This window comes from Molossus molossus, unplaced genomic scaffold, assembly GCF_014108415.1.
Source record: "Molossus molossus isolate mMolMol1 unplaced genomic scaffold, mMolMol1.p scaffold_m16_p_9, whole genome shotgun sequence".
NCBI classification, from domain to species: Eukaryota; Metazoa; Chordata; class Mammalia; order Chiroptera; family Molossidae; genus Molossus; species Molossus molossus.
In genome coordinates, this window is record NW_023425403.1 from 74670507 (window position 1) to 74742595 (window position 72089).

General features: G+C 36.2%; 2 pseudogenes; both read left to right on the top strand.

The window, feature by feature from the left end:
- Window positions 1-14464: 14464 nt before the first annotated feature.
- On the top strand, window positions 14465-15211 carry LOC118622849 (annotated as a pseudogene).
- An 11348-nt stretch (window positions 15212-26559) lies between these two features.
- LOC118622411 lies at window positions 26560-27029 on the top strand (annotated as a pseudogene).
- Window positions 27030-72089: the final 45060 nt, after the last annotated feature.

A 72089-nucleotide genomic window follows, 5' to 3' on the forward strand; every position in this document is an offset into this window, starting at 1 on the left:
AATTAAAATATCCATGACTTCAATAAACTGAAATGGTCTGAGAGAAGAAATGTAGACATTTGTGTCTTTGCTCATCACATATTCCCATACGTAGAATCCATTTTCTTTATCAACCAGAAAAATGGAGAGTGATCCCCAATTTCAACATAAGTATATTGAAAATAATAACTATTTTTATGTAACGATTATTTACTTTTGTGAACAGGAAATGCATGCACAAAATACACAATTCAAGAGTACACAATAATAATCTCCCACTTTTCCAGCCCTTAGCCAGCCCATTCACCTCCCCAGAAGCAACTGTGACAAAGAATGTCTACGTACAGCAAACCATATAAATGCTACTTTTCAAAAGAAATCATCAATAGCCTTCAGTAATTTTCAGTTATCTTTCTTAGTCACAGTGAACACAATATTTTTCAGGAGACCTTCAAACTCTGGCTAAGGGAAGGAAGTCACCCTAAAGTCTGGCTCCAGCCCCTTGCAGAAGTCATCTAGTTTCTCATCTACACCAGCAGGACTGCTTATTCTAGCTACTTCACTCAACTCTGGTATACTCTCACTAGAAAACAATGTCCAACGTCAAGAAACCCTTCAGCTGCTATCCTTCCAGTTTCTGTTGTTGCTATCACTGCTTACTTTTTATTTACCAATAGTTTCAATTGAAAATAAAAGTTATGATCAAAGCACCAAAACTGCTTTATCTGAACAATCTGAGCGTAGTTTGCAGGCATAACATCTTCATGATGATTGTTGCAGAAACATTCAGATATGATAATTACCAGTTAATAATTAAGCTGTATTTCAAGAAACTAGGACAGCCTCCTATATATGCACTGCACAACCCTCAAGATTAGTACTAAGATAGTGCTACCCTTTACTCACTAGATATTATTCAAGATGAATCAAATGTTCCAATAATTAAAAAGGCCAATTATAGAAATCATACATTGCTTTTAGTTATGATGATCATTAGTGCCATGCAGCGCAGAACAGTTCCTCAGATTTTTAAAGATTACAGGACAGTTATTTGGTAGACTACCCCTCAACTTGAGTGTGATATTTCCTCATGATTGCATCCTGGATTTATTTTGTACAATTTTGCCAAGAATATCACATAAATGATATGGTATTCTTATTGTAACCTATTAGGTTGCACCCAGTTTTCATTTTTTCCACCATGGGTGGCACTGATTTTGATCACTTGATTAAAGTGGACTAAGATAAATTTCAGCTCTATCAAGTTATACTTACTCAGTGTAAAACGGTGCTAGTAGGAGTGACCTGGAGGTTTGCTCAGCCTGTGAATTCTGAAAGCAGGGAATACCAAGCCTTATTTTTCTAAAATATATTATCTTTTAGATATGCCTAATCCTAAAGAAAAGAAAAAACAAGTAGTTGACTCACTCAGTGAAAATTATTAAATGCTTACCATATATCAAACACTGTCCTGGGAACTAGAGTCTTTTTGCATGTGTTATGAAGAAACCACCAATGAGCCCGCATCCATGACATAACAGACAAATGTCTCACTGCCTCTTGCCTCAAGAGTAGAGTGTAGTTTCATAAAAGAGAAAGATGACTTTCATCTTCTTGAAGGATGGGGATTGAGGAGGTAAGGAAAGTCATGTCAGGCATGGTCAGCAAGACAAGAGAAGACACAAAGACTTGTTTCTCCCACTGTCTAAGAGAGCAGAATGCTGGCACTGGGATGTTCTGCTGAACACGATCCATTCCTAGGAAACTTCATACCCACTCTTGCCCCATTATTTTTAGGGCAAGTGTGAAAGGTGGTATAGTCACAACATGCACCACAGCTACTTCTGGGCCTGAATGTTTGAATTGATGGTACCCGCTGTTGAAAACTGATCTCTGGGAAATCTGGGTATCCAGGAGCCCCTGGAGACGGGTGGCCCTGGCACACTTCAGCTCCTCTGGGTGATGGAGGCTTGGCAGATTTAGCAAACAAAAACACAGGAAGCTCAGTTAAATCTGAATTTCATATTAACAATAAATATTTTACAAGAATAGGCATTGCTCAATATTTGGGAGATAACAATACTTAAATACTACTTGGTTGCTTTTCTGAAATTCAAATTTAACTCCGCATCCTGTTTTATCTGATAACCAGACTCTAAAAGGGAGAAAGACAATGGTGCAATAGGTATAGCCCCACTCATGCTCACAGAAAGGTCTCAATCCTGTTACCCCATTCTCCAGGCAAAGTAGAACAAGCATCTTGGGTCACTTATGGAAGTGTTTGTTATTGCACTATAAGGTACTAATCATAAATCTAATAAGTGTTTATTTGTCCTTTTCAAAAACATAAGATACAGCCCTGCCAGTGTGGTTCAATGGTTGAGCATCAACCCATGTACCAAGAGGTCACCAGTTCGATTCCCAGTCAGGGCTCATGCCCAGGTTGTGGGCCAAATCCCCAGTGGGGCATGCAGGAGGCAACCAATCAACGACCTCTCTCATTGATGTTTCTATCTCTCTCTCCCTCTCGTTTCTTCTCTCTCTAAAATCAATAAAGAAAAAATGGTTTTAAATATATATAAGATACATGATTGTATATCTTATTAGCTATATCTGCTATAAGTCTCTTTTTACAGATTTAATTTTGTAAGAACTATAACCATATTTTCATGCAGCTCACTGAAAGATTTGGGGGGGCTTAGTTTTGTTTTCATTGAAATAATTCTACCAATATTAAAGAATAAGTGTCAATGAACAAATCTCCTTCCTTTTCCCAGGGTCACGGGAGTGTGTACTCCAGTCAAGTGGTGCAGGGACACAGAATGGTGGAGGTGGCTGATGCATTTTTACCTGACAAATGCACCTTCTCTCCCTTTCCCCCAAGGCCTTTCTACCTCACCTTTCTGCCAAGGAAATTCTCAAATTTTCACCTGCATTTTAGCTAGGTATGGGCATGTCCTCTAAAACACAAACAGATGAGGAATCCTAAGCAAGTATTTCTTTCTCCTTAATAGAGATTTTTCAAGGAGAAAGAACCCTTCTTTTCTTTGGATGCGGTGGAGTAAATATGAGGCCAAGATCTATGGCATCAAGATCAGCTGTTCACTGATCCTTGAGGAAAAGACAAAACCCAAGCCAACAGCTGAGGTTGACTAAGAAAAATACGAAAAACACCAGGGCCTCCATGACATCATGTTGCTGCTAAATTAATCAGAGCCCCTGGGGTTTTGTTACGTGAGGTAAAGAACGTCCTATTGCTTAAGCTGTAGTTTGTTGAGTTGTTTGTTACTTGCTGCTGAAAGAGTGCCATCTGGTTCTCATCATCATCTGTCCATGATGGTATTTACCTATTCATTCATCATTCTGCCATGTCCTTGCTGTCAGTGCATATGGGTTGCCACAGAATCATCCCTCATTCAATACTCCAAGTCCCACTGAAGAAAATCATTCTTATGCAACTATCTAGGAAACTCTATGAGGTTGTTTCAGATCATCTGCTAGGGCCCTGGCTGGTATGGCTTGGTTGGTTGGAGCATCATCCCACACACCCAAGCATTGGGTTCAATTCCAAGACAGAACACATACCCAGGTTGTGGGTTCAATCCCCGGTCAGGTATGTACAGGACGCAGCTGATCGATGTTTCTCTCTCTCTCTCTTCCTCCCTCTAAAAAACTAAATAACTAACTAACTAAATAAATAAAATTTTTAAAAAAGAACATATCCTCAGGTTAAGATAAAATAAAGAGATAACCTGCTAGGTTCTTCATACAACTATCGATTTGGTAGTGGAGGATTCCCCAGCCCTTCCTTCCCTCTCTGCCTAGTTCTACCTGAAAAATAAAATATGTTTTGGCTGCTATCAGATTGTACAAAACTTTCTGGTGTGTTTCTTCTCTCTCCTGGACCTGGATTATGAAACAGGAAAATAAACTTCAAAAAAAATTCCTCCTAAAATCCATTACTGCTTATATTCCTTCTCCTCCAAGCTTCAATTTAGACATTATTTCCCTCAGTCTGAAGGGACATTGCATTCTCTGTTTCTCCATTTCTCTCCAAATCCTATTGTTTATGCTCTGGGTTCTTCCTACTCTCCTCAGAAATAAGACATATGAAATTCAAAACTTAGAAGAAACTGCTTTAGGGTATCATATCCTTCCCTGGAGCAGTAAGCATAGTACAATTTCTGTTCTGTTGAAATTGGTGAGGGGGCAAGAAAGATCAGAAAATAAAAATAGTTGTTTTAATATTTCAAAGTTGTGAACCTGACTCTCTCTCTCTCTCTCTCTCTCTCTCTCTCACACACACACACACACACACACACACACAGACACACACACACATTTTTATTTATGGAGTCATTCTCAATATATTCCTTTGTTGTCTTCAGTCAGTCCTAAATTCATGTTGGGGGCACTTCTAGTATATTTCTCCAAAGTTGTTGGAAATAGAAACATATTCCTAACTATTACAGCTCATTTTCTGGTGTGTAGGCTAAACATAACTGGTTCTATATTCAACCATTCAATATCGCTTTAAGGCTTCTTTAGTTTAGCTATCTTTCAGGCTAAATAGATGCTGTACTGAAAAGACTAATTATAGAGGCATTTTATAAGGTTCTTACAGAGGGTCATCTGAGACTTGACACCAATATCTGATAATAGATGGTGAGAATTAGGGAAATGTACCAAAGTTTTATTGGTTAGAGGCAAAGTTCATTGGGGACAAAGTCATCCGTTGGGAGAAATGGGAGTCTGGGAATCACTTAAATAGGCCCTTGGTAGTATAAATGAGAAATAAGATTCTTTTAATGAAAATAAGGTTTTGAAACAATATCAAATTGCTCTGCATATTAATGTCTAAAAATGTTTTCCTTTGGGCAAACTGCCTACTTCCAGGAAGACTATTATGACGTTTAAGTCTGTTATATAGAACTACACAAAGAATAAAAGGTCATTTTTGTGCTTGTTTTGTTTTCCTTGCTTTTTCTTTTTTCCTCACCTTATACTGAAAGGAGAATTGGGAGGCTAGGCTCCAGGTAAAAAAGAAAAAAAGTCAATAGAAAATCTTGTGTAGCTGAGTGAGTCTAAGAGATATGTTTAGTTTTATGTTTTTGTAATTCTTCTTTTAAATGTTAAATATCACTTTCTAGTTTTTTAATTTATCCTTATTTTTGAAAAATACTACATATGTCCCTTCATTTTTCCCCATTGACCTCCTCCTCCCCACTCCCACACCCCAACCCCTGCCTTCACCACAGTATTGTCTACGTCCATTGGTTATTGAAGAGTCCATCAGTAGATGAGTGGATAAAAAAGCTGCGGTACATTTACACAATGGAATAATATGCAGCTATTAAAAAAGAGGGATCTCTTACCCTTTGAGACAGCATGGAGGGACCTGGAGAGTACTATGCTAAGCAAAATAAGCCAGTCAAAGAAAGACAAGTATCACATGATCTCACTTAAAAATGCACGTCACACACAAAAAGGCGATTCTTAGCGCTATCCCAGAGGAGGGCTTCCATGTTGTTAATTGTAGTAGCAGATACCAGAGATGCTTAGTCACCATTCATTTCCTCTTTCTACTTTTTCAACAAAACTGAATTTGATCAGGGACTCCACTGACCTTCATCTATTCATGGGTTTCAAACAATTGCACAGTAACCTCCTCTAAAATATTTTGCAACTGATATTACAAAAATATCCACCAATCAGATACAAAGCCTGCTTTCACATGTAGTAGGGTTCAGGAGGTCCCTTACTCAAGGGTGTCCCTGGAGCTGTTGAGATTAGGGTTGTAGGGGCATTAGCTGGGCCTGACTCAGCAACTGTTTAACAAGTAATTCACAAGCACTTCAGTACTGTATTTAAGAAGTGGAAAGTCCACATATTGGTGCAAATCAAATAAATATCAGCCTTGTTCAAGTCTCCTTGTCGGGAAACAGGAGTTAGAGTTGTAGCTAATGAGGTGGGAAGAGAAAATGGCTGAGTAACTTCTAGGAAAGCATAGCTAATGATAAACAGAAACACGTAACACCCATTGAACAAGAGTTCCCCATTTCCACCTCCCCCCATCCTTTAGTGACCACCATCCTATTCTCTGCTTCCGTGAATTTGACTGTTTTAAATACCCCATACAGGTGGAAACATAAAGTGTTTCTTCTTCTGTGGCTGGCTTATTTCACTGGTATAAAGTTATAGTTTTATAAGATGAATAAATTCTAGAGATCTGCTGTACAACATAGTGCCTACAGTTAACAATTCTGTTCTTGTTAAAGCTGCTTTGAGTATTTGTTTTTCCCTTTTATTTACTGCCTAGAATTTCCTAGTAGATGTTTGATCTTTTGTTTCCTTAGGAACACATATAGAATAAGAATTTGCTTTTCAGTGTAGTATTGAAATTTCCAGAAAGCATCCTCTAACAAAATGCTTGAAAAAATCTTTGAATCATTCTCTCACCAGTGGTGGTTTCTCTCTTCAGAGTGTTACTTTCGATTGAGCTCTGTTACTAATTTATAGTTGCAAACACCACATGGATGGTGTGTGATCTGTTTATACTTAAGTTTCACCTATCATTAGACCATACTTCAAATTGTATCCGTTTTAGGCATTTGCTTCCATAATTATAGTAGACGGTTGTTTCATTTTGGTCTAAGTCAAAAACTTGCTGTTATGACTGATTCCTCTCTTTTTCTCATATGGCAAATCCAACACATAAGCAATAGTGTCAGTTTTCATCTTCCAAATACATCCAGATTTCACAACCTAACCTAACAACCACCACCCTATTAAATAAGACAAGCACGAGTTATTGGATTCGCTCCCCAGTCTCTGTTTTCACATCTTTTACAATCTGTGTTCAGCACAACAACTAGAATAATAGTTTTAAAACTTAAAGAAGATCACCTCAGTCTTCATTGCAAAAATTCATTAGCATCTCATCTCACAGAGACAAGAGCAAAGAAACTTACAGGGCCCCCAAGGACTTTTGCCTGTGGCTTCTCTCCTACTTCTCTCTTGTTCGCCCTGCACCACAGCCTCCTCGCTGTTGTCCAGACCACTAAGAAATTCTATACCCGAGGGTCTCCACACTCGCTCCTTCCTCCACATGGCCACCAGGCACTTTCTCACTGCTCAGATCTTCCCTGACTCCCCAGTACAAGAGCAATTTGTCCTAATCAGTAGAACAGCCTGTTTTCCTCACCCTGATTTATTTTCTCCATAGCACTCATCATCTGACTAAACTTAGTTTCCCTATTAATTATGTTCCTGCTTCCATTCAAGCCCAGTCTCTGGACTTCTGTTCCCCAGTCTGAGATGTAAGAAGCTGGGAGTTGCCACTCCAACCTAACAACAAATAAAAATCTGAACAAAGTAAAACATTGACATTTCTTCTTAGACATGTGAGATTACTGGGCAAACCAATGTCACCCAAAATTATTAAGAACACCAGGAGAATTACAGAGATAGGGAAAATCAACTTCCAGACCACCCCCAAAAAAAGCGAGTGCTAATCTTTTTTACTAGAGGAAGGTCTTGCCTTCAGTTTAAAAACTAAAACTAAAAAAAAAAAAAAAAAAAAAAAAAATGAAAAAGCCACATCCAAGAAGCACAATAAGATGATCTATGTCTATAATTGATGAACTTCATAGGAACCAGTTATAAAAGGGTCCCACACCTGAGCGGTTTTACTCCCAGGAGCTTGACCTGTTTCTTATAGTGAATATCAGAAAAAAGAAACAAACAAAAAACCCTCTGGCATCCAGCATGGGGAAGGAAAAAGGAACCATTTCTAAACACACCTGAGCACTCTGTTCTTAACAGCCCTCAGGAGAAACTACTTAACCAGAACCCAGCCTGCTGGGGTTTCATCAGAGCCTCACCGACCCGGGGAGGTGCAGTCCCTACACGGGAGAAGGGAAAAGCTCATCCCCAGCCTACTCCTGTCATCTCGTCCCACCTACGGGGAGCAAACCGAAAAGCACTTGTGAGGTTAATAATCCAGAGACGCAGGCTCACTGAGGCCTCATCATAGAAAAGCCGAATGTCCCTGGCCTTCCCCACACTCCTTACTTCCCGGTCCTGCGGGAGCACAGGGACAGGATGGGCTGGGGTGTGCGGACCCAGGGTCAGCTCACAGGGTGGCAGGATCACACTGGAGGTTCTGCAGCTGCAACCACCTTTTCCCAGAAGCCTAGTCCCAGGATCTCAGGAATTCTACGGGGGTGCCAGGAGAGTTTGGGAATGAGAAACACCTACATACCTTGCATGCTGGAGTCTCTTCATCAGGTACTGGGCCTAAGGAGTCTGGCTAACTCCACTTATCATACAAAACCCAGTTCTCCTGGATGCCCTGTCCTGCTTCTCTGAGTCACAGTGCAGGGCCCCTCGGACCAGAGGCCCAGCCTGCTGCGTGGAAAGAGGGCTGTGTCCCCACAGCTGGGCAGGGGAGGGCTGCTTAGGCCAGAACAGTGAAGTGCAGCATGCAGGCTGATGCCGCAAATGGATAGCCTTCCAGCACGGCCTAGGGCCTGGGGCTATGACATGAGTTTCTGGAGCAGAACTCAGAGGCCCAATCAATCCTAAAGCCACAGTAACCTTAATTTGCAGTTCCACCTCACATCTTCTGCTCCTGTTGTTCCCCCCAGCAGCTATGAGTGTCTGGAGTTTGACCCAGGAGACCTCTGCTGCCTTTTTCTGGGGTCTTTCCCCTGAAAAACAGCCTCAGGGCATTGCTCTTTCTGACAGAGCCCAACTACCAGCACCCTGGCCCCTCTACCCTGCTACCTCTAGCAGGGATTGTTCTGTCTTTTTTTTTAAATCCTCACCTGAGGACATTTTTCCATTTTTTGTTCAGATAGAGTGGGAGGAAGAGAGAGAGAGAGAAACATCGATGTGAAAGGGACACATTGAGTGGCTGCCTCCCACACGACCCAACCAGGGCCGGGGACAAACTGCAACCGAGGTACGTGCCCTTAGCAGGAACCGAACCCGGGTCTCTCTGGACCGCAGGCCGATGCTCTAACCGCTGAGCCAAACCGGCCAGGGCATGGATTGTTCTCTCTTGAACACCTTGGGAGGTGATCTCAGGCTGGGCCAGAGGCCTGGTCTGGCCGGAAGAAGTGTAGTGTTTCCCGGGAAGATAGTGAGTCTTCAGAAGGGGGGTGTGCGCTGTGTGACCTTGAGTGAGTGGGGCAAGGGTTCCTTTTACCAAATACATCGTGTCTGGCTATCAGAAAGATATATATGTGGAGACACTAAAAGGCAAAAAACGTAATTTGGAGAGAGAGCATATATCACAACCAGATTCAACTATGGCAGGGATGTTGGAATGATCAAACTAGGAATTTATAATAGCTATGATTATATTCATATGTTGAGGGCAGCAAAGCATGAAGTAGAGAGCATGCAGGGACATAGAAATGGAAACCTCAAGAAAGGATGATAAGAAAAGGTTAGAGATCAAAAACACTGTCATAGAAATGAAGAACACTTGTTATGGGGTTATTAGTAGACTGGCCATGGCTGAGGAAAGAATTGCTGAACGTGAGGATATCCCATAAACAACTTCCAAAACTGAAAATCAAAGAGAAAAAAAAGTGTTAAAAAAATAAAACCAGCACTCTAGTGTTCTATACCCTAAAAATATATCCTTCAAAAGATACTTTCTCAACTAACAAAACTGATGGGATTTGTTGCCTATTGATCGGCCTTGCAAGAAAAGTTAAAAAAAGTTTTTTAGAGAGAAGGGAAATGATATAGTTTAGAAACTCAGATTTACATAAAGGAAGAGCAACAGATAGGAAATAAAGATAAAATAAAAACTTCTCTTATTCTTAATTTATCTAACATACAATGATTTTGATTAGATAGATGCATAAGTAAATTAAATTACAGCATGTAATACAATGGATGGGAAGAACGAATTAGGATTATTTTTTATTATAGGATACTCACAGGACCTGTGCAGTGATATAGTGTTATTAGAAGTTAATTAGTGCCTTAGCCGGTGTGGGTGTGGCTTAGTGGTTGAGTGTTGACCCATACACCAACAGGTTGTCCATTCAACTCCCGGTCAGGGCACATGCCCGGTTTGCAGGTCGATCCCCAGTAGGGGGCATGCAGGAGGCAGCTGTTCGATGTTCTCTCACATCAATGTCTCTCTCTCTCTCTCTCTCTCTCTCTCTCTCTCTCTCTCTCCCTGAAACAAAAAATAATCAATAAAGAAAAATATTTTTTATAAAACGGAGGACTTGTGTATTAGTCAGGGTTCTCCAGAGAAGCAGAACCAATAGTAAATATATTTTCTATCAACCAGAAATAATTCATATGCCTATACATTGTGAGGGAGAGAGAGAGCGCGCGAGAAGGATGGAGAGAAAGATTTATTGTAGGAATTGATTTATGCAGTTATAGAGGCTGAGAAGTACCATGAACTGCTATCTACAATCTGTAGAACCAGAAAAGCTTGGAGTTAATTTAGACCAAGTTGGAAGTACTAAAGGCCAAAGGCCTGAGAAATGTGGGGGTGGGGTAGGGGTTAGAGGGTCATCTCAGCTCAAGAAGAGAGAGAGAGAATTCAACCTTCCTTCATGGTTTTTGTTCTCTTTGCATCTCAGCTGATTGAATTATGCAGATTTATATGTGAGAGGGTGGATCTTCTTTATTCAGTATACTGATTCAAATGCAATATTTATAACAGCTTCATTTATAATGCTAAAATTTGAAGCAACCAAAATATCTTTTAGTAGGTGAATGGATAAATAAGCTGTAGTACAACCAGACAATGGAATATCATTCAGCATGAAAAAGAAATATCAAGAATCAGCTCAAGTGCCTATCAGTAGATGAGTAGATAAAAAAAAGCTGTGTTACATTTACGCAGTAGAACACTATGCAGCTGTAAAAAAAAAGAAGGATCTCTTACCCTTTGAGACAACATGGAGGGACCTGGAAAGTATTATGCAAAGTGAAATAAACCAGTCAGAGAAAGACAAGTATCACACGATCTCACTTATAAGTGGGATCTAATGAACAACATAAACTAATGAACAAAATAGATCCAGAGACATGGAAGCATGAACAGATTGATGAATCTCAGAGGAACGGGGATGGGTGTGAAGAAATTAACCAAAGAACTCATATGCATATATGCATAACCCATAATAGTGCAGTGAAACCCTGGGGGGGGGTGGTAGTGCGATAGAGGGGGACTCAGTGGGGGGGAGATAGGGGAACATCTGTAACACTTTTAATAAAGATGAATGTTTAAAATAAATAAAAAAAACATTGAAGACAAATGCATATTACCAGGTTAAAAAAAAAAGCCAATGTCAATATACTACATGACTTCAAATATATGACACTCTGGAAAAGACAAAACTATGGATACCATTTTAAAACTCAGTCGTTGCCAGGGATTAGAGGGAGGGAGGAATAAATAGGCAGAGCACAGAGGACTTTTAGGGCAGTGAATGGTGGTTACATACCATTATAAACCAATAGAATGTGCTCAACAGAATATGCAACACTCTTAGTTTGCTCAGACCAATAGAATGTACAACACCAAGGGTGAACTCTAATGTAAACATGGACTTTGAGTGATAAAATGTGTCAGTGTAGGTTATTCAGTTATAATGAATGTCCCACTCTGGTGGGAATGTTGTTAATGGGGGAGCCTATTCACGTGTACGGACAGGGCATGTATGTGAATCTCTGTACCTTCAATTTGTTTGCTGGGAACCTAAATCCTCTCTAAAATATAAATTATATTTTTTAAAAAGATAAAAGAGAACAAAAATGCAATTTCTATGAAGACATTTATTCTTTAGAGTTCTATTTCTGGAACTTAGAGCTGGACATGACACAGAGTAGGCACTAAATAGCAATTTGTTGAATGAACTTCTCAATGGCGAAAAAAGCACTTTTCACTGGCTGCCACTGAGATTTCACTGAAGCCTGAAAATTAAAGCCTAAAATGAACAACTGAGTCTCTCAGTAGCATTTTCTTTGTATACCCAAAAGCATTTAATTATCACATCCTCTTCTTAGTGTGTTTACAGCTGTGTGATTACAAAAAGTTTAGGGTTATTTTTGTAGCTGTTGTTAGTGTGCGCATGAATAAGGTTGTAAAATTATAAGAATAAAATATATAACTATTGTTTTACCAAAGGAAATAAATGCAAATATAATGCAGTACTTCAGTGATTTACAAATATATTGTCGCTGTAATATGAAGATAAATGCACATGTTGCATAATGATTTGCTATAAAACATTTTAAGAACATCATCAAACAAGAAAGAAGCCGATCCCTGTAATGTCAGGCTGCATCACATTATGCAGTATCAACAACACTAGAAAATTTTAAATAGCATATTATTTGGCTTGTCTTATTTATAAATATTCAAAGACTTTTGGTTTCTTTAGAATGCAAGTACAATGATCACTTTAAGTTTCTAATGAGTGAGAATGGTGCTGTTTCGTGTTTCTAATACAAAGTAGCTAGTTTTACCAATCTCCCTGTGATAGTCCCCAGGCTTATAAATGCACCCAGTCTCTGACCCCAAATAAAGGGCTTCATTAGAGCACGGTTGTATAAAGTGCAATATAAGGAGTAGTAATTTGATTTATTCTAAGAAATGTATTAAAGGAAGGGTATGACATGATCACTGAGTGGGAAAACACCTTTCAGAATTATCAGTTAGCCCAAACTCAAGTATTTACTGTTATTAAAAGTACATTGCTGATTTTTTAAAAATTACAAATAGTAACACATGTTTAATATGGCAAGAACAGAAAGCTATGTAGAAAATTAAATTTATCCTCATTCAAGTATAATTATTTTCATTAGTTGGTTAAACATCCTTCTAATCATTGGAAGGAGAAGGGGAAGAATAAGCATGATGTACACATCATTTTGTAATAGTCTTCTATCATTTAGCAATATATTATGAATCTTTTTCCATATTATTAAATGTTTGTGTTTTTTTTGTATTTAAGCATTGTGCAATCCTTTAATAATTTCTCATTATTATGCCACGGTTTTGAGTAAGTCAGCTATAGTAGTTTGGGATTAGGAGGATGAGCTGCTTACACTTAACTTCATCTTACCTAGATAGCTACATATTTATTTTAAGGTCTTTCCCATCAAATTTAAATATTTCATTGCTTAGAGTGGTACTTCTTTTTTCCCTAATCTCCACCTTCAACAGCATCCATTAAAATTCCTACCCTTCAAATCCTTCAGGAGAGTAATCCATTCAAACTAGGGCCACTTTGACTATTTTTGACATAACACTTGTAATTATTACCACTAGACTATATATTTTTACATATTAGGCAATGGCTAAACTTAGGGGCCATGTCTTCTTCCTCCTCCCTCTTCTATTCTCTCTGCATCCTCACACCATCCAGTTGTATTCTTCTGTTTTTGAAGATGATTATGGTAGACAAAGAATTATCAATCTTAGTAATAAAATATTTAAATTGTTGGGAAAATCCTAAAAAATAATGTAGATATCTAGGGAAGATGAAGTAACTGTACTCATCCTGATTTTGTTAGGATAGCAAGGGGCCTTGGTAGAAGAGTGAAAATATAAAATTAAAGGAAAACACAACTAAGTTAAATTAAAATATATTAAATTAAATAAACCCCATCTTCCAGCCTTCCTCAACACGGCAACATTTGTCAGTCTCAGTGGAAGTCTAATGGACTATTTGGGCATGTTTTATCTTGTGAAACACCTTTTTCTCCTTGTTTCTCTATTAATGTACTGCTTATCTCCTGTAAGATAAGATTGAAGGTCTATGTAAGACACGTGACCAAGAGGGTTATAGCACTCTCTGTGGATGGTGCAGCAGAGAGATAAAAGAAACCTGCAAAACTGGTGACCTCGGCAAGCTAATGAACTATCCCAGGACTTTCTAGCTCTAACTTTCTTTATATACTTTAAAACAAAACAAAAACATTTCTCCTTTAAGCCACTTTTATCTGTTATCTACTTCATGCAGCTAAAGATAATCCTTAATTGATACTTCCTCTCCTTCCATACTCACTGTTTTTAAGAATGCTATTCCATAGATAAAAACAAACATCTCCCATACATTAACATGATTTTTGCTGAATAATCTCTTATCTTTATTTTAACGAAATTCAGGTGAAAACCACAAGTTCATCTCTTCTGCAGCTTTCTTTAAAAATAGTATTTTAGCTTGGCCGGTGTGGCTCAGTGTTTGAGTGTCCACCCACTGGTCACGAGGTCGCTGGTTAGGTTCCCGAATCAGGCCACATGCCCAGGTTGCGGCCTGATCCCCAGTGGTGGGGGCATGTGAGAAGTGGCCAATTGATGTTCTCTCTCATCGATGTTTCTACCTCTCCCTTCCTCTCTCTACAAAAATCAATAAAGAAAAAATATTCCAGTTGGACGCCCTGGGCAGAGCGGCGGTGAGTGTGAGCTTTTTCCGCCCGTCCACTGCTCGCTGGCATGAGATACGACCGCGCCATCACCGTCATCTCCCTGACGGCCACCTCTTCCAAGTGGGGTACGCGCAGGAGGCCGTGAAGAAGGGGTCGACCGCGGTGGGCGTTCGAGGAAAAGACACTGTTGTTCTGGGTGTGGAGGAGAAGTCAGTGGCCAAGCTGCAGGATGGGAGGACGCGCGGAAGATCTGTGCCCTGGACGACAACGTGTGCATGGCTTCGCCGGCCTGACCGCCGACGCAAGGATCGTCACCAACAGGGCCCGGGTGGAGGGGTGCAGTGCAGAGCCACCGGCTGATGGTGGAGGGGCCCTCACCGTGGAGTACATCACCCGGCACCTTGCCAGCCTGAAGCAGCGCTACACGCAGAGCAATGGGCGCAGGCCGTTTGGCATCTCTGCCCTTATTGTGGGTTTTGACTTTGGTGGCACCCCCAGACTGTACCAGACTGGCCACTGGGCACATACCATGCCTGGAAGGCCAATGCCGTAGGCCGGGGCGCCAAGTCTGTGCGTGAGTTTCTGGAGAAGAATTACAGTGACGAAGCCATCGACACGGACGACCTGACCGTCGAGCTGGTTTCCAAGGCCCTTCTAGAGGTGGTTCAGTCGGCGGCAGGAACGTCGAGCTGGCTGTCATGCGGCGAGACCAGCCCCTTAAGATTCTAGACCCCAAGAGATTGAGAAATATGTTGCTGAGACTGAAAAAGAAAGGGAAGAAAATGAAAGGAAGAAACCAAAGAAAGCGTCCTGAGGGGCAGTCCTGCTGGGAGTGATTTTTAAACTGAAATCATGGGGGACACTCGAGGCGTCCCTTGTTCTGTTCGGTGTCCTACAATAAACTTCCGTGTTTTTAACCTTGAAAAAATAAGAAAAAATAAAAAATATTCAAACAAAAACAAAAACAACCTGTATTTTATTTTTCCTCCCACCTCACTGCTCCTTCTGCTCAATGATGTGTCTAATCACATATAAGAATGTTTTCTGACTTTTAAGACCATGCAGTTTGATTATGTTCATAGCATCCATTTTTGTTTCTGGCTTCTTATGATTCCTACTTTCCACACCTGATTGGGCTCCAATACTGATATAATCTGGATGATTGTAACATTCACACAGATTTCTTTTCTTTTTTTTTTTGTACCTGGCGGGAAACGAACCCGGGACTCTCTGATCTGCAGGCCAATGCTCCAACCGCTGAGCCAAACTGGCCAGGGTCACACACATTCTTTATCCAAACTCTTAAGTGCTTATTAAGTACAAGTGTTCATGCTCACTTTAATTCATCCACATTCCGCCACATATGCAAGCTGATTGTCAGCATCATCTATGTGATTTCATCTCCAAAATGTTAAATGTTTGATGTCTTGCTCTGACCATAATATAGGGTTTCACTCTGTCTCTTTAAAAAAATTTTTTTTCTTTGTTGATTTTATTTTTTATTTTTTATTTTTTTTATCCTCACCCAAGGACCTTTTTTTGCGTTTATCTTCAGATAGAGTGGGAGGGAAAATGGGAGGAAGAGAGAGAGAGAAACATCGATGTGAGAGAGATATATCGAGTGTTTGCTACCCACATGACCCCAACCAGGGCCAGGGACAAACTGCAACTGAGGTATGTGCCATTAGTGGGAACTGAACCCATGACTCTCTCTCTGGTCTGAGGGCTGAAGCTCTCACTGCTGAGACAAACTGGCCAGGGCTCCTTTATGGATTTTAGAGAGAAAGGAAGGAAGAGGGAGAGATAAAAACGTTGGTGAGAGAGAACATCGATCGGCCACCTCCTGCATGCCCCTCCCTGGGGATCAGGTCCACAACCTGGGCATGTGCCCCAACTGGGAATTGAACCATCAACCTGTGCATGGGTCAACAGTCAACCACTGAGCCACACCACCCAGGCTGTCTCTTCTTTTATTACACTAAACCCTCTTAACTTTTGACTCATTTCTATGAACCAATAATAAAATTTCTCTCATTGATATGACCAGTTCTGTTCCTTTCCTTATCCTTTTGTGGTAACTCTTAACAAAACGTAAACATAGATCAACGAAACTCTTTGCTCCCTTCTGTATCCAGAGGACATAGTGGTCCGACAAGTAGAGTACATAATTGTGTTGGCAATGCTGCTACTAAATCATAATCTCAAATCTTAGACAATAGAAGCTATTAATCCTGAGTAATGAGAGAATGTACACTGTCTCACAGGAAGCTTGTTTATCTGAATATAATGGTTTTTGGATAAAGTTATTTTTAAAATAGAGAAAATTGTGCAGATATATAAATATATAGCTAGTTTTGAAAACTGCATGGATTTCATTCAGTAAATGAAACTGGAATATGTGTGGGAGGTATGTTTATTGTCCTCAAGAGTTTATAGTTTTATTCTATTAGAAATAATAGGGGAAAAAAACTGTAAACAGAGGACTAGAAAATATTATATAGCTTTTGATATAGCTCCTTCTTGAAAAGTAAAAATACTTTGAATGTGAAAAATTGTATAAAATAAAAAAGCATATACTAGAAAAATAGAAATTAAACATCAAAAAGAGATGTTTTGGTAGGTGTTCTATAATTGTACGTATGTTTAAAATATTAGATCATAGTATCCATATTGTTTTCATTTGATTTTTTCCATATAAATATATAAGAACAGTATTTCTCTCCTGACCTTTGTGGCTCAGTGGTTGATTGTTGACCCATGCACTAAGAGGTGGCCGATTCGATTCCCTGTCAGGGCACATGCCTGGGTTGTGGGCCTGATCCCCAGATAGGGGCATGCAGGAGGCAGCCAATCAATGTTCTCTCTCGTCAATGTTTCTATTTCTCCCTTCCTCTCTCTCTCTAATATAAATAAAGAAAAAAAAATTTTTAAGAACACTATTTTTGCATTCAAAATGATCTTACATCATTTTAATGATGTGAAATTATTCCATAATATCAGTGTTTGAAATAAAGTAACCTACTATTGATTTCAGTTAGTGCAAGGTTATAAATATTAGGTAAAATGTTTCAATAGATATCCAATAGGTTTGTGCAGTATATTTTTAAATGAACAAAGTTATTTATCTTAGAAATTTTTTTCTAGTAATACTCTTCTAGGCATTTAATACTAACAAATAATTCTCCAGAAATTTGGAAGTACGTAACACATCCTATAACACTGATTAGAAGACTCAATATTGTTAAAATATAGATTCTACTCAAATTGCACGATAGCATAAATGCAACCTTAGCCATAATCCAAGTTGTACTATTTTCTAGAAATTGATAAGATGGTTTTGATACTTTTTTTGGGAGGACTAAACACCAAGTATAGTCAAAGCACTTTAGAAAAAATGAACAAAAATGTTGAATCCAAGATTTATTAAACTACAGTACCCCGTATAGTGTTGCCTTGCCAAAGGATACACAAATTCATCATTAAAGCAGAATAGAGAGTACAGAAATACACCTATATATAGATGGTCAAATGGTTTGCAAGGATATCGGTGAGATTCAAGGGGGACACACGACATCTGTTCGCCAGCCAGTGCTAGAATAATTGAACATTGACGTGGAAAAATAAAAAACATAAAACTAACTTCTTCACTCCATGAACAAATATAAAATATATATATATATCTTTATTATCTGTGGGTAGCTAAGTACTTCATAGACCAAAAAAGGAGATAAATATAAAAGAATTATAAAAGGAGAAATTAGACTTCATCAAAATAAGAAAACTTTTTCTCATTAAAAACAAACACCGAAAAAGTACTTATCGTCAAAACAGATTAAGAACCACTGCAACTCAATTATAAAAGAAACCAATGAGAATGAGCAAAACAAACATTTTACCAAAAAATATATTAAAATGTCATGGAAGAATATAAAAAAGTGCTCAACAGCCTAAGTCATATTTAAATCGTAATGAGACAACAAAATTCACCCCCGAATTAATTGGTTAAAAATATAAGGGACAAAATTGCAAATATTAAAAGGATGGTGGTCCTCATACATTGCTGATGGAAGTGTAAAATGGCACAACTACACTGGAAAATTGTGGTTTCTTAAAAATTAAAACGTATACCTACGGAAAACTCATAAATTTCACTTCTAGGTATTTATCCAAGAACACTGAAAACACATCAGCGTAGCAGCATTATTGATATAGCCAAAATCCTGATAACAACAAAAATCAGTAGGAATTGTACAGACTGTGGTATAGTCATACAATTAGTAATACTGAACTGTAAAAAAGCTTCTGGAACATGAAACAACATGATTGAATCTTTAAAAATTATGAGTAGTAGAAGCGAGATAAAAAATATATGTACAAAATTTACTGTATGGTTCGATTTATAAAAAATACTTATCTTTACTAATGGACTTTCTGTTTGTAAGCATATTGTTCAAAAGACAATTTAAACACTTACAATATTTTGTAACACCATTCCCCAGTAATAGTAAGAGCAGACAGCAACATTCGTGAGTTTTCCTCATCTCTGTTAACAGAACACTTTTCTAAATGTTCATAAAAATGTTGAGTGTTGTCTTTTCTCATCATTGCAATTGGCTGAGGCAGGCCCAGATCACACAGAATTGTGTTCATCCAGAGTGATGCTTGGTAAAAGTATCTGAGTTAGTCAGACTTCTAGAGAAGGTGTGGTTGCCAAAGTGGTGAAATTTATTGAATGATTTTATCAGCATTTATTGAAAGGTTCATGTATTTCTTTTATTTCTTTCTCTTCTAAAGATTAAATATATTTATTAATATACTAGCTTACTTGAATTTCTGCTAATTACCTTGTAGTAATTAATGTCTTATAATTTTTATAAAATGCTGAAGCTGACTCATTGACAATGATGTTTTAGTACTCTGCTTCTATATATATTTGAGTTTCATTGTTGTTGTTTTTTAATCTTTGATGCAGGTTTTTTGACATCAATATGATGGTAACTTAAAAAAAATTGGAACATCATCCATCTTGCTATAAAATAGAGAAATTTAAATCACAAAAGAACAATTTGTTATGTAAAGCTTGAAAGTATTAAATTTTATCTTAAATGACTCCAGAAATGTTTTGTGGGTAACTGTTTGCCGATTTTCCTCTAGCTTATTGCTTGTGAGTTTTTTCCGCTTCTTTAATTAATTAAAATAATATATATATATTTATTTATTATTGATAGGACTCAACGAATGCCTAGTAAAATGGATTTAAAAAGATTTATATTAAATCACATAAATTGAAATTTTAGAATGCAAATTTCAAAGATGAAAACTTTCAGGGAAAGAAAAAGGAAATAATAATAACTAAAAATATTCTAACCAAAAGCTCAGTAAACAGAATAGCACTTCACTTCCCAAGTGTTGATACTGCTTCTAACTCAGGAAGAATTATTTGTGCTATGCATTCTATACCTACTTAAATATTGAATCACTGCTAAGGATTAAAGGGACATTTTAGAACAGGCAAGGTCTCAGATATTTAGACACATGCACACATCAAGAAGCTACTAGTCTCATAGTAAAGAAAAAAAACAGTGGAAAGTCCTATGATCCAGAAAATAAGAGATCCACACAGTAAAGATTTAAGGAGATTCCCAGTTTGGTCAAAGGAAATCACAACATGGTTTGTATGCTGACGACCTACAGAGCAATCACTCCTGATTGCAGCAAGAGGCTTGAGAGCTCTAGGAACATGTCCCCACATAGATGAAATTGACAGAATAGCTGATGTTTACATTTTGTTTGCAGAACTACAGGGTGAACAACTGGAGTCATAGTTCCAGGTAAGCACACCAAGAGTGAGTTATCAATTCCAGGAAAATAAAATGTTGTAAAAGAATAACTTTCATCTCTGGTATAGCTTAAATATCGGTTGCATAGTCATAGTAATACATGGTTATTGAAATAAAGATGTATAATGTTACAGTTTTGGTAAAATGGGAAAGGGAAGAATAGAGGTGGTGCACCAAAAAGCTAAATGCTCATCTTACATATTGAACAATAAACATACAATGCCTAAAATTAAAATTAAGAGTATGAGCATGTTATTTTTGAAATATGGATATTGAAACTACTTGGTGTCCTCCAATATTTATTTTCTTTCATCAGGTAATATAATAATATTTAGTACTGTGTACATATAGTTACTAAACATACATAATTTTTCAGCTTCCATTTTCTTAATGTTATGAATGAATGTAGAAATGGCTTTTTGATATTTTTTTTTTGTTTCGTTTTTTTGTTTTTTTGTATTAGAGATCAAATATGACCTTATCCTTTTCTTCTTCATCTCCCTCCTTGGTGGATTCAAATTGGTGTCCTAAAGCATATGGGTAAATGCCCCATTTTAAATATATGTTAGAGAAAGCCTAGATTTTGAACTACTCCTAAAGTATTTCTGAGTTAGCAGCCCAGTTTGAAGACCTACAACTTGTGTGTGAGAGAGAAATGAGCTTTGTATCCACAATGTGGAGGTTGATTCCAAGAGTTCTTATTGAATTCAAAACACACAAAACTTTGGACAAATTGCATATGTTTTAGCTAAATTGATACACAATGTGTTATAGTGAAGATTACTTGGGTTAATCTATTAAAGAAAGTAAAGGAAGCAAACACTATTTAACCTTCTTACGTTTTTCCTTTTTTAAGTACTCTGTTCCATGATTCTGATACTACAAATAGTTTTACCAATTAACCTGACTGTTGATTCTCACTTTGATTTGCTGATTCTTCCCATAGATTCAATTAGCTCCTCTTTTATGTTTATACCAAATATATGTATATATCAAAGATAAAATCATAAAATCTTCCAGGAAAATATTGTATTTCAGCTCAGGTAAGGAGCCCCTGGATATTTCGCCTGGAACTCATGAAATTCATCCATGCCAACATCCTCCTCCAGCATTGAACATCTTTCAAATTTTGCAATAATCCTTGTTTTCTTTCTTCCACAATAACAGTATCTGCTATACTTCCTAAATATCTCTTGAATCTTTACACTTTTGATCCTTTGTGATTTACAAATATTTCATAGACTACTTGCTCCATTGTATCCAGTTCTCCACAAAGTATCCAGTCATCTTCCAAAAAGGTAAATTTAGCAATTTGCTTTTATGTGTAATTTTTTTCTCAGCAACATACTGTTTACTGAATGTTAAATTTTAGATAATTTGACATGGCTTCAACTGTTTCCTTCTCTCACACTGCATGTCAAAATGGACATCTTTGATCCACCCCCTCACGCCCCCACACCCTGCCAGATTTTAGATTTTTCTTGCCTCTGGAACTCTTCATGTGTTTGCCCTTCACTCACTACCATTGATAATAGAAGAAAAATAGATTAAGCATTGTTAAGAGAGTCACTTAAAATAGAGGCAGGAGGCTATTAGGGAAGTGGTGCCTAATAGCAGTTCTCAGAACTGCTATTAAGTTGCTAAACCTGTTGCTAAACTCAGCTCAAAGCTGAACCATAAACATCCTGGAAGAACTGCTGGATGGACACATAGGAAATTTATCTTTCTTGCAGTTTTGCCTCCCTGGTTTGCACATTGGAACTAATCAATCCCTGTTAACCTAGCCAGCAAGCCTTAATGTTCATAAACATTGCATTTTTGTGATTTGACCTTTATAAACCCTGCCTTTCTTTGTTCTTTCCAGAGCAAAGTTGGGTTGCTACCTGAATCTGCATCTTTCAGATTGCTATCTTTGCTCAAATAAATGCTACTTTAACTTTTATTACAGTCTAAACCTTTGTTGTTGACTACACCACTGTCTCTTTCCCTCTCTTTCCTGTATAATTAATTCCTGTCAGTAATTCCATTTTTAAATATTAGTCTCTCTGGATGATTTGTCTTGACCTCTTATATTGCATGCAAAGTGTATACCATTTCCCATAGTATAGGTCTTAGTTTTAATCTTGTTGGATTCTGAAGTTATACTTGTCAAGGACAAAAAAACAGCTTGCTACTAGTTATCTGGATATGTGCTCTGTAGTTGCCTTGTTAGAGCTAAAATTAAAAGCTATGGACTGGGGTACTTGTAGTTTAAAAAAAAATGAGATGGTGAAGCAGAAACAGGTAGTATATTTACCTCCAATTTAGTTGCTATCAAGAGAGGGCAGCTCAGTAGTCTGCAGAATATCACTTACTTCTTGCCCAAATACCCCTTTTGGATTCATCAACCCAAACAATATTTAACAATTAAATTTAATTAAAAAATAAAGCACTGCTAATAGTTATTCTGTGATTACTATATACTCCATGCTATTTTATTCTTCTTAATTATCATATTTAATTTTTATATAATAATTCTAGGTACAATTGTTAGTCATATTTTACAGCTAAAGAAACAGTTTCAGGGAACTCTGCCTATAAAGAACTAGTGAGTGATAGGAGAAGTTTCTGTACCAATTAATTTACTCCAGAGTTATGCAAATAATCACAAATTATACTGTCTCATATAGGTAATAGTATAACATAAATTTATATATATAATATAGATTACTTGCTGAGTCACAGAGAAGCCAGTATGATACAGGCCTATACTCCATGAATTTAATCAATGAGTATTCTAGTTTTCAGAAGCAGTGAAAGTCCAATAGACATGCAGATTATTTCAACTATGACTTATTTTTGTCCTACAATACTGCAATTACAATTGGGCTTCTCAACTGAGGCTGGTACTTACAGGTCTCTTGTTTCATTTGGCTAAGTTAATTATTTTAAGCCACTAAGGTATATTTATTACACTATTTGCTACCTTAACTTTGCAGTTGAGATAGTTTGCTTAAAAATATTCTACTATCGCCCTGGCCGATTTGGCTCAGCGGTGAGAGCATAGCCTGCGGTCCGGAGAGACCCGGGTTCAGTTTCCGCTAAGGGCATGTACCTCAGTGGCAGTTTGTCCCCGGCCCTGGTTGGGTCGTGTGGGTGGCAACCACTCGATGTGTCACTTTCACGTCGATGTTTATGTCCCTCTCTCTCCCTCCCACTCTATCTGAACAAAATATTGAAAAATGTCCTCGGGTGAGGCTTAAAAATATATATATATATTTTTTCTACTATTATAACAGAATTAGTGGGCTTCCAAAGGTGTAGATTTTTTTTCATGTTACAGTTTATCTTTTCAGAAACTCTGACTTTATATTCTATGACTATAAATACAAAGTATTCATCTGATATCCTAAAACGCCAGTGTCTCTATAAGGTCAACATTAGTCACAGCATAATGTAAAACAAATATCCATATCGTGGATACATTGATTTATTTCTGTCATGAAAAGTTAACATTTTTACTTGGGTAATTCAATTGCTGTGTTTAGTGTTTATCGCTGAATATGGAGAATAAATAGATTTACCAAGAATGAGCCCACTCTGCCAGCCATATATAGAAATGTCTTGGGTGAAACAAAGCACACATATTTGAGAAAATATTATCCTGATTCTTCCAGAAACTGACATTTCAGAATGATAATTATCTTTCTATGGGGCCTAGAAAAGTTATATAAACATTCAGGAATGACTATTTTCAAATTTTGCCAAATAGTTTGTGTTAAAATAATTGAAATCAAAATGAAATTTATGTTAGGTAAATACAAACTAGTGGTTATTAAAAATAATGTGCTTTATTTAATAATGTTTAAAAGATGCAGATTATAATTTATGTAATATATGACTACAGTAATATCTTTAAATGTTAGCATGATTAAATTTTTATTTTCACTTTTTTTATTGATCTTTTGTTTTAGAGACAGAGGAAGAGAGAAGGAGAAAGAGAGAGAAACATTGACATGCGAGTGAAATACTGATTGGCTGCCTCCTGCACACCACCTTCTAGGGATTGAGCCCACAACCAGGCTACGTCCCTGACCGGGAATCAAACTGACAACCTTTCAGTGTAAGGACAAGGCCCAACTGAGCTACACAGGCAAGGGCAAAAAATCACTTTTAATATCAAATATCACAATATTCAATATTTTTTTAAAAATAGGAAACGGTTAAAGCAAGTGCAACCATTTAAGCATTAATGTTTAAATCTTCAGATAACAAATTGAAATTGATAAGCAATTTTTGTTTAAAATTATATAAAACAAAATACATAAGTATGCCTTAAAATTTTCTTCAAGGGTAAGTTAGTTTATAGAGTCTTCCATTTAAGAGCAATCTAATGGACATCACAAGTGATGTTTTGTTTGCTTGTTTGTTTAGCTTGAATACTCAAGCATAATACATAAAGTGACACGGCAATTGCTGAGTGTGTCCAAGATAATTGAAATTTGCTTTTATGGACACAAACTGTTCACCTTTGAGAAAGTCACTGATGTGGTTCTACTGGCCTCTAATAGTACTAAAAGAGAACATTTTTCTTTTACCCTGCTTCTCTTGAAAATTTTCCACATGGAAAAAAAATAATTTCTATAAATAAATGAATGTAGATGTATCTTCATAATTTTACTACATAAAGTGAGAATAAAATCTTAACAAAAAGCCTTCAAAGCCCTATAAAATCATCATTATATATGGATGGCCCAAATACATCTCATTAACCTGTGATTAAATAAATCATCTAAAAGAAGATACAAGTTTGAAGATTATATATATATATATATATATATATATATATATATATTTGATTAGGAAAATGCTTTCAATTTTCTCTTCCAAAGAAAATGCAGAATGAATACTTATTAGTGCACAACATGTAAAGCAAGTAATCTGAAATTCAAATATTCCATTTCTATGCATGTCCAAGTTTGCCATTTCCCATGCATATTTTCATGTGCAACCATATGCTTGAAGACAATCTCCAACACCCAGATGACAATTTACCTTTTTAAAAAAGCCTTTAAATCTCTTCTTAATCCTCACTTCTTATATGAAGCATATTAAATGAGTTAAGATTTTTAGAATGAACTCATCTTAACCATGGAATTAAGATTACTGTATTTGTCAACAAGTTCTAGTTCTTGAATATTTTCTCATTATTTCCAAGTATGTATAAATCCGACTGCTTGAATAAGGCCTTCCCACAACCTCCCAGCAAGACTTAATCTTTTGCTCCCTTCTCCTTTCAAATAAGTTTTAAGACTTAATTATAGTTCTTATTGGTATAGGTCTCACTGACTTTAAGCCCTTGGATTAAAGAAAACTTTCATTTAGGCATATTTGGTTCCTCCAAGAATGCTTATACATAATAGATGTATAGTAAATATTTACTAAATTGTATTGCAAATTAAGACACTGCTCTCTGGAAAGACTTTTGAAGAGAGTACTACATTGTAAACATTTTGATATAGCCCTGTTTCAGTTGCACTAGACAAAAATGTACACACAGTAATACATACATACATGAATAAACACTAATATGTATTATTCATTGCCCTTAGAGTTAAAAAAAAAAGTTATAACTATACTTACTATTTTTTTTATTATTAATTCTCTGTTTTAGAGAAGATGCTATTTTCAAGAACAGGGTTGGTTTCTCCAACTCAGCACTATTGATCTTTTGTGCTGAATAATTCTTTGTTGTTGAAAGCTGTCCTTTTATTGAAAGATAGTTAGCAGCAGATATCTATAATATCCCCAAATCATAACAATCAAAGCATCTCCAGACGTTTTCAAATATCCTCAGAGGGCAAATCATCGCTGGCAGAGAACCAGTGGTCTAGGAAAGAAGCCATGGATACATCCTCATTCTCAGAGTTAAGATTCTTAACCACGAACTTTTCTTTGAGCTGATCCAAAGATTAGCTGGAACAACTATGGATTTCTCCTAAGGAAAGTCTCTGGGGTAATGGCAGCAGCTAGAAGTCCTCCTCCTCTCTCAACCCCGGGATCCCAGGGAAAGGCAAGACTTCTCAGCACCGCAGGGAAAACGGTGCAAGCCCAGAAACTATTGCCCTACCACCACTTGTTGAAAAACTGATGGAAAGAGTCTCAGGTTTGAACAAACAGAGAGGGCCGGCATTTCACGCGTCTCTGGTTTTGCGCTGGGGACTCTTTACTACTAAGTATCAACATGAAAAAAAACAAAGAAACTGGAAACGAATCTGGTAGACATTCCAACTTGGAAACCTATGCTGACCTTCATTTTGTGTAAACTGTATTCAAAGTCAGAATGGAAAGCTCTGCAGTGACAGCACCACCTGCTGGAAACCGGTCTCAGACGTCTGTGTAGGGGACCCCGGGGTGGAGTGACCGAGTTTGCAGGTGCGCTGCTGGAAGACGCGGGAAAACTCTTCTGCACTCGTTGCGATGTGGTTCGGAATCGTGTTCGCGAGTGTGCCATTGGACCCCCTCACGTCAAAGACACATACCAAGAAGAAGGCAGAATTTGAAGAGCAGAATGTGACGAAGAAGCAAAGACCCCTAACTGCATCCCTTCAGTGACTTTGCGAACATGTACCCGGAGGCCGACATCCCGCTGGAGAAGGCTGATCAGCCCTGGTCCGTGCTCTCCTGTCTGGCCAGGTGAAGAAGGGGGACTCCGTATCCAGGTCAGCACACCGGAGAGGTGTCTGCCTGATGCACGTGAGAACAGCTCCTCAGCTCACAAGGTTGTGGAACAGGATGTTACTGCCACTGTGATCAAGATAAAATATGTGGAGTATTACAGTTATGTATTGATTATATGGTTCGTTTTTATATTTATTTCATTTAAATTCATGTGATGTAGAATAGTTGTTCATTGTGTATATAGTTGCAGGCAAAACACCCCCTCCCCGACATACACAAGCACTTCACGGTAAAACTTATTTTAGTCACCGATGGTATAAAGCAAAATTTAGGATTTTGAGTATGCTAGAATACCTTAAACCTGATGGTAATCTTTAAAATGGAAGGGGTTTTTGTCTGAAATGTTTGTGCATGGAAGAACTGCCCAGCCTTTTTACCCTCTTACCAGGTACGATTATTCCTTGTGAGAGTAATTACTTACTTGGATTGAAGACTAGTGAAATTGGCGGCAACACCACTCAGTAATTTAAAGGAATTATTTCTGATTAGAGGATCCTCCTCAAAATAGAGGGGATGGTGGGAAACTGTTCTTGTATATTCAGATCCCTAGCAGAAAAGTGACTGTTTCTTTCAAACTGTGCTTTACTTCTGTATGATGTAGTTACCTTAACTATCCTTCAGTTTCTCACACTTCCCTCCCCGCCCCCTTTTAAAGGCGTGTTGTTATATTTAGAAGCAGCTTAAACTAACAAAAAGAAGAAAACCTTTTCATGTCAGTGCCAAAAACCATAGGGAATTTTGCAGTGACATGATTTTAGTCTCTTACCATAAACACAAATTTTTGAACCACAGCTTTCATTTCAAGCATCATCTTGAGTTTGTAAGTTTTATATATAGATATATAGATGTATAGATATGTATAGATATAGATATCTTGACGTTAAAAGACTTCAGAATTGTCATTTTAAAAAGGCAGATATTTTATAATTGCGTGTTCTGTTTTTACAGAAAATTTGTAATATTTTGGCCGATAGATCACAAAATAAGGAAATTACTTTCTGTACATTAATTTTTCCATATGGTTTTATAAGAGTTTATTTAGGATAAATAGATTAGACACAAGTTTACTTTCAGTTTTATGTGCTTGCCTCTGGTGGTACAAGCTTTGTAAAAGGATGCTAAATGACTGTGAAGATATTGGCCTGAGTTTTGTAGTGGAGATCTGACAGTATCCTGCATGACTGTTTGGGTGTGGAAATAATCACTTCTGTTAGAGGTCAACCATGTTCAAGAAATGATCTCTATCTGATCCTCACTATCCTTTAAGGGCATCAGAGATCCAAATTATATATTTTTTTAAAAACTAAACATCTGAAAACTTGGAGTAGAGCTTTTAAAAAAGTCTTAAATTCTTTGAATACATTCAAGTTAAAATACTTTTAAAATATATTTCTATTGCAAAGCACTAATAAATGATGCCCTATGGAACAGCAGGAGATATCTTTAAGACTATTTTACCCCAAATCTTCATTTAAAAAAAAGCCAAAGTGAATAAGAATAAGGTTTGATTATATATATTTTTAGAAACAGCTTTCATGCCTAAATTTCTTTTACAGACATAAGTTCCTAGTTCAGGTTGTCAAAGTGCCCATCTTATTTTAGATTTGATATTGATTTTGGGTTTTTGTTGTTTTGTTTGTTTGTTTGTTTGTTCTTTTAATTTTACAATATCCCTGCCACCAAAAAAAAATCACTTTTAAAAATTTGAACTACCAATTTTCCTCATTTTCAGTTATGCTCAAGCAGCACAATGGATGCCTGGAGCGGTGCTCTCATCGAAAGCACATACATGGGGAGACCAGCAGCAAAACATAACAATGTGTACTCTGCTTTTACTTCCACTAGTAAAGGATTTGCCTGCCACCATGGTTAATTGGAATTATCTATGGTGGTAGAAAGTCCAAGAAGCTGGGAAAATAATTGGGTTTTATAGCACTATTTTTACAATACAAAAATAAGATTAGATATGCAATCATTCCAATTTTTCAAAATTCTATGTGATTCAGACTGCTCCCAATTTGGATAAGAATTTGCACTGACAGCAAACCTGTGGTGGCAGAACAGCTTTGAGTAGTCCTAGGCTGTAAACCGGACGGCGTTCCACAGGGAAAACACCAGTAACTCACATCTGAGTTTCTAGTGGTTATCACAGGTTTAATGATCCTTTAGACGCCATACATCTTAATGTATTTCACCACATACACATAAACTGCTCCCACTTACACTATATCTAGGGGCATAATCCACCCTCCTGTTAGGATTATATCATGTCCTTAGAAGTGTTTTTTGTCCTGTTGTGGAGGTTTATATGTTTCTATACTCAATCATAAACTTTTTGTTGCCTGAATCTGGTTAAATTTGCCTCATGGTTAAATAGATAAAACAGAATGATTGTGTCAGCCTGCTCAGACATACAAATCTGTGAGACCATGGGTGGCATATGTTAGATAACCAATGAGAATATCTACGAGAATATATGAGTATAAATGAGAATATATACTGCTGTCAGTGTAGTGGACGTATGTACAGAAGTTTTCACTATTTGGGAAAATAACATTCTCTATTTTATAAGTTGTATGTAGAAACATAAAGTTTATAATGGTTCATTTATAAACTGCCTTCTTTAATACATGCTTACCTGTAATAGTGTTTTTTTGAAGTATAGTAGTGTTTTCCAGAATTTCACTTTATGCTTATAGTATATGGTTCCTAGCTAGCTGAATGTTAAATATTTTGTTGGTTTCTTTTGATTCTATGGGGCATATAGCAAGCCTGAAGGACATTGTAATAATTTCTTACCGGGTGAAAATTTAGAAAGATGGTGTATGAGAGCCTAAATAGTTATTTTTTTCATTATCATCTTTGGATAAGACTTTCTTTTGTAAACAAATGCTACTTCCAGTTAATGCATTTGGCCCTCCTGAATTTTCAGGGACCAGAAAAAGTTCTGCATCTTAGAATTGTAACCAATTCTAAGAACCTGGCGGCAGCTTCAATTTTCTAGACTAGTCTCCAATCGAAGTAATCAATTACTCTCACAAGGAATAATCGTATATGGCAATAGGGTGACTCATCCTTAGACTTTTGCTACGAGGGACAGCAAAAGTCCCGATGGTGGAATCTGCTGATCTCTGCTGTCACGCATCCAGGAAGCCACTCAGATCACATTGGAGCAGAGACCAGGGAGCCCACTGCATGAACCTGGGCATCTGCGTCTCCTCAGTTACTACACAATGTTTTAAGGCCAAACTGCATTTGAATGAGAGTGAGGAGAGGGAAGTTCCAGAGAGAAAAATCCAAAAATTTTACCTGAAGATCTTTTGAATTACTGTCTCACACTAAGTTTATAGGGCTTAGATAATATTTTTTCTCTACTACAGAGAAATCATCCAGTCAACTTAAAAAAAAAAAACTATGTCTGTGCAATGTATGTTAATTTGTGAATTACTATGTTTAATAACTGCTATGTTACATATTTTACCTAAAGTTTGGAGAAGGAACTGTCCCTGTGATCTCCCTAAAGCAAACTGGCAAAGCTTCACACACAAGAAAATAGAGGAACAGAGGTCTCAAATGTACTTTAAAATTTAAATTCAAAGAGAGGGAAGAAAACCAACAAGAATATTCTAAAGAAAGAAAAAAAATAAACAAGGTATAAGGATGAAAACCACAACTGGCCATTTTAATATTTAGGTCAGGAACACAGATGCTATGTTATATATTTCATTTGGAGAAATTTAATAAAGAATTGCTTACCAATGCATTGGAAAGACAGGGAAACAAACAAAAAGAAAAAGAGAAAGAAGTAAAAATAGAAAAGAAAAGGATGTAATGACTAGGAGAGTAAAAGACAGCAATGGATAATTATCCAGAAATGGAGAAGCTGCTTCCACTTTTGGTTTGAGTCCATAAGCTTACATTTTTCAGTTCCTGGTACAGACAGCTAGCTGCTGGTGGTGCTAACACCCTTCAGGGCACCCTAAGGCCAGGGAAGCCAGCACTGCTAAAGCAGGAATCACCAAGCCAATTCCACCTTCTCCAGCTTGGACTAGTGAAAGCGGCACAGCATAGAGTGTGGCCGGCAGCAACCTCCGGCCAGCGCCCTCAACAATCTCACCTTCTAATTTCCTACCTGTAACTGCTACAGGAAGACAATTAATAGGAAAACAGTTTGCAAGGGAGTTTGAGAAATATTTCTGGGCTTCCAGAGGGTGACTGTGGGCCTGAGGAAGAGCAGAGAAATATCTAATGCAATAATGGATAAGCCCTCGATGTTTTGATGCAGGAAAAGTTTTTATTTCTCTTAATATCCTGATTTTCAAAAACTTTCCAATGAAGTAACTCGTGATCATTTTTGGCCTGGCATTTTTTTTTTTTTTTTTTTTTTGGTACGTGCCCCTAGCGGGAACCGAACCCAGGACTCTCTGGTCCGCAGGTCGATGCTCCAACCGCTGAGCCAAACCGGCCAGGGCTGCCCTGGTATTTTAGGACTTAAAGGAGAAACTAACCAAGATATATTTTGCGAGGTTGAGTTTTGATCCTTTTTAAATTATTATTTATCGACACATCCAACAAATACTGTTTACTGTAAGCTAAGCACTTACCTAAGCAGAATACATGCCCTTTAACACAAGATAAATGTGTTAATGTGTGTTTCTAAAACCTGATCCGCAGTTTTCTATATTTATTCTGTTTCATATTCCCCTTGACATTTTCACTTACCCTACTCAGTCCTTAACCCATTCCCCTCAACCAATGAGCTCCATGTTGCAAAATATAATAGTAAACTATCAGTCTTGACTTTACTTGACCTTTAGCAGTGTGATTGTTTGATTCTATCTAAAACTCTATTTTCATGTTTCCAAGAAACCACACTGGTAGTTCTCTGACCACATGGATGATTTCTTAATAGTCGTCTTACTTTTTATCTTGTTGACCTTAAAATTTTGGCCCGCTCAACAGCCCAGCCCTTGAGGATTTCTCTCTGCTTTCTACACTCACTTTATTTGTGATCTCATGTAGTCTAATGGCTTTAAATGGTATTAATTTTCTGCTGCCTCCCAAGTTTTATATCATTGGTCTGAATCTTGCTTCTGAAGCAGTCCCATTTATTCAAGTGCCTATTTGATTGATATGCTTGGTTGGATAAAAAGCATTTCAAGTGTGACATTAAAAACTGACCCCTAATGCAACTCCCCCTGAGGTCTTCATCTCAGTAAATGATTATTCCATTCTTCAAGTTTCTCAGGGAAAAAAAAAAAAAACCTTTGGACTTTCCCTTTACTCCTGTCTTTATTGTGTCCCAAATAATGTTGACTTCCTCTTTAAAACACATTTAAAATCTGACAACTTCTCATCTGTCTCCCACTGTCGTCAGAATCAAGCCATAGATTACTGTGGCCGCCTACTTACCAGTTCCCTGCTTCTATCTTGTTTCTGTACCGTTCATTCACAATAAAGGACCCAGAGTCACCTTTCATAACACGTCAGATCACGTGAGGCCTTTGCTCAGTTATTTGTAATGAAACCCATTTCTCTCAGAGCAAAAGTTACTTTTTTTTTTTCTTTTTTAACCGTCAACTACAGGATGTCAACTGGCCTGGCCCAACACCCTCATGACTTGACGTCCTCTAATTCTCCCCTTTGCTTCCTGGCCTCTAGCTGTCCTAGTAGAAGTCACTGGGCGGTGACACATGTAATTCTAACTCAGGACCTTTACACTTGCAGTTCTCTGCTTAAAATCTTGTCTTGTGGTTGTGCACAAGTCTCATTTCATGACTTTTATCAGGTGTTTGCTCAATTACCTTATTCTCCATGAGGTCCACGTGACTACTGTGTTTAAAACCGTCAATGCCTGCCACGGAAGGACTTGCCATCTGCTTTCCCTTCTTGACTTTTTTCCTAGTTGTCATATAATGACATGTAATTATTACACATCTGAGTATGGATATGTCACATATACATGTATGCATACATCTATATCTACTTACATCTATACATATATAATCTTTTCTTGTCTGCTATGTTCACCACCATGTCTTCAGATCCAAAACACAATTACTGTACCTAAAAAAGAGTAAATATTTAGTGACTAAACAATGAATCAGTAATTTTTGTAAAATAATACTTTTAGAATTAATTATAAAATAAGTTGCAATCTTATCAAATTTAAAAAATCTATCATTTCCTTGATTTTTGTTTGTTTGTTTGTTTATTTGTTACGTGCCCCTAGTGGGAACTGAACCCTGGACTCTGGTCCACAGGCTGATGCTCCAACCACTGAGCCAAACTGGCCAGGGACATTTTAAAAGAAATTATGTTTTCTTGACATATAAAATTTGAAAATTTTTCTTTTGTTTTATACTGTAGGTTCTGAAGTCCAATTAGATAAAGTGGGTTTTGTTGTTCTAAGGTGATCTAGATATGGTTTAATCTAAGTCATTGATTATGTGATTTTTTTTTTAAAGATACTAGAGCAAGAATATTGCATAACTAATATACTACTGGGTCACAGAATACCAAAAAAGGGAACACATATATTATAACATTATATTTTTTTCATTGCATCACACTTTTCTTTTTTTAATGAGGTGATATTAGTCTTGTGACAATGTCAGATTTTGCCACTAAAGACCTTATATAGTCCTATGTGTTTTATAATTAAATACACAAATTCTTCATAACAGTATTCTGAATGTTTTAATGGAGGGAGATGAATTAAATATACATTTCAAATATTAGTGATGTATTCCATCTGCTGTTGTCTGTGTACTATATTTGCCTGGGGTATCTTCCATACATACATCAGTTATACATGTTAATAAACTTCAGTTTGTTTTTCTGTTGTCAATCCATATATATTGATATAGAGGCTCCAAAAAGAACTTAGAAGGTAGAGGAAAAATTACTTTTTTCTTTCTCTACAATTTTCACTTGAACTTTGTTTACAGTTTTTTGATTTTGTGGCCTCCTTACTGTTAGCAAATATAGATATAACAACCCCAGGTACGATAGGGAATTAATTCTATTTGAATGACAAATTTGATTGGGAAGACTGGAAATAGCAAAAGGTTTGGGAAATGCGCAATTATAAATATAATACACAGCATAATAGACTCTATTAAAAGTGGAAAATTGCATGAAATGGGAAGGTTAATAATAAAAGGCAACATTCTCTTACGTTACACTTTAACATTTGATAAATCTATATATAGAAGTCACTTAAGAGAAAATCATCTGTACATGTAAGTAAGGTAAATTTAAGGATTTAAATGAAATGTGTGGACAAGAATCCAAACCATTTTATAATTTACAATAAAATGGGATTTTTAGGTGCGGCTGAAATGTTGTATGTATGCCTGTATAGACTAAAACTTAACTACCTTATTTCCAGATGAAATAAAATTTCGATTATTGTTATAACTTTATCTGAAATGTAAAACAAACACAACCTAATTTCCCTTTTCATATATCTATTTTTAATTCCTTATTTAGGTGACAGAGACTAACAAACTATGGAAATAATGCTCTGCTGTTAACTTTCTTTAATATGCCAAATCAGTTTAATTACAGTTTCTATAAATAATCTATGCAAAATACTTCCCAGAACAGAATGCACTTTTCCTTCTGTGTGTGGCACATTTTAATACTTAAAAGCATTAGAACAGATGTTAGGTGCCTGCTAACTTGTTTTCAGTTTTCTTTTATTTATATGTTAATGAGAATTTAATTACTTCATGAATACTTAAACAACCTGAGGGTGCCTGATATCATTAGCTTGAACATGACAAGCACCTCAAGTGACCACATGGGAAGACAAAAATTGCTTTCAGTTTACTTGTAGACAGAAAGATGAATTCATTTCACCCCCTGCTATGTTTTACCTGACACACAAACTGGAAAAGCACAGACTCAATCTTGCTTCAACACGACTGAGAGGATTTCAGCAAAGCACTCAAGAGCATAAATTCCTCCTATTTGGTTTTGCTTCGATGTCTTTTAATAACTACTCTAGCTATACTCTGCTTTAAAATCTTATTTCACTTGAAAGTGTTCTGTTAAAGCAAGTCACTCTATTTTATGTATTATGTCTATGGCAATCTTAGCAGAACTATGAACATTTTAAACATTTTTTATGGCGTTGAAAAATATTCTCCATTTAAGCTCAATCAAAAGGGTTTATCTGGCTGGACCGTAGAAAAGCTTGTAACAGAAATATATAATGTTTTGCTTATTATTTTTTTGTACCCAAACTGTTAAATTAAATATAATAGAGCTATTAATAATTATGATGGAATTGTATATTTAAATGATTAAATAATTCTACATAATAATCATATTTTTATTTTTAAATACATAAAGTTTTATAGCAAGATACCATAAATATTAACTGCTTTCCCCTAGAAAGTTTTTTTTTTAAAAAGCATTAACTCACAAATATAAATTTTATCAACTACATAATATCTGGAATGCATGTGAATTGTGAAGAGATATAAGCAGCCTGAATTAGAGAAAAGAAAACACAGTATTCAAGAAGATAAAAAAAGTAGAATGGTGTAAAGGGCCATTTTCTGAAACTATCATTTAGGTGTGATTAAAGTTGTTACAGTTGACCAATATCTCTTGTAGATTTGAATAATCATCAAAATTTTGGATTAAGAAGTATTTTCCTAGATTTCAATATATATTATAAAATTTATTTATATTTCCATTTCTTAAACATAAAGATTATAACTTGTTTAAGAAGATTATTTACCTTATAAATATTAAATAACACTTTCCAAAACATTTTCCCAGAATAGATTTTATTAAACAAACAAACAAAAAACATTAAACCTAAGCTGGAATTAAAAATAACAAAAACAAAACAACAAACCAGTAGTTTCTCTAAGAGAAGATTTTATTTAGTAATGTAATATGCTCCTTTTGTATTTTGCCAAAAGTATTTAGCTACACTTAACCCTCCTGGATTTTGTAACAAAATAATTTGTTCTTGAGTTTCTTAAAAACATCATGGCTTATCATTCATCTAAGGACCACAAGTTAGTAGCTGTTATAACAAAACGTATGTACTGGCAAAAGTGTAATTGAGTTTAGAAAGTTTTTTAGAAACTTCAAACCAAAATACAACAAATGTTTCCCATGGCTTAAACACAGGGGGACAAATTTTTGGTGTGTGGGGTGTGTGTGTGTGTGTGTGCGTGTGAGTATGTGTGTTTGTTACTGGAAGGGACCAGGATGGAGGAGGATCTGACCCAGCACAGTGGAGAGTGTGTGAGTTCTTGACTTCGTGCACAAAAGATTTCACGATACCAGTGAAGGTGATTTTGAGAGTGCAATGATTAAAGCTGAGGACAATGAAACAAAGGAAAGTCTTACGTTAGAAGAAGCAAGACCACAGCAACAGGAGTGAGCCTAGACTGAGCTCCCTTGGCTCTGTGGAAAGTTAGGCAAAAGGAAGGTCCTTTAAAACAGGTTTAGGGCTTTAATACAGGATAAACTGGGACTACCCATTGCTTCCCTGGTTGGAAGTTTTGTCAGGACCCTTAGAGTTTAGGAGAAAAAGAACAAAATTACATACCTGAGGAAAGAATGGGGGAAAGTCACAGTCTGCTCAACTCCTTTGTCTTAAGGGTTTTTATCTGTTTTTTAAAAGCAAGAATTTTAGGAGAGGTCTCAGGGAAGGATCTAAATAGAGTATTTTTCAGCTTTCCAGGTGTGTCTTTTAATATGATGATTCATCAAAATGAGCATATAGAGAAGTCAGGATCATTTTCTGGTTAGTTTTCCTTCAAAGAATGTCACTGAAAAGGACTGGGACCATGGCAGGTCTGCCCCACCCCAGAACGTGTAAACCATTTGCTCCTACATTGACCTCCGTTAGGGAAGATAAGACCTTGTGATTTATTATCTGGCTGTAAATTGCTCAGCCATTTAATTGTCTGTCTCTGTTTCCCCATTCCACTTACCAAGGAATTTTCCTAGTTTCTTACTGACCTGCCTCATTTTGTCAAATATACATTTATTTTTTAAAGGATGAGTATATGGCTTGGTACTATATTACCAAAGAAAGGTTTATAATGGACACTTGTTAAAAATAATAAGAATTTGCCCTGCTGGTGTGGCTCCGTGGTTGAGCATCAACTTATGCACCAAGAGGTCACCGGTTTGATTCCCTGTCGGGCACATGTCCAGGTTGTGGGCCCAATCCCCCTGGGGGCATACGGGAGGTGGTCAGTCGATGTTCTCTTTCATCAATGTTTTTCATTCTCTCCTTTCCTCTCTCTCTAAAATCAATAAAAAAAAATGTTTAAATAATAAGAAGAATTTATTTAAACTATTGTATTAGGAGTGACAGATTAAACTCAACTCCTTTATAACAAAAGGTAGAAGAGTTTTAGCACTGGGATGAGTTACTGACAAAAGTATTGCAAAACATTATGGAGAAGGTGGGTGAATGTGAGCAGGCCATCATTTTTGCTAATTGGTGGTACCTCCCCACAGAGGCTGGCAAATAGGGGTCATACCTTTCTTCATGATTACATCTCAAAAGGATGGCTCCAAGTCCTTGAGAAAAATATGCCTGGTTTAGAGAAAATTTACATCTCAGAGGGGACAAAAAAGGATTTATAACTGCAAGTTTTCTAAAAAGAGGGAGATCACAGGGCTATAACCAAGAAGAAACTTGTCTAAGATTTTTTTTTTTTTTTTTTTATTGAATTTAGAGAGGGAGAGACTATTACTGATGAAACGACAAGACCTTGGTTCTTGTCATTTTGAAGGAAAGACTTCAATTAAGGGACAAAGTGTAGAAAAGCAAGCAAGAATGTATTGACCACAGCAAAAACACAGGACAGTGAAACGAGGAAGGGCTTCGAAGAAGCACCAGGAGAGCCTGGGCGGGGCTGCTTTGGCTCACTGGGAAGTCAGAGCAAAGGGGGCCTTGGAGACAGGTTCAGGGGGTTAGCCCGGGACAAGCTGCTGCTGCCCATTGCTCCTCTGGTTGCCAGTCGTGTGGGGTTTGTTGTAGTTTGGGAGATGCATGCCTGTGGGGGAAGAAGGGAGTGGGAGATGCAGGTGTGCTCCTGGGAAGGAGGCAGGCTGGGACCTTTGTTTTCAGGGGTTTTAAAGGCTGGGTGTTTAGGGGAGTTTTTAGGGGAGGATTGATAGAATATTCTTCAGCCTTATGTTAATGTGCCAAAATGAGATTTATTTTCTTAATTTGTTTGTCCTTGGGTGTGATTGGCAAATGGCACTCATTGGATTTCTGTTATCTGTCTTCTTGAGTAGTGTAATTTAAGCTATTTACCCTCTGGTTGTGGAGGAGAGTGCGTACCGTTTACTCTTAAGTGTCCCTGCTTTAGGGAAGATAGAATTTACTAGGTGGCTGCAAAATGCTGTTTAAACATCTGTCTTAGTTTTCCTATTTTGATTGTCCTGGAATTTTCTTAGCTTCTTTCTATCTTATAACAGGAGAGAGAGAGACCAATCTTTTGTCTTCTGTAGGTGCCCCAATCAGGTATCGAATCTGCAACTTAGATAAATGCCCTAACCAGGAATCAAACCCTCAATCTTTTTTCTTTCTTTCTTTCTTTCTTTCTTTCTTTCTTTCTTTCTTTCTTTCTTTCTTTCTTTCTTTCTTTCTTTCTTTTTTTTTTGTGGGACGTGCCCCTAGTGGGAACTGAACCCAGGACTCTCTGGTCCCCAGGCCGATGCTCAACTGCTGAGCCAAACTGGCCAGGGCCAAACCTTCAATCTTTTGGTGTACAGAATGATACTCTAACGAACTGTGCCACACCAGCCAGGGTGAAACTTGTCTAAACGTTATCGAGCCGAAGGAAATATTAAGATGTCTTGGTCAGTACCAGTCAGTACCAATTCAACATTGAATGCCATCACATAAAATATTGATTGAAATGAACTCAAGAAATATAGAAATGGGAAAAAGGCAGTTCTTTTTAATGAGCAAAACTCACTTTTTTTATGGGAACCCTTCCTTTTTAAAAATACTATAGGCATCTAGAAACTCTAGTACAGTGCAGATAATTACATAAGCAGAAATTATAAAGATCCAAATCGTGAAATAATATATTTTCAAAATAAAGAAAATTTTGTCCAGCACTACACCAATAAAAATCTATTTCTTATTTAAATGGGAAAAGTAAAACATTTTATATCTTAACAACAAATCCCCATCCAATTCCCTATAATGTAATTAAATTGCAATAAAATACCTATATGTAAGTAACATGCTCTCATGTTAAGATGTAAATGCTTAAACATCATTTCCTGATCATCTATAAACATGGTCGGTAAATAATTGCTTTGTATGCAGGTTCATGTACCATTTACATGCCTTTGACACTGAGGCACTATCAGTCTAATGGATTCCAAATTACATTAGAACTTTAATACATTTTAACTTTAAAAAAATGCTGAATTAAATGTCTTAGTTTGTTCAGGCTGCTATAACAGAACACCATAGACTCAGTTACTTATAACTAACGCAAATATATCCATTATAGTCTGGAGGCTGGGAAGTCTGATATTCAGTGTTTGGTGAGAGCTTGCTCCCTATTTCATTCACAGTCATCTTTCTCATTGTTTCCTCGTGTGGCAGGAGGGGTAAGGAAGCCCCCTAGGGTCTCCTTTAATAGGACGCTAGTCCCATTCATGAGGGATCCACCCTAATGAAACAGTCACCTCCCAAAAGCCCACCAACAATAGCATCACCTTTGGGGTTAGGATTTAAATATGAATTTTAGAGAGACACAAACATTCAGTCTATAGCTTTCTGCTTCAGCTCCCCCTCTAATTCATGTCCTTCTCACATGCAAATACATCCTTCCATGCAAATAGCCCCCAAATTCGTTACTGTTTCCACTCATCAACTTTAAATCTGAGTCCAAGGTCTCATCTTAATACTTGAACTTAAACTATAAATTGCTTATATTGTACATTGTTACAATCCTTTGCTCCACATTGACTTCAGTGTGTATCTTTATTTCCTTGTAAGAATGGTAATAGAAAAGATTGCCAGAAATTTTGTTCAACTCCTTTCTTTTTTTTCTTCCAAATAAAAAGTGTCAGCACCCATGTGAGTAATTATTTAAAGTTATGAGCAACAAGAACCTTCCAAACAGTGATACATTGATGAATCTAATCAAGAAATATAGAAAAATGTATCAATGCTGATACTTCATATTTAACTTTTTATGAGAACTATCAGATTCAATGAGAGCACTCCATGTAACAGAGCAAAAATCATTAATAAAATTGAGATTGCATATAATTCTATAAAAGCATCTTCATACTATCAACCCACTCTGTTATCAAAACAGAAAATTACAATTGGAAGACTGTTAATAAACTAAATTTACTGACATGCTTGATCTTCATGGATTGTTGAAAAAAGAAACATTAGCTCTCTATATTAATTGCAGATGTTTAACCATCTAAAACACAGGTTTTAAGATTGAATCAGTGATAATAAACATTAAGGTTTTATTAACAAGAGAATGTTAATACTTTCTGTTTTAAAAATGAGTGACCATAAAGCTGTGTATAGAAATAATAAAATCTGGGCAATAATGCAAAGAATTCCAGAGTCTACAGATTGCTAGGGAAATAATGTGTCCATAATTCTGTTAAGAATCTATTCAAATCACAGTTAGACATTGGCCTTTGATAAGCAAAATTGCAATGGGATCTAATGCATATGCATATAAATATTTCAATTTTTTGTGTATTGATGGTTTATGACAATTTAATTTCCAATGTCTCATTTCTCCAGGAAGAGTCAAAGTTGTGTTTGACATTAATTTGTAAAGCTCCAAATGCATGGACTCTGCTTCACAATTTCATAGACCTCCAACCGGTTCTCCTCAATAACTCGGATGCTCTGTAGCTCCATATTGTCTTGTTTGATACAGTATTCCATCCCTGAGGCGCACATAAGCAAATAATTAATTCAAAATGGATATTTGGGATGGATTTGTTTTTTTTCCAAATCCAGAGAAGAAATCAAATAATCACTAAGTTGTTAAATTTTGAACTTTTTGTTTTATTTTTATCTTTTTGGGTTTCAAATTTACTCTAGTGTAAGTATGAATTAATGTTTTCAGTAGCTACTTACTTAATACTTGAAGGGCTGAAAACAATGGAGTTATAAAACTAAGTCAGTTGCTTTATTTTAGTTTCCAAACGAAGTGAGGTCATTTTAACATGGCTCATGAACGCTCTGCTATGTTGTTCTACTGTTCCTTGGTAAAGAACCAGAGCGAACAGAATTCTCACAGAATGACAAAAAGAGGACCAAATGACACCTGTAAACACAGTGAATTGCATTGCATGAGCATAGGGAATCTCAGCCTTTTATAATGGATAGCTTACAAGCCCGTGCTTTGTTCTGGAGGAAGATAATATCTTTTCAATTCTGGACAGCAACCATACCTGCTATTTGATATGGAGGGAGGCATTATATCTTCAAATGCTATAATAAACCTGCCCTTTTTGGAGGGGGCATTATTTTCCAAAGCTGTCTGTTATACAAACACCCTTAAAAAAATAGTTCAGTTATGTTTCTGTTCCAACATGTAAATAGCTTGGAAGTTATTTCTTCCATTATAGAAAAAAGATGAACGAACTAAAAGTTCAACCACTCCTTTTAAGGTCAGTCAGAGGACTTGATGTTACAGAGCAAACATACACAGTAAAAACTGTAATATAGGAAATCACACCTTAGCAAGAGCAGAAGCTACTGGAGGAAACCGTAATTGATAAACTACTGGAGACTGAATGTAGAAAAGTTTAAGAATTAATACTCTCTGGAGTGTCAATCTTAGCTAAGCCCACAGACTTCCATAATTTTATCCTCTGGAACCCTAACAGATTCTCATGGTGAAGATAAAATGAATAAATAAATAAATAAATAAATAAATAAATAAATAAATAAAATCTTCATGTATCAGCAGGTATAGGAAAAAAGTAACATTTCGGAATATAATCAGAGATTTTGCCCATCAGCCCTTCAAGGGGAACTACTTTACGTAAAATGGAGGAAGATAAGTATGCAACTTCAGCCTGCCCTAGCCTTTCTTTCTCACCTACAAATAAAAATAAAAACCAAAAAGCCCTTCTGAAGGTCACAACTCAAGGGCATAGGCCCCTAAAAGGCTTAGACTTAATTATAGGATTGTAGGATGCTTTCCCTCCCCCACATTTACCACCACATCAATATGGCTTCTGCATAATAATAGAGTTTCACAGATGATAGACTTCAAGGTTTAGACTCTATTTTTAAAAAGTTTCTAGGGAAAGCTAAAGACAAAAACAAGAACACTATATGCAAAAGAAAAAAAGAAAAAAGAAAGGGAAGGAAGGAAAAAAAGAAAGTAAGTCTCATAGACTTGAAAGTAAAACACAAAACTAGATAACTTCTAGAAGATAATATTTTAAGTCCAGCTGGTGTGGCTTAGTGGATCGAGCTTCGTCCGGTGGACTGAGATGTCTCTGTTTGATTTTCTGTCAGGGCACATGCCCAGGTTGCTGGCTCGATCCCCAGCAAGGGGCATGCAGGAGGCAACCAATCTTTGTATCTCTCTCACATCGATGATGTTTCTATCTCTCCCTTCCTCTCTCTCTCTATTAAAAAAATTAAAATATATTTTAAAAAATAAATTAAAAAAAAAGGTATGTAACCTTGGGCTTGGCAATGGCATTTTATAAACAACACTACAAATCATGATTCTCAAAAGAAAAAAAAAAGATCAGTTGGACTTTATTAAAATTGACAACTTCAGCTTTGCAAATGACATGGATAAGAGAATGAAAAGATAAGCCACAGTCTATTTCTGTACCTATGAGTCTGTTTCTATTTTGTTTGTATAGCTGTCAGAGGGGAGGGATTTGCAGGGCTGGGTGAAAAAGGTATTATGCAAAACATAACAAACTAAAAACCCTCATAGACACAAACAACAGTACGGTGATTACCAGAGGAAAAGGTGGGAGGGGGGAGGTGGAAGAGGGTAAAGGGGAACACACAATACAATATATTAATGATATATTATAGAATTGTACACTTGAAACCTATGTAATTTGATTAACCAGCATCAGCATCACCCCAGTAAATTTTATATATATATAAAAATTATATATATAACATATATATATATGACGTATTTGAAGTCAAGCTGCAGACTGGGAAGAAATATTTGCAAAACATATAACTGATAAAAGACTTTTATTCAAACCATGGTAAACAACACTTAAAACTCAACACTAAGAGTGCCAACAACCTAATTTAAAAATGGGAAAATGATCTGAATAGATAAATTTTCAAATGAGAAATATAGATTGCAAGTAACCATGTAAAGATACTCAGCATTATATGTGATTAGTGGATTTTAAACTAAAACAAAAATGAGATAATATTTCATACCTATTATAATAGCTAAAATCCCCAAACTGACAACAGCAAATGCCGTCAAGAATGGGGAGCAGTAGAAGAACTCATCCATTGTGGTAGGAATGTAGTGGTTCAGACGTTTTGGAAGACATTTTGGAAGTTTCTTTTACATAGCTAATTATAGTCTCGCTATATATGATGTAGTAACCATTTACCTTGGCACTTACCCAAGCGAAGTGAAAAATTATATCCACACGAAAAGCATGTATACAGATGTTCATAGTGGCTTCATTAATGATTATCCTACAAAAGACAAATGGATAATATGTTCATGCAATGTGATTTTACTCCGCTATAAAAATGAATGAATAGTCAAGCCACAAAAAGGCAAGGTAGCCCTGGCCAGTTTTGCTCAGTGGTTAGAGCGTCAGCCTGCAGTCCAGAGAGACCCGGGTTCGGTTCCCGCTAAGGTCATATACCTTGGTTGCAGTTTGTCCCTGGCCCTTATTGGGTCGTGCGGGTGGCAACCACTCAATGTGTCCCTTTCATGTCGATGTTTCTCTCTCTCTCTCTCTCTCTCTCTCTCTCCCCCTCTCAGTCTATCTGACAAAATATGGGAAAATGTCCTCGGGTTAGGATTAACAAACAAAAAAAAGGCATGGAAGAACCTTAGATGCATATTGTTGAAGGAAAGATGCCAGTCTGAAGAGGCAAATCTGAACTGTTTTTACTCACAAGATTTCCGACACAAAATGTGTGGGTTTTTCCCCATATCAAACAATTCTCCAGCTCTCTAGATGCCAGCCGAGTATCCCACACTTCAATCCAACTCTAGTGTTAACTACCCAGGGTTCACACAGTACTGCTTCCACCTCAGAAGCCTGTCCCAAGTCCCAGGTGGCCACCTGTACTTCAACCAACTGGCTATAAATTTAGTTTCCACAACCCCCTATGAATATCTGATAATTTGCTAGAAAGGCTCACAAAAGTCTGGAAAACACTTGACTTACTAGTTTATTGTAAAGGATACAACTCAGAAACAGTCAAATGAAAGATAATTGCAGGACAAGGTACAAGGAAAGGGATAAAAAACATCATGTCCTTTCTGAGCATGTCACCCTCCCAGAACCTCAAAGTGTTCACCAAACCAGATGCTCTCTAAATCCCATCTTTCAAGAGTTTGCATGAAGATTCTATTACATAGGCATGATTGATTAAATCCCTGACCAACTCAATCTTTGCTCCCTGAAGGTCCAGGGTAGGGCTTTAAAATTCCAACAGTCTAATCACATGGTGGGTTCCTCTGGCAACCAGCCCCAATCCCGAAACTATCTAGAGGCCAACCAAGAGTCATTGTATTAAAATAAAGTGAGTATGATTTAAAGGGGATTGCTGTGCGTAACAAAAGGTGCTCCAATAATCCCTATCACTCAGAAAATCCCAAGATTTTAGAAGCTCTGTGTCAGGAATAGCAGAAAAAGACTAAATATATATTTCTCATTTTCACTGCCACATACTGTATAATTTCAAATATATGACAGGTTTTTTTTTTTTTTTTTAAGGCAAAACTATAGAAAAAGAAAAAGATCAGTGGCTGCTAGGGTTTGGGGAAAGGAGGGAAGGGAAAATAGGTAAAACAGAGGTTTTTTTAGGGCAGTGAAACTATTCTGCATGACACTCTAATGGTGGATACTTGTCATTATGCATTAGTCAAAACCTACAAAATTGTATATCACAAAGAATAAATTCTAATGTAAACCATGGCCTTTAGTTAATAATAATGGACCAATGTTGGTCCATTATTTTAACAAAATATCACCCTAATGCAAAATGTTAACAACGGGAAGCTGTGATTGGAAGGAAGTGGAGGTATATGGGTGATATGTACTGTCTGCTCAATTTTCTATAAACCTAAAACAGCTCTAACAAACCAAGTCTGTTATTTAAAAAGGGTAAAAACTTAGGGTAATACAAATGTCCTCAAAAAGATGGTCAAGGAAAAAGAACAGCGAATGCCTCGCTTGCTAGTTGTACAGAAACGCGAGAGACCGATGGAGAATTGTGTCTCATCATTTGGGATGACATAGGGCATCCAAAATTTACTTCACGTGTCTCAGGTGAGTCTTTAGGTGAGATAAGCAATTATCTTTCAAATTAGCTGAAACTGAGCTGCCCTAAAAGGTCCATGTAAATGCTAATTGTGAGAGAAAGAAGTGCTGGAATCAAGAAAGACAGTGGCCTCCAAAAAACTAAATCTATTAAAAGGTTTCCAAATTTCACACTCCACATTAAAGGTTGGTGATAGAGCTTCTTCTTCTTCTTCTCTCTCTCTCTCTTTTTAAATTTATCTTTATTGTTGAAAGTATTACAGATGGCCCTGGCCGGTTTGGCTCAGCGGTTAGAGCGTAGGCCTGCGGTCCTGAGAGACCCGGGTTCAGTTCCCGCTAAGGGCGCGTACCTCGGTTGCAGTTTTTCCCCGGCCCTGGTCGGTTGTGTGGGTGGCAGCCACTCGATGTGTCCCTTTCAAGTCGATGTTTCTCTCTCTCTCTCTCTCTCTGTTCCTCTCTCTCCCTCCCACTCTACCTGAGCAAAAAATGGAAAAATGTCCTCGGGTGAGGATTAAAAAAAAAAGAAAGAAAGTATTACAGATGCCCCTTTCTTTTCCCCCCTCAAGGGCATGTCTGTGTATGGTCTGTTTGAGTAGGAACAGAATTTATTCACGGGAGAATGCTTTCCAATTCTGCAGAGCCTTACTCATTTTGCCAGATATTCTAAAGGAGTGAAAATGTCTAGTAGTGTAGGAGGAACAGATACCTTTTGTTAGGCACAAATGGAATATAATATTCTTGAAAAGGATTGGATGTGAGTAAGAGACACTGACGTTGACTCCTCCTAATAGGTCTCTGGCCTACATTGGAGAAAGTCTAATTCACATGTACTTTCATTTATATTCTCTCATGTGATGTATCCCTTACATTCTGAAAGGTTAGTAGTGAAACCACAGCTGTCCATCAAACCCCCTTTTCCCTTGCTCCTCTTGAGAACACCTTGATACAGCACACAATTTTGGGAGTACATACAGGTAAAGGGAAGAAAAATACCCTGACCAATCTACTTATCTGAATGGAGTTGACACATGCTTTTCTTTCTTTCTTTTTTTCTTTTGCTGCTACTGCTAGCTTTTAACTTTTCCTTTTCACTTTTTCTTGTACCTGTTAGAGGGGTGGGGGGAATCACTTCTATGAAAATGCCAGCAAAGTCTTCAAACTTAGCTAAGTAGTAATCTAGGTATAGACAATGGATCATGCCAGATTTCCCCCAGAATTACACAGAGATATTGATTAAACACAGGGAGGCTCAGAGCTTAGACATATTAAATATGTCAGGGGAAAACTTTAAGATTTCATAGAAGAGGATAATTTTAACAGCATTTGGAAGAATGAATGAACACGTGTCAGACAGAGACGACGGGAGGACACATTTCAGCCACAGAGATCACTTTGCTCAGATATATGGAGTAAAAAGGGAGGGTGGGAAATTCGGAAAACGTCTTGTAGTGGGAGAACAGGTTTCTTCGGGGAGCTTTGTAGAAAATGAAAATGGAGAAGTGAAGTATAGAATTTGAAAACCGTCTTTTGTGTCATCTAAGGAAATTGAACTTCATCCTGTACTGAAAGGTTTTCAAGCAAAATGCTAAAGGCAGGTAAGAATGTTGTGAATTTGTTTCACAGAAGGATAACTAAGTTTGAGAATGCACTTGAAACAAAGGAATCCAGACTTTGGAATCATTCTCATGTAAGGTGACTGTGCCTTGACTGCAGGCTTTTGCAATAAAACTGGAAAGAAGAGACAGGCCTTGACCTATGTGTCTGAGTTGAAATCAACATTATTCCATTTAATCCTCATAATAACCTCTAAGATGTCTTTATTTTTTTTTAATGTTTATATTGTCATCTCAAAGATAAAACAGAGAAGTGAATGTAATTTGCAAAAATACATACAGATCATAAATTTTAAACTATAAATCTATGTTTTCAAACTTCAAGTCCAAAAGTCATGATTACACTCTAATTAAAGTAACTGGAAATCACATGGTTTGGCATTGTATTTATTTTTTTCTGCTTTACAAATTTAGGGCCATTAAATAATTTCTTTTTAAACATTTATTAATAAAAACAATGCGCACACAGACGTGTGTACCTGTTACTCCCCCAAGAAAACAAAAGGGCTGCTCAGTAATTTCTCAAAAAGTGAACATATTTGTAAGTAACATACAGTTTTAGATATAGAACAACACCCTGACACCTTGTCCCTGATCCTTAATTACACCTATTCCTTCTTACACCTATCCCTCCTCCCAGGTAGCTGCTGTCTTAACATTAATGGCAATTATTTTACTGTTTTTCCTTACCCTGTCATAACTTAAGTCTGATGGTCTATAATATTATAGTTAACATTTTTTTTTTAATGTAATGTAAATAGAATGGGACAACTGGTGTTCTTTTGTATTGGCTTTCTTTGCTTACTACTATGCTTGTGAGGTTTATCCATATTGTGATTTATATTTGTGCTTCAGGCATTTTCATTTTCAGCAGACTTTAATTGTGTGACTAGACCATTGTTTATTTATCTGTTTCACTGGTGGTGCGTGCGTGCATTTTTTCCCCTTGAGGTTATTGTAGAATAGATTATTGTGAACATTTCTATAAATGTCTATAGGTACACATTTGTGTCAAAAATATGCCCAGGAAGGGAATTGTTTATATATTGTGCATATATTCAGTTTTAGTAGATGAGGCTAAAGCACTTTGCAAAATGACTACTGATTTTTCCTATGATAAGCAGCAAAAAGAGGTCTAGTTACTTCTTGTCCTTGATAACATTTGAGGTTCTTAGTATTTTCTATTTGAGCTTTGAAAAAAATGTTTGTTTTTTAATTGCTTTTTAGAGACAGAGGAAAGGAGAGGAAGAGAGAGCGAAGAAAAAAAAAAAAAAAAAAACATTGATGAGAGTGAAACATCAACCGGCTGCCTCCAGCACAACCCCTACTGAGCTCACAACCAGGGCATGTGCCCTGACTGGGGAACCAAACAGCAACCTTTCAGTGCAAGGGATAATGCCCACCCAACTAAACCACACTGACCAGGGCCATTCTAGAAATTGTGATGGGAGAATAGAGGTATCTGGTTCTAATGTTTATTTCCTGATTACTAGTGAGATTGAATGTATGTTTATATTTGTAATGTCTATTTGGACATCCATTTTTGTAAAGCACGTTTCAAATTACTTGCATGTTTTTTTGATTCAGTTGTGTGTCTTTTTCTAACTGATTTGTGTAAATATTTGCTCCCACACTATAGCTTAAATTTTCACTATTTTTTTTATAAAAGGAGAAATTTTAATTTAAAAAATCACCACATTTATTTTATATATTATTTGATTAGTGCTTTTTCTGCTCTATTAAAAAAAAAAAACTTTTCTTACTTTAATTCTATTATTATTATCTAACTAATTATATATTTAGGACATACACCTAAAATTAACCCTAACTTCTTCTTATTTTTATTTTTTTATATAGAGTGAGGTAGAATTTTTTAATATTTTAATTTTAATATGGATAACCAATTGATTTGGTACCACTAAGTGAGAAGTCTATACTTTCTCTACTATTTTGTAGGAATTCATTTTTTTATGAATCACATATTTAAATATGAATGAATATGTTTCTGAACTCTATTTTTTTCCACAGGTCTATTTGCTTATCCTAATACCTATAATATACTAAATAATCTTTTTAACTTCGTAATAAGTCTCAATATCTGAACAAGTCCTCCTAGCTATTTTTTTTTTTTTTCAGAATTATATTGGTCATCTTTATTTTAATGTACTATTTATATTTTTAAATTTATTTTGATTCTATATTGATTCTCCTTTATAATTCCTCATATTAGATTATTTTTTTCCAGCTTTATTGAGATATAATTGACATATAACTTTGTGTAAATTTAAGGTGTACAATGTAATGATAGGACATTGATATTGGTTATTTTTTATCCTGATCTATTTCAAGAGTTATCAGGCAATTCCTCTAGTCTTTACAGAACATACATTTTTATTTAATTTTTTCTGTTATCATTCTGACTCATTATTTTTTTCACTTTTTTAAATTATTTTCCTCCTGCTTTCTTTGGTTATACCTTGAATGTTTTTCTAACTTCTCTAGGTGTCTAAATTCATTGGTTTTTAATTTTTCTTATAAGGATTTAAGGGAAAAGTAAGCATTACTTTAGCTACCTCTCTCAATTTTTATTTTTATTTATTTTAAAATATTTTTTAGTTCTTTTTCAGATTTCTTCTTCAATGCATATTGATTTTGGAAGTGTACATTGGTGTCTATGTATGGGTATGTGTTTACTCCAAATAATGGGATTTTTTGCTTCTTTTTATTGTTCATCTATCCTTACATATGTTATATTTGTAATCTATTGTAAATTATATTGTCTTTTTAATTTCAATTTCTGATTTTTGTTGCTAGCATAAAAAATACAATTGATTTTTTAAGGTTGATCTTGAGGCCTGCCACTAACTTTTTAATTTAAGCAGTTTTTTGTACTTTTCGTCTCTCCCCCCCTCTCTTTTTTTACACTTAGACAATAATTTCTTTGTAAATAATACAGTTTACTTCTTCCTATTGGTCTTACTGACTTAGTTTTCTCTCTCTCTCTCTTTTTTTCTTATTGCACTGCAGAGAGTCTCCAGTATAATGTTAAGCATGAGGGGTGAGACTGGACAAACTTTGTTTCTAATCTTATGTCTAGATAAACAATTCTGTCTTTCACTATTTGCATGATGTTACTTGTAGGTTTTTTATTTATTTATTTTACTGATGCCCTGTGCCAGTTTCTCTAAATTTCCTTCTATTACTAGTGTATGACATTTTTTATCAGTAATAGATGTTATTTGTCAATTGCTTTTTCTGTGTTAATTGAAGTGATTATATCAGAGATTTTTTTGTTTGTAAACATGGTAAATTGTACTAATTAATTTTCAAATGCAAATCAGCCCACATTCCTGGGATAAATGCCAATAGATTGTGATAAATTGCTCTTGTTATATATTATTGGATTCGATTTTCAAAAATTGTGTTTAAAATGTTTTCACTTAATGATCATGAAGATCACTGACTAGAGACATTCTTCTTTGCAAATATAAGCATAGGGTGCTATAAATTTCTCCCCAGATAACACATTAGAAGCATATCACAGATTTCTATATATCGTTTTTTTTTTTTTTTCATTCAATTCAAAACATTTTTCTGTTTTCTTAGTTTGTGTCTTCTTTTACCCGTGAGTTATTTTTAAAATGTGTTATTTAATTTCCAATCATTTGAGGATATTCAAGTGAAATTTCAGTTATTAATTTTGAATTCAATTTCATTGTAGTAAGAAAGCATATTTTAATGTTAGCGTTAAATCTATTACACTGAGAATTGTTTTGTGTCCAGAATGTGGAGTATCTTGCTGTATATTACTTACTTAATGAAAAGAATATATATTCTGCTGTTCTTTGTTCTATGAGGTGTTCTATAAATGTAAATTAAGACAAGTTGGTTGACAGTGTTTTTGAAATCTTTCAATATTGATTCTCTATTTCTACTTATTATTAAGAAAGAAAGGGTGTTAAACTAACTATAGATGTTGATTTGTCCATTTCTTTTTGAAATGCTATATATTTTCACTACATATATTTGTTGATTCTGTTATTATATATATATAAATATTTAGACTCAAATTTTTTTAACTTATCTTTATTGTTGACTATATTACAGATGTTTCTCCCCTTTTTCCCCATTGACCTCCTCCTCCCCAATCCCGCCACCCTTCCTGCCTTCCCCACACTATTGTCGGTGTCTATTGGTAATACATATATGCATAGAAGTTCTTTGGTTTATCTCATCCCGCCCTCCCTCTCTTCTTCCCTTTGAGGTTCATCAGTCTAACAACCAATTTGTACTTCTTAATTCCTTCATCTTTTTCACCCATCCCTGCAGCCCCCGCCCATCTGGCAAGCAACAAAAAGTTCTCTGTATTTATGAATCTGGTTCTGTTCTACTTGCTCATTTTGTTTGTAGATTCAATTGTTGATAGATCTGTATTATTTGCTATTTTATTGTTTATATTTTTGTTCTTCTTTGTCTTCAAGAAGACCCTTCAACATTTCATATAATACTAGTTTGGTGGTGATAAACTCCTTTAGCTTTTTCTTGTCTGGGAAACTCTTGATATGTCCATCGATTCTAAATGATAGCTTTGCAGGACCAAGTAATCTTGGTTGTAGTTCGTTGCTTTTCATCATTCTGGCCTGCAAAGTTTCTTTTGAGAAATCAGCTGACAGTTTTATGGGAGTTCCTTTGTAGGTAACAAACTGCTCTTCTCTCGCTGCTTTTAAGATTCTCTCTTTGTATTTAACCTTTGGCATTTTGATGATGTGTCTTGGTGTGGACCTCTTTGGGTTCAACTGGGTTGGGACTCTCTTAGCTTCCTAGACTTGTATGTCGGTTTCCTTTACCAAGTTAGGGAAGTTTTATGTCATTATTGTTTCAAATAATTTTTTAATTTCTTGCTCTCTCTCTTCTCCTTCAGGCACCCCTATGATGCAATGTTGGCACACTTGAAGTTGTCCCAGAGGCTCCTTACAGTATCCTCATTTTTTTGGATTCGTTTTTCTTTTTGCTGTCCTGGTTGGGTGTTTTCTGCTTCCTTATATTCCAAATCGATGGTTTGTTTCTTGGCTCTATCTACTCTACTTTGATTCCCTGTAAATTATTCTTTATTTCAGTTAGTGCATCCTTAATTTCTGACTGGTCCTTTTTTATGTTGTTGATGTTCTCACTGAGTTTCTCGGAGGTCTCCTTAAGTTCCTTGAAGGTCTCACTAAGTCCCTTGAATGTCTCACCAAGTTTTGTGAGCAACCTTATAACCTGTTTTCATACTCTGCATCTGATTGATTGCTTATCTCCATTTTGTTTAATTCTTTTCCTGAAGTTTTGTTCTTTTCTTTCATTTGGGACATGTTTCTTTGTCTCCTCAATTTGGCTGCTTCTTTGTGATTGTTTCTATGTATTAGGAAGAGTTGCTATGTCTCCTGGGCTTCATGGGGTGGCCGACTGTTGTAGGTGTCCTGAAGGATCCAGTGGTACAGTCTCCCTGATCAACTCAGCTGGGCCTTAAAGGTGCGCCCCTAGTGTGGGCTGTACACCCTTCTGCTGTATTTGAGTCTTGATTGCTGTTGGCACGTCAATGGGAGGGATTTACTCAGGCTAAACAGCTGCAAGGACTGGCTGTGCCCACTAGCCACTGGCCTCTGACTACCTTTGAGGATCAGCTGTGTAGGGGTCCACCACACAGAGCAAGACTTACTTCATCAGGGCTCTGGTACCCACTGAGTCCACTCATTGAGAGTGTCATTTGTGGAGGTGGTTGGGTGGTGGTGTTTCAATGTGGTCTGAAGCTGTCCACTGGGTGTGCTGGCTCTGGGGCAAGGTCAGCCACTGCTTATGTTCTATTCAGGGCCACACGGCATAAGCTACAATGTGATCTGCAGATGGCTGCTTCTTGTGCTGGGCTTGGAGGTGTCCAGGAAAAACCAAGTTGTGAACCAAGGCTGGCTGCTTCTAGTGCCAGGCCTGGGGCCACTTAACGAATGGTATGGGGCTCTCTGAGACCAGATGCTGCTTGTTTGAGAGATTTTATGAGTCTCTGAAGCAGGATCCAAGACAGGCTAATCCTATGGCGAAGCCTTTGGAAACAGCTTGGGTGGGACGGAAAGTTAGATGGGGCGGGGCCTCAGGGAATCAGCAGGGCGGGGCCAACAGTGTGAGCCAGGTTGCTAGAGTCTCAGATATGGCTGCCGTCTGCTGCCCGAAGAAGGGCTCACCAAAGGAACTATGGCCTCTGCTAGCATGTCTGGCCAGGAGAAAGCTGCCCTTCCAGCCCTCGTCCTGAGGCCAAAAAGCTCAGTTCTTCCCTGTTCTCTGGTGCCCCTCAAGCTGCCTCCCCTCTGAACTCAGAGGGAGTGAGTCTGAGTAAGTAAACGTGGGGGCCCTTTAAGAGGAACTGCCTGGGGCTCCCACAGCCACAGCCTCCCTCAGCCTCAGTTCCCGCTAGTTTTTCCAGCCAGAAGTTATAGGGACTTTTCTTCCTGAGCTGGGTGCCTGGTGTGGGACAGGGACCCCTCACTCCTCAGGGAGGACCTTCCAAGCCGAGGTGTCTCTCTGATTTTTATCTGCCACTCATGGGTGTGGAACCAGCTCATCCGCACCTCCGCCCCTCCTACCAGTTTTGATAAGGCTTCTTCTTTATTTCTGTAGTTGTCGGCCTTCCATTCAGCTCGATGTCAGGTGGTTCTGAATGACGGTTGTGTTGTAGTTTATTGGTAACTCCGATGTGGTTGTGGGAGAAGGCCATACTGTGTTTGCCTAAACCGCCATCTTGACTGCAAGTTTCATGATATATTCTTGATAAATGACCCCTTCGTTCTTATATTGACTTGACCTCTAGTGATATTCTTTCTTCTGAAATATAATTTTTAAAATTTTAATACAGCTATTCAAGCTTTTTTTTTTGATAAGTGCAAACAAAATATATTTTGCAACCTTTTTATTTTAATATGTTTGAGTCTTTTTATTTAAACTGTGTTTTTTTTTGAGAAACATTTGATTGGGTCTTCATTTTATCCAATATATCAGTATCTTCCTTTTACCTGTGATATTTAGACTATTTAAATTTAGTGTTATTAGTGATGTAGCTAGATTATAATCTATCAGCTTGGTATTTACTGTTATTTGTCCATCTATTCCTTGTTCCCCTTTTCCACTTTTTATGCCTACTTTTGGATTAATCAATTATATTTTTATGACTCCATTTGATCTCTTCAATTGGATTATTAGGTAATGATTTTGGATAGTTGCTTCAGACTTCATGTTTACTCCTTTAACTTACCACAGACAGCCCTAAAGAGGTATTATAACACATTATGCATAAAAATCTAACAATAATACATGTTCATTTATGCTAACGTACCCTTTGTTTGTAGCCAGATGTTTTACTTTTATAGTTGTCATAGTCTCTACATTTTAATCTTACTTTTGTCAATTATCCTATAAAGGAATTTAAATAATAAGTAAAACCTATTTTGTCTTTCCTATGTAGTTACCATTTTCTATATTTCTTATTCCTTTGTATAGATCCTCATTTCTACCACGTATCATTTTTTCTTTTCTTTTTTTTTATTTTTTTTATCCTCACCCGAGGACATTTTTCCATTTTTTTGCACAGATAGAGTGGGAGGGAGAGAGAGGAAGAGAGAGAGAGAGGGAAACATCGATGTGAAAGGGACACATCGAGTGGCTGCCACCCACACGACCAACCAGGGCCGGGGACAAACTGCAACCGAGGTACATGCCCTTAGCGGGAACCGAACCCGGGTCTCTCCGGACCGCAGGCGTATTCTCTAACCGCTGAGCCAAACTGGCCAGGGCTCTTTTCTTTTTTTTTAAGTCTGAAGTACTTCCTATGAATATTTTTTGTAATGTATCTCTGCTCTTTAGAGAGTATTTCTGCTTTGGTGGGTCTTAAATTTTTTATTTCACTGATGTTTTTGAAAGATATATTTATTGGTTATAAAATTCTAGGTTGATAGTCTTTTTCTCTCAGTACTTCAAAGATGTTGCTTCACTATCTTTTAGTTATTATTTTGCATAAGAATCAGTTTTTCTACAAATCTTCTCCCCACTATACAAAGTCTGTATTCTTCTTCTTACTTTAAATATTTTCTTTTTTTCCACCAATTATGAGCACTTTGATTATGATATACTTTGCAAAAGTTTTTTCATGTTTCTGGAATTTAAATTTCATTGACTTTTTGATGTTTCTGAATTTATATTTTTTATCATGTTTGGAAACTTTTGGTAAATAATTTCCCCAATGTTTTTTTCTATAACTCGTATTTCTTCTTTTCTTTGGTAAATCAAAATATACATATCAGGCTGCTTAAAGTGACCTCATCACTCATTGATGTTCTGTTTATTATTTTGTAAAATTCTCTATTTTTTTTTCTGTGTTTCATTTTGGATTTTTTTTTTATTTAATTAATTTATTTTTGTTACAGATGTTTCTCCTTTTCCCCAACTGATTCCCCCGTCCCTCTCCCTCCCAGCCATGTCCCCAGCTTTGTTGTCCATGTCCATTGTTCATGCACACATCCATATGACTTCTGTGGATTATCTCTTCCCCACCACCCGTCTTCTGGGGATTGTCAGTCTGTACCCCACTTGCACGTCTCTGGGACTACCCCATTCCTCAGACTGTTATGTTCATTATATTCCACAAATAAGTAAGACATATGATACTTGTCTTTGTCTGTTTAGCTAGTTTTGTGTAGGATGATACTTTTCAGGTCCCTCCATGTCATCTCAAAGGATAAGAGATCTTTCTTTCTTATAGCTGCATAGTACTCCATTGTGTATATGGACCACAACTTTTTTAACCATTTGTCTACTGATGGACCTTTGGGCTGTTTCCAGATCTTCGCTATTGTAAATAATGCTGCTACAATCATGGGGATACATATATTCTTTCTGATTGGTGTTTCAGGCTTCTTAGGGTATATTCCTAGAAGTGGCATCACTGGGTCAAATGGAAGTTCAATTTTTAATTTTTTGAGGTAACACCATATTTTTTTCCATAGTGGCTGCACCAGTCTGCATTCCCACCAGCAGTGTACTAGAGTCCCCTTTTCTCCACACCCTCGCCAACACTTGTTTGAAGATTTGTTGATGGCGGCCATTCTGACAGGTGTGAGGTGATACCTCATTGTTGTTTTAATTTACATCTCTCTGAAGATTAGTGATGCTGAGCATTTCTTCACATGTTTCTTAGCCATTTGTATGTCCTGTTTGGAGAGGTGTATATTTAGTTTCTCTGCCCATTTTTTTATTGGGTTCTTTATCTTCCTTTTGTGGAGTTGTATGAGCACTCTCTATATATTTGAAATTAACCCCTTATCTGATGTATCATTGGCAATTATGCTCTCCCATACAGTGGGTTTCCTTTCCATTTCAATGTTTTTCTTTGTTTGTTTGGTTTTTTTTTTGCTGTGCAGAAGCTTTTGAGTTTGATGTAGTCCCATGTGTTCATTTTCTCCTTTGTTTCTTTCTTTTTTTTTTTTTTTGTACAGATAGAGTGGGAGGGAGAGAGAGGAACAGAGAGAGAGAGAGAAACATCGACATGAAGGGACACATCGAGTGGCTGCCACCCGCACGACCAACCAGGGCCAGGGACAAACTGCAACCGAGGTACGCGCCCTTAGCGGGAACTGAAACCGGGTCTCTCCGGACCGCAGGCCGACGCTCTAACCGCTGAGCCAAACCGGCCAGGGCCTCCTTTGTTTCTATTGCCTTAGGTGATGTGTCTGTCAGTGAAAATTCTGCTGCAAATGATGTCTGAAATTTTGTTGCCTACAGTTTTTTCTACGATTTTTATGGATTCATGAGTTACATTTAAGTCTTTTATCCATTTTGAGTTTATTTTTGTGTATGGTGTAAGTTGATGGTCTAGTTTCATTTCTTTGCATGTAGCTGTCCAATTTTCCCAACACCATTTATTAAAGAGGCTATCTTTACTCCACTGTATGCTCTTGCCCCCTTTGTCAAATATTAATTGGGCATATTGTCTTGAGTCCATTTGTTGGTTCTCTGTTCTGTTCCACAGGTCTATATGCCTGTTCTTGTGCCAGTACCAGGCTGTTTTGATTACAGTGGCTTTGTAGTATAACCTGAAATCTGGTATTGTGATCCCTCCAACTTTGTTCTTCTTTTTCAAGATTGGTGTGGCTATTTGGGGTCTTTTTTGGTTCCATATGAACTTTTGTAGTATTGTTCTAGTTCTGTGAAGTATGTTGTTGGTATTTGGATGGGGATTGCATTGAATCCATAGATTGCTTTGGGTAGTATGGACATTTTAATGATGTTAATTCTTCCAATCCATGAACAAGGTATGTGCTTCCATTTTTTTATATCCTCCTCTATTTCTTTCTTCAATGATATGTAGTTTTCTGTGAATAGGTCCTTTATTTCTTTGGTTAAGTTTATTTCTAGATATCTTAATTTTTTTGCCCGAATGGTAAATGGGATTTTCTTAGTTTCTCTTTCTGTGAGTTTATCATTGGTGTATAAGAATGCCATCAATTTCTTGATGTTAATTTTGTATCCTGCTAATTTGCCAAATTCATTTATTAAGTCTAGTAAATTTTTGATGGAGTCTTTGGGGTTTTCTACGTATACTATCATGTCATCTGCAAAAAAATGACAGTTTTACTTCCTCCTTTCCCATTTGGATCTCATTTATTTTATTTTTTTTCCTGGCTGATTGCTGTGGCTAAGACTTCCAGGGCTATGTTAAACAAGAGTGGTGAAAGTGGACATCCCTGTCTTGTTCCTGTTCTTAATGGAAATTTTTAAAATTTCTGCCCATTGAGTATGATGTTGGCTGTTGGTCTTTCATATATGGCCTTTATTATATTGAGATATGATCCCTCTATTCCCACACTGCTGAGCGTTTTTATCAGAAATGGATGCTGGATTTTGTCGAAGGCTTTTTTGGCATCTATTGATATGATCATTTGGTTTTTATTCTTCATTTAATTTATGTGGTGTATCACATTTATTCATTTGCGAATATTGTACCAACCTTGCATCCCTGGGATGAATCCTACTTGGTCCTTGTGAATAATTTCTTTGATGTATTGTTGGATCTGATATGCTAGTCTTTTGTTCAGGATTTTGGCATCTATGTCCATCAGGGATATGGGCCTGTTGTTTTCTTTCTTTGTAGTGTCTTTTTATGGGTTTGGAATTAGAATTATGCTGGCATCATAAAAAAACTTTGGAAGTCTTCCTTCTTCTTGAATTTTTTGAAATAGTTTGAGGGGAATGGGTATTAGTTCTTCTTTGAATGTTTGGTAAAACTCCCTCATGAAGCCATCCTGGCCTGGGCTTTTGTTTACTGGGAGAGTCTTGATTACCTCTTCAATTTCCTTAGTTGTTATTGGTCTGTTCAAGTTTTCTATCTCTTCCTGGTCCAGTTTTGGGAGACTACGTGTTTCTAGAAATTTGTCCATTTTGCTTAGATTGTTGAATTTGTTGCCATATAATTGTTCATAATAGTTGTTAACAATCTTTTGTATTTCTGTGGTCAGTTGTTACTTCTCCTCTTTCATTTCTGATTTTGTGTATTTGGGTTCTCTCTCTTTGTTTCTTGGTGAGTCTAGCTAAGGGTCCATCAATCTTGTTTACCTTTTCAAAAACCAGCTCTTTGTTTCATTGATTTTTTGAATTGTTTTTTTTTGGACTCTATGCAATTTATTTCTGCTCTGATCTTTACTATTTCCTTCCTTCTACTTGCTCTGAGGTTTTCTTTTTGTTTGCTTTCTAGTTTTTTAAGTTTGATGTTAGATAGCCTATTAGAGATTTTTCTTGTTTCTTGAAGTAGGCCTATAGTGCTATAAACTTTCCACTCAGAACTGCTTTTACTGCATCCCATAGATTTTGTGTTGTCGTGTGTTCATTTTCATTGGTTTCCAGGAAGGTTTTAATTTCTTCCTTGATCTCCTCTGTAAGCCATTTGTTGTTTAATAACATGCTATTTAGCCTCCATGTGTTCAAATGTCTTTGCACGTTCTTATTGCAATTGATTTCTAGTTTCATGCCATTGTGATCTGAGAAGATGCTTGATATGATTTCAATCTTCTTGAACTTCTAGAGACTTAGTTTGTGCCCTAACATGTTGTCTGTCTTTGAGAATGTCCCATGTGCACTTGAGAAGAATGTGAATTCTGTAGTTTTGGGTGTCATTCTCTGTAGATATCTATTAAATCCAGTTTTTGTAGTGCTTCATTTAGAATCTCTATTTGCTTGCTAATTTTTTGTTTAGAGGATCTATCCAGTGATGTCAGCGGGGTGTTGAAATCCCCTGCTATGATTGCTTTGGTATCAATTTCTCCTTTAAAGTCTTCCAGAAGATTTTTAATATATTTTGGTGCCCCTATATTGAGTGCATATATGATTATCAAGGTTATATCTTCCTGTTAAATATATCCTTTCAATATTATGTAGTGGGTCTTCTTTGTCTCTAGTTATGGCCTTCATTTTGAAATCTATTTTATCAGATATGAGTATTGCTACCCGGGCTTTTTTTTCCTTTCCGTTTGCTTGGACGATTTTTTTCCATTCTTTCACTCTCAACCTATGTGAGTCTTTTGTTGTGAGGTGGGTCTCTTGTTAACAACATATAGATGAGTCATGCTTTCTTGTCCAATCAGCTATTCTGTGTCTTTTTATCAGAGCGCTCAATCCATTTACATTTAAGGTGATTATTGATATGTACTTATTTATTGCCATTTTTGTTTAGTGTGGTTCTATTTTTCTTCCTATTTCTCCTGCTAATTACAGCAGTCCTTTTAACACTTCTTGCAGTGCTGGTTTGGTGCTAATGTAATCCCTTAGCCTTTTTTTTGTCTGGAAAGCTCTTTATTTTACCTTCTACTTTGAATGATAGCCTTGTTGGATAGAGTAGTCTTGGATTCAGATTCTTGTTTTTCATGACCTTGGTTACCTCATGCTATTCCCTTCTTGCCTGTGGTGTTTCTGTTGAGAAGTCCGCTTACAGCCTTATGAGGATTCTTTTCTAGGTAACCTTTTGCTTATCCCTTGATGCTTTTAGGATTCTCTCAGGGTCTTTAATTTTTGGCAATTTGATTACTATGTGTCTTGGTGTGGGGCTCTTTGGGTTCTCCTTACTTGGGGCTCTCTGTGCTTCTTGAACTTGAATGCCTTCTCTCTTCCCCAAATTAGGGAAATTTTCTGTCACTATTTCTTCAAATATATTCTCTAACCCTTGCCCATTTTCTTCTTTTTCAGGGACTCCTATGATGTGAATATAATTACGTTTTCAGTTGTCCCACAGTTCTCTTAAGGTGTCTTCCTGGTTTTTAATTGTTTTTTCCTTTTGGATTTCTGATTGGTTGATTTTTTTCTACCCTGTCTTCTAATTCACTGATCCAGTCCTCTGCTTCCTCTACTCTGCTGTTTAGACCTTCCAATGTGTTCTTTATTTCTGATATGTCATTCTTCATTTCTTCTTGATGGTTTTTAATTTTCAACTGATTGATTTTCAAGATTTCTATGCCTTTACTCATGGTGCTCATGTCCTTACACATACTATTGAGCTTCCTCAAGATCATGGCTCTGAATTCTAGTTCTGTTAACTTGGTTAACTGCACCTCATTTATCTCATTTTTGGTAGAGGTCTCTTGTTTCATTTTGCTTTTGTTTCTGTGTTTCACCATTTTAGCTATCACAGTGGGCTTTGGAGCCTGCCAAATTTTCCCTGTGCGTGTTGGTGTTCTGCTGTTTGTGGCTCCCTCTCCTGGGTTTGGATGAGCCAGGGAGTACCCACATTAAACACCACTGTCAAGTCTTACTTTCCTGGTTACATTTGCTAGCCCAGGAATGGTACAGTTATCCTCTAGCTTTTTGTTTGGAGGCTATCAGTAGAGGTTACTTGAAGAACCTTGGCTTCTCAGTTGAAAGAAAAACTCCCTCAGGTGTTCAGCATAAGGGGATTTTCTGAGGGTGGGGCAGATGCTGTTTGTTAATGGGCCTCCAATGGCCATCTGAGTGGGGCTGAATCTCTGAGGGTGGGCCACTGCCTCTCCCCAGAGGCCTGGGAAGGAATAAGATGGCCGCCGTCCTGCGTGGCTGCAACTAGCAAAAGTTCTTAGTGCCATCCAAATCCTGAGTGTCCCCACACAGTTCCAATCCAGTCCTCCCTCCTTCTGCCGGAGCCCACAGTAAGTGGCTGTGGCTATTTTAGCTTCTATCCTGGCTCTGTGCTGTTGAGCCACTTGGGAGTGTAACACGAGGGTATTGCTCACAGCCCCCCTCTCATGCCTCCGTAATCCTACCATAATTGAGTCAGTGTCCCTGGTTATATGATCCTCCAAGCTACTTTTCTGTTGCTTTTTCCTGATGATTTATCTTTATTTTCGTTGTAATTTCAGTTTGGTCCTGGGAGATGGTCTGTGTAGCTTCCATTCACTTTGCCGCCATTTTGGAATCTCCCTCATTTTGGATTGTTTTTATTGGTATGTCTTCGAGTTTACTAAATATTCTCAAGTGTTATTTCTTCTACGTCTCATTGATTTGTAATATATTTCAGTTTATTTTTATCTCACATATTCTAGTTTTCATCTTTAGAAATTCAATTTTTGTCTTTGTTTAACCTTTACTCAAATGTTTGATAATAAGGAATCCAGTTATAATAACTATTCTGAATAATTTTTGGGAAAATTGTAATTTATATATATCAGTTCTGAGTCATTTTCAGCTAATTGACCTTTCTTCTTCTTATATAGATTATTTGCCTGATCCTTATATGCCTATTAATTTTTAACTAGATATGAGACATTGTTGATTTTACCTAAATTGAATATTTTCAATTTTTATGAAATTTATTGATTATTTGTCTTGAATGTGGTTGACTAACTTGGAAACTGTTTGATTCTCTTAGGTCGTGCTCTTACATTTATTGAGGAGGGCCAAAAAATAATGCTCTATTTAGGAATAATTATTTCCTACTAGTTGGGCAAGGATCTTCTGTCTACTCTATCTGATGCTCTATGAATAATTATACTTTCTAGTTGCCAATAGGCACTTTTTTTGGCTCTGTGTAAACTACAGGCATATTTTTCTCTCCTTTTTGTACGTGATTTCCTCTTTGGGTTTGTTTAGGTTCCTCACACACATATTAGTCAATGTTCAGAGTGAGGAGGCTTTCTGGAGCTCTCCAGGGTTCTCTTTAACCTTGATCTGTAAAGTCCAGCTTCCTTGGTTTTATTATCTTATCACATTCCTCAGCCTAGAAACTCTTATCAGGGCTGTAATTTAGTAGCATTTTTGAATTCATCTCATGTGTTTTCTGTCTCTCAGGAATTGCTGTCCTTTATTGCCTGTCTGGTGTCTTAAGCATTATTTTAATATTATATTTCCTTTCTTGTCATTTCTTTTTTCCTTTGGCTTTTGTTGTTTTAAGAGGAGATTAAATTAATTCTCTATGACCCCATCTACATTGGAAGCAGAATCATCTTGAAGAAAATCATAGTGCATCAGGAAAAGATAAATGGACACAACTTGTGAAAGCAAAAGATGTTGACTAATATGTATGATTCTTATGATATACTGGTTTATCTAATAGATTTATGATGTGTTTTTTGACTTCTTATCTAACCAAGTTCCTTGCCATTCTCATACTTGCACCTCATGCTTTTTTATAACATGAAATTTATCTTTCCCCCACAAACTATACTATTTCATATCTATTTGACTTCATATCTTTTCTCCCCTCAACCCCAGATATTCATTTGCTTCATTTGTCTGAAAAGCTCATACTTGTACTTCAAACCTCTTCTCAAACATGGCCTTTTTTGTGATGCCTCATTTCACTCCATATGAAGACTCAGAAACACATGTCTGTATTATTATATTATGCAACTGGTCATATGTAATTTAGTTGCTTGCTTCTCTTCCTACTCAATTTTACCTTTCTCATTGTAAGTTGTTGTGTTTTTTTTTTTTTTTTTCAAATTTATAATGAATTGTTGATTCTAAATAAATGCTTTTTGAATACATGAATGTTTAATGTCTTGGCTGGAGGATTGTGTAAACATTTTACTTAAATTTTGTCAAAATATAAACTAAAATATATATTTTAAAGTTATATATGTGATAAAAGTCATTCTTAAGAGCATAAAGATTGAAGGAAGAAGATAGTAGACAGTATATGAGATACAAGTGGGTATTTTTTAACTCACTCTTTTTTAAAAAAAAATATTTTGTTCTTTATTCATTTTAGAGAGAGAGAGAGAGAAATGTTGATGAGAGAGAACATCAATTGGCTTCTTCCTGCATGTCCCCCACTGGGAATTTGGCCCTCAACTGGGCATGTGCCTTGAACAGGAATCAAACTGTGGACCTCTTGGTGCATGGGTCAACGCTCAACCATAGACCCACAATGACCAGGTGCTTAACTCACTCATGTGGACAGGCAGGAAAAACTTATTTTGAGGAAGAGAAAAATAAGAATTGAATATGAAAACTGATATGAGGATGTGAGATTATGTAATTCTAGAGAAAACTAAGAAATTCAGAACATAATTCTCAATTTTCTAGTGTGCTCTGGCCATTTTTATTCCCTTGGGTTCTATACGATACCTTGTTGATTATAGCGAACCTCCTCATTATCCAAATATACTAATGGACTGCATTCATTGAAAGCAAAAGAACATTCACTTAGATCATACATGGTATGCTCCTCCTTTCTAAGTAGGCTCAACTTATATTCGGTTCTATTTTATTCATACTTCCACTAAGTCTTAACTAAAATTAATATAAATTTATATATATATTATTCCTCACCCAAGGACATTTTTCAATTTTTGTTCAGATAGAGAGGGAGGGAGAGAGAGGAAGTGAGAGAGAGAGAGAAACATCGACCTGAAAGGGACACATCAAGTGGCTGCTTCCCACAAAACCCCAAGCGGAGCCGGGGACAAACTGCAACTGAGGTACGTGCCCTTAGCAGGATTCAAACCCACCTGGGTCTCGCTGGACCACAGGCCTATGCTCTAACCATTTAGCCATACTGGCCAGGGCTAATATGATATTTTTATTTCCAGAAATTTTGTAATGATTGTTGAACACTCACTTTACATATCTGAGAGGTAGTTAAGAAGGTCTTCCTAATAAGATAAACTAGGTAACTTTGAATGTCTTATGAGGAAAAGCTGAATTACTTCTTGGTAAAGTTTAAACCAGTTGTATTTTATGGAGAACTTTCTCATGCTCAGTCTTGTTACTCTGAGCAATGTTCTCAGAATATGATTCAGGACCACATTATAGAATGAAGTTACGAAATGAAAGTTCTTTCACTGATCACAGAGTTAGTAAATCAGAAGTTATGAATGTGGGATCAAGACTTCACTCTTAACAAATGTCACAGGTAATTATTACGTATTTTTCCTACAGGGAAAAATGTTTATTTTAAAATCCATCCATTATTTCCTTTATATCCTTTAAAGAACAGGCCACTATGTTTTTTTTGTGTTTTTTTTTTTTTTAAATATATTCTAGTAATAAGAGTTTTAGAAAGTAATAACATCAGTGTTATAATACCATCAATATTGATATATATTTGTGAGAAAAAAAAAGTTATATGTGGCTGCCTCAAAATGACCTTTATGTTCAGTAAAAATTTTATGCAACACCTTGCTCCCTATTTTTCTGCAGAGATTTTAAAGCTGTATTCTTAATATTCAGAATGAGTTCCTTATCACTATTAATATAGACGTGCTTCTCTGTTCAGTTAGTTTACCATTTACATCAGAATTACAGGGAGGGCTTTATAAGAGAGCATGTTTTGTTGAATCTCATGAATAAAAAACTTTCGTGGTGATGACCTGCATTTTAAAAAAGTAACATAGTTTAAACTTACATGTACAGAATTTGAGAGTCTCTAATCTGAAGCATATAACTACAAAATATTTCACCACCATAAATGTTTACATATTAAGATTTGCTTGTTTCAATTTCAATACTTATTTTATTAATTCTATCTGAATACAGGTTGAATTGGTGGAATAGCATTTGTTTGAAGAAATTCAGTCAAGTAGATGGTCAAACTAAAATGAATAAATTTAATAAGTCACAACACAACATATAACTTATTTAGAGGGAATTCTTAGACTTGAATAGGTCCTATAAAGTTTTCTCAAATAAGAAGTATCCTCCAATGCAGTTGACCTTTAATAACCAAACTATTTTTATATCTAGTAAAATCTCCCAGAGGCTGAGTTTTATTCTCCTTAACAAAGGAAAATGTCCATTTTATTCAAAGCAAATAAAATTGAACTAATCTTAAAACCACTGTATGCCATGAACAATCTTAATATAAAGAAATAACACTATCATGAATTTTCAAAGAGTAGGGACAATTTTATACACTTTGCAATAGGTGAATGAGAAATAGTTATATTAGCAGTCTCAGACATGAAACATAGCTCATTATACACACCTGCCAACAGCTACATTAAACATTTAATAGCAGTAGGATACACCTTACCCTCACAAGTGATAAATGAGGACATTTTAGCATTTTCCTTTTTTATGTGATGATTTTTGTCTTACTTGCTAACTCATACAAAAGAAGAAAAAAATCTAGAATTGCTACTTTTTAAATCTTCAAAACATTATTAGCGAAGATTGAAAAAGATTTTACAATCCTTTCAAATATAAACTTTTTCTTAAAACACTAAGTGATTACATATATGAAATATGCATTTCAATTAGGTTTAAAGACAACTCATTTTTAATGGCACATTTTTTAAAATTGAAAAATGCACATTATTATTATTAAAATGTCTAGGATATTAGAACATGAAGTTAAAACATCATCAACCATGGATGTGAGCAAAATTCTAAATATCTTTTTCTGTTTTCAATCAAATAAATACAATAAAAATTTAACAATTGGATGTTAATAATAACTATTCTTTTTTTGGGTTCAATTCACATGCACCTTACTCTTTGACACATTATACATTTCCCTGAAAAGGGATGAAAAAAAGCCAGAAAGCCAAATAGAGAAGGGCCAAGGAATCATTTCTCTGGCAAGAAAAAAAATCATGAAAAAATGTGTAGAAGAGATACGTTAGCCTCCTTATATTTCTTTTCAACGTATAATAGCTCTGTTGTAGTAGAAGAGAATGCTAGGTACCCAGTGCTTAATTTTAATGAGAACTATGTGGTCAAATATAGTTACATTTTTCTGCATAATAGTAAAGTACACCAAGTGCTCTTGTAGTATTGAAAAATAACTTTAATTTTCATAAATTCAAGACAAATTTCTTTGGATTAATCACAGATCACTTCCCTCATCCCATTCATATGCAAGAATTAAACATGTTTCTGAATGATCTATTTAAAATACATTATTTTCCTGTTCCTAAACTGGCTTTTTGTAGACAATTATTCTCTTTAGTCTTCCTAACAATTGTAAAATAAGGTTGTAATACTCCATGAAATCTGACAAACTATTTTCTAGGATTAAGAAGTGTAACAGTCACATATTTTTCTGGCAAGTAGAGTATAATCCTCTTTCTTCCCTACCACACATGCTATCTGCTTTGAAAAAGCTAACCTCTATTTGTGATATTATAATGAATTTACATTCTTGTAATTCTAGATTAGAATAAACAACCAAACACTTTTTATCATCCTTCCAAAAACACTTAAGTGCATCCTTCAGTCTCTATGAGTTTATGACTAATGAATCACATAGTAGAGATATCAGCAGACTATAGCTTATGAACCAAAACTTGCTGTGTTTGTTTTTTGTTTTTGTTTTTAAATAAAATGGTATTGGAACTCAGGCATACCCACTATCTGTAGATACTTCAGCTCTACAAACAGCAGATTTTAAAGAGACTGACAGGCCTGGGGGGTGGAGGGGGAACCAATATAAAATATATACTATCTGGACCTGTATAGGAAATTTTCTTAGTCACCAACATAGAATATTTTCAATAGTCACATCTTATTACTTAGGTATCCTTTTCTAAAACATATAAAGACATGTGGACAAGTTTGAGATTATTGGACCATAAATCCAAATTTATTTTGTTTTTATTCTTTCTTCTATCAATAAGAAGCTGAGTATATGCAGGAAAATTAGAACTTTTCAGGTTAACTCTTTTGACTTTACTAAAACCTTGAAAACATGTACATATGAAACATTTCATGGAAATATAACACATAAAAATAGAGATATTCTTAAAAACTGAGATATTCTTTAATAGGTGAAAATATGAGCCCGAATTTACACTACTTGGCTTCTCCATTCCCATTTGTAACTCCAGAGTAGACATATAGAACATTCATACAGTTAACTACCTATTCTTGTTCTCTACTTACAGATGTCCCATAGGCATCTCGAAATCTAGAAGGTACTTATTTCCTTAATATGTTCTCTTCATTTACATCCTAGTTCTACGAGGAGCACCATCATCCACAATGATATTGCTCAAACCACAATATTGGTTGTCATACTTGACTCCCGCCCATCTCACTCCTTACATGCAATTTTGGTATAAAAATGCCCTGTCAATAATACATCTTCAAAATTTCTTCAACACTGTTTTCATTATTTTTTGTCTGCTTCTACTGACATGGCCCTGGATAGGCCTTTGTCATCTCATATCTGAGTTTCAACAGAAGCCTCATAAATTGTCCTGCTTTAAGTTTTGTCTCCTCAATTCAATTTTTAACTGGTTAAAAGTTCGATCATTTAAAATGATAATGGTCATATGATGATTCTATGAAAATTAGCTCAGTGGATACCTCCTTTCTTTCAAATAAACCTCTTAATATGATACATAAAGTTCCTCATTATCTTGCTTCTACATTGTTCTCCATCCTCATTTTTTGTCAAGCCTTACATTCCAGACTTAGATTCATTTTATATATAATAACCTATGGAATCATACACTTGGAAAAAACCTTGAAAACTTAAAGGCCAAAAATCTCATTTTCTATCTGAGATAATGGAATTTATATGCCAATTTTGCATTTCTTCAACACTGTAACATAGTAAATACAACTCTCATCTGGAATTCATATATATAGGCTCCTATATATCACTCAATAACTATATTTTTGTTTTATATCTTGAATTTTGCCCCAAATGACAATGGTAATAGAATCCCTTATACTTTCATTCAAGCAACTAATTACATTTCAAGATTAAGAAAGGACAAGAAAGAGATGAACTGTGTATGTAATAAAAATCATGGTAACCTCTGCTGACAGAAAGGGAATTGATTTATGGTGAAAAGAAGATGGCAATTTGAAACATCCACATAGAAGTAATTCATGGGGTGATGAACACACAACATAATATACAGATGATGTGTTATAGATGTGTACACCTGAAACATATAATTTTATTAATGTTACCCCAATAAATTCAATAAAAAATAAATTAAAAAGAAGCAATTTCTAGTACTGTGGAATATTACAAACATAAAAGTTCTCAATGGGAATGTAAACTAATTTCATTTTTAGAGAACTGAAATGTTAAGAGATTTAACTAAGGCTTCAAAAGTTTCCTAGCGTAAGACTCATGTCTCAAGCTCTGAGTGTTTTGTGAAAAGTCTGGAGTTGGATACACTCAGGGGCATTAGGTATAAGTTAAAACTACAGAGATGCATCTGAGAATCTTTTAAGAGTCTGAGGCATGATGAAAGATGGGAGTCCTCATTAAATAAGTAAGAAGAGAGGGAGGATTTGAAAAGTTTCATTGTTTATTTAAATTCCTTGAGGTGAAAATATATTTCTGATTATATTTTATTTTTGACAGACTGAGCAGAAAAACAGAAACAAAAAGAATAAAATCAAATAAAGATCTGCTCAGGGTTACAGGTGTGAAGAGAGAAGAGTCTGATGACTGGAGGTGGTCAACAGTGTCAGGGTTGCAGATGACAACGTGGAAAGAAAGGGAGAAATGTGCAATTTTCTGATGAGAAAATTACTTATGAAATTGTCAATCAGAATAACACCTACTGATGAAGGGAACACTAATTGCAATATTAGTTTGTCTTATCAAAGAAAGACCTCTTAAGAACACCTTTTGCCTGAAAACAGTGACAAAACTTGAGCTTACAAGATTAAGAAAACATGACCGCTAAGTGGGGAATCTGTCATACCTAAATTTTTATTTTCATTATGATTATCTCTCATATTTTCATGAAATGTTTTATTCATATATTTTATTCATGTTATTATAATACAATATATTTTAAAGGTAAAACACTTTTTAAAGCAGTTGTACTGAGTTTCAGCATCGGTTGAGAACCTTTCAAAGAATTAGCTCCCTATTGACCCATGCACCAAGAGGTCTCAGGTTTGATTCCTGGTAAGGGCACATGCCCAGGTTGTGGGCCTGATCCCTAGTGGGGGGCATACAGGAGGCAGCCAATCAATGTTTTCTCTCATCACTGTTTTTATTTTTTATCCTCAACCAAGGATATTTTTCCATTTTTTTTGTTCAGATAGAGTGGGAGGGAGAGAGAGGAGGAAAGAGAGAGAGAAACGTCGATGTGAAAGGGACACATCGAGTGATTGCCACCCGCACAACCCATCCAGGGCCGGGGACAGACTGCAACCGAGATACGCGCCCTTAGCGGGAACTGAACCCGGGTCTCTCCAGAACTCAGGCCCATGCTCTAACCGCTGAGCCAAACCGGCCAGTGCTCATCACTGTTTTTATCTCTCTCTCCCTTTCTCTTCCTTTCGCTCTAAAATCAATAAAGGAAAACAAATAATAATAAACAATTTGCTCCTTGAGAACAGTGAGTGTGTTATCAAACAGTGACAGGAAGAAATTAACCCTTCATTAAAAATTTATTAACCTAAGAAATAAGTAACATGCAACAAGGCCCCCTGAAAACTGATAGTGTTTTTTTCTGGTTCTAGCTTTTTCAGAAGTCACCAAAACCATGAAGTTGTAACCAGCCAATTCCATCTGGGAAACATTTACAGACAATACAGTTTTTAAAATGTTAATAAATTAAAAACTATCTGAATCCAAATCTGCATTATGAGAATTGTAAGGATAACTAAGAATAGCTAACTGAAACATAATTTATTTAATGTGTTATCTTAGGTGGTTAAAACTAGAGGAAGTTAACATAATAGTAAATAAAATATAGAACAATTGAATGGCTTTAGTGATTTTTAAAAATAAGAAGCTCATAAAACAAAGTTTGTTTAAACAATCAAGTAATTGTCATTACCTATGTTTTATTGCACAGCTGCATCATTGTGACTCTGATTTACTGTAGTGTTCCTTCTCAGAGGAGAAACACTATATTCTTTTTGTGATCAAATGCCACTTAAATCAAATTTAAAAATTAAACCTGAAGTACACAGAAGACAAATATTACTATATAATTACATCCCGTTCATCTAACAGTGGAATTAAGAGTTATAAAACATGTCTTGAACATAGAAATGCTATTTAGTATTTATTATTGCAAATTATCATGATATATGTACAAATATTATTTTTGAATGGTAAGCAACAATAAAATAAATCTATATTATGTTTTCTCAATAAAGCTGTAATTCTACCACTAAATACAAAATATGCATAGTAGAATACACTGGAAACAAATTGATGGTATTTGTCTTGCTGTGTACATGATTACATCCATTCCAAATCCCTGTGTATCACTTTTTACTATGCCATGGAACTGAGAAGCAAATTATTTGGCTGAACAAAAAGGAGCAAGCACAAAGCAACAGCTTAACTGTAAAACAGTTTGGCAGCAAAATGCAATTCGACAATTTGTTATAGTCAGATCATTAGGTTAATATGAAGTTGTGCGAGGAGGATGGCTAAGGGGAGGTTTCTATGTCTACAAATATTAAAAAGCAATTTGCACCATGCACACATTCTCACTCTGGCCTGCATTTGAACATGTTTACAATCCACAAAGAAACCTGATGTACATTTTATTTCAGAATTGACTCGAACAGGTGCTGGTGCAGTCAGGAGTGGAAAGACTGAGGACGGGGAGCTGCTGGTAAAACCTGAATGGAACACATCAGCCAGTCTGTGAAATATTTATATGAACTCATGTAATATTTTGCAAGTTTTTTCAAGGTGAAATATCTCACTAGCTTTTGAATTCCCATAAAGAAGATGTTTTTGATTTTTTTCTCCCAGCATATTTTTATGGCTCTCCTCTTTTCTTTCCACATTTAAAAAACAAACAAACAAACAAAAAAAACTGCTCAGAAATCATTAGAATTAAATGTAAATTTTGTTTCATTACATGTCTATGATTAGATTTATTGACTAAAATTAGAACTCTAAACGAATATACAATAGATGGGTTTGCCTCTAAAAATTTCTCCGTAGACAGAAATTTTTCTCAGGCTATCCCACCCATTCTCATTTGTATCAACCACCACCTGAAATCTACTGATGTCTCAATTCAGTGCTCAAGCCCACAACTGTTCCCTGACACATTTCTCTGATTGGTTTCTGGATATTTCTATCTGCATTTTCCATGGGAATTTTATAATCAACATTGATACAGTTAATTTTTATTTTTCTCCATAACTTGTTTCTACTCTGAGTCTTGATAGCAGATACCTTCATCAATTCTGTTACCCAAGAGAGAAAAATGACACTTATATTAGACTCTTCCCATTATTATATTCACAGAATCCAACCATTCTCAAAAATCTTTCAAAATTACAGCATCTTTATAGCTTTACTAATGTCCTCAACCAGGATACTTACTGTAGTTAATTGAATGAGAAGTCCCTTAATTTTTGTTGTTGCCTGTATTATTGTTTTCAGCAGATAGATTTTCTTCTGAAAATGAGATTAACTCTTGCTGAGTCAAACACCTTGAAAACAAATCTGATTATGTCTGGTAAATTATGTCTGATTATTCCAGGTAAATCACTGCAGTTATTCCTTATCTTATCTAGTGTAAAAACTCAGTTCCTTAAATGAACAGAGATTTTCCTTTAAGTTCTGACAACA